The 71143-nt window shown below is 36.2% G+C and overlaps 4 protein-coding genes across 6 annotated transcripts in view; 3 read left to right on the top strand and 1 right to left on the bottom strand.

The window, feature by feature from the left end:
- Positions 1–1114: 1114 nt before the first annotated feature.
- LOC135689283 (uncharacterized) lies at positions 1115–12440 on the top strand. 3 transcript variants are annotated; one of them, XM_089109882.1, is made up of 7 exons: positions 1115–4610; positions 7930–8166; positions 8263–8344; positions 9145–9805; positions 10430–10502; positions 10925–10984; positions 11123–12440. In XM_089109882.1, the coding sequence occupies exons 2-7, from the start codon at positions 7975–7977 to the stop codon at positions 11168–11170; spliced, it is 1116 nt and encodes a 371-aa protein (XP_088966008.1). In that variant the 5' UTR covers positions 1115–4610; positions 7930–7974; the 3' UTR covers positions 11171–12440. The 3 variants fall into 3 exon arrangements, with proteins under 3 accessions (XP_088966008.1, XP_065062533.2, XP_065062532.2); XM_065206461.2 differs by having other exon boundaries at positions 1115–2803; positions 9148–9805; XM_065206460.2 differs by having other exon boundaries at positions 1116–2803.
- Positions 12441–13127: 687 nt separating this feature from the next.
- Positions 13128–14419, bottom strand: LOC135689284 (neuromedin-B receptor). The gene has a single exon (XM_065206462.2). The coding sequence runs from the start codon at positions 14417–14419 to the stop codon at positions 13403–13405; it is 1017 nt and encodes a 338-aa protein (XP_065062534.2). The 3' UTR covers positions 13128–13402.
- Positions 14420–16667: 2248 nt separating this feature from the next.
- LOC135689281 (DNA replication ATP-dependent helicase/nuclease DNA2) lies at positions 16668–43762 on the top strand. The gene is made up of 24 exons (XM_065206456.2): positions 16668–16786; positions 19825–19878; positions 20819–20858; positions 21268–21305; positions 21900–22598; positions 23342–23922; positions 24417–24706; positions 26125–26349; positions 26847–27146; positions 27880–28017; positions 29016–29234; positions 29816–29944; positions 30799–30978; positions 31625–31762; positions 32874–32937; positions 33323–33544; positions 34297–34573; positions 35122–35250; positions 36511–36704; positions 37636–37847; positions 38316–38602; positions 39607–41448; positions 41566–41612; positions 43624–43762. The coding sequence occupies exons 1-22, from the start codon at positions 16778–16780 to the stop codon at positions 39853–39855; spliced, it is 4674 nt and encodes a 1557-aa protein (XP_065062528.2). The 5' UTR covers positions 16668–16777; the 3' UTR covers positions 39856–41448; positions 41566–41612; positions 43624–43762.
- Positions 43763–46545: 2783 nt separating this feature from the next.
- Positions 46546–71143, top strand: part of LOC135689282 (integrin alpha-8) — a 31863-nt gene continuing 7265 nt past the window's right edge. Inside the window, exons 1-25 of the mRNA XM_065206459.2 lie at positions 46546–47005; positions 48518–48630; positions 49476–49552; positions 50387–50504; positions 51120–51227; positions 52211–52309; positions 53219–53272; positions 54967–55010; positions 55497–55568; positions 56497–56549; positions 57244–57331; positions 58130–58232; positions 59085–59182; positions 59684–59774; positions 60341–60386; positions 63785–63898; positions 64352–64407; positions 64521–64672; positions 65425–65568; positions 66320–66399; positions 66561–66705; positions 67637–67726; positions 68040–68119; positions 68986–69072; positions 69584–69686. Of these exons, the coding sequence (XP_065062531.2) occupies positions 46845–47005; positions 48518–48630; positions 49476–49552; positions 50387–50504; positions 51120–51227; positions 52211–52309; positions 53219–53272; positions 54967–55010; positions 55497–55568; positions 56497–56549; positions 57244–57331; positions 58130–58232; positions 59085–59182; positions 59684–59774; positions 60341–60386; positions 63785–63898; positions 64352–64407; positions 64521–64672; positions 65425–65568; positions 66320–66399; positions 66561–66705; positions 67637–67726; positions 68040–68119; positions 68986–69072; positions 69584–69686 (2376 nt within the window). The 5' untranslated portion in view covers positions 46546–46844. The remainder of the gene's footprint in view (positions 47006–48517; positions 48631–49475; positions 49553–50386; positions 50505–51119; positions 51228–52210; positions 52310–53218; positions 53273–54966; positions 55011–55496; positions 55569–56496; positions 56550–57243; positions 57332–58129; positions 58233–59084; positions 59183–59683; positions 59775–60340; positions 60387–63784; positions 63899–64351; positions 64408–64520; positions 64673–65424; positions 65569–66319; positions 66400–66560; positions 66706–67636; positions 67727–68039; positions 68120–68985; positions 69073–69583; positions 69687–71143) is intronic.

Consider the following 71143-nt stretch of genomic DNA (forward strand, 5'->3'; position numbering starts at 1 on the left):
TTGCAATCCCAGTTTACAACTTCATACTGAACTTGCCGCTTATTATTTACAAATTTATATATGACCTTGGAGACCCCTGCGAGACTGTCAATGGGAAAGTTCTCGTATTTCTGATGTCTCTTGTTTTAAGTAGTCTAATATTCGACCCGATTGTGTACTTCATTGCTACAAGGAGAACACGAGTATCTTCTTTAAATTAGTTAAATGCTGATATAAAGTTGAATGTGAAGACTAACGTACTTCTAAGAGACGGGTGTATCACTCTTTCCAAACAGCGTACGAGATCTTTTTGAAACAAAAGGATTTTCAGAGATTTTTCTGGGGTTTTTCTTGAAAACAAACGATTTTGCAAGAGGCCTACGCGATCTTCGTGGAGATATGCCACGAAATGTTGAGCAGAGAGAATAACATGTGTAGATATGACAAATGCTCAACTTCAGAATTACTTGCTATGAGAAGTCATAAACGTAAGCAAAAATGAAGTCCAATCCACGAAGTACTTGGTGGATGAATCGCTGGAAGGTTTTTTCAGCATAAAGCTGCATGTACACTGCAACGAAAAAGAAAAGCGAACCGAAGCGAACAGGGGCGAGCTGAAGCGAGCGAAGCACTCCAACTACAGAACAATGAATTGCAGGGACCTACAAATCCCAAGAAATAACCTTTAATACGTCAAGAAAGGCTTTCACTATTCGGCTGTGAAAGCCTAGAACGATATTCCCATCAATATCAGAGAGCTCTCTACAGTTAGTAAATTCAAGAAGCCATTGAAAAGTTATTATACGAGCTGAACACTACATAAAACACGACTCCCTGAAAGAGCAGCTGCTATATGATAGATTACTGTGCATAATTTAGCTTTAACTGTATATAAATTATATAAATGCAACTAGGGTATTTATTTTCTTATTTGGTATTTATTTGTAAGCTGAAGGGATTTTTGTGTATAAAGAATTTTAAAATGAAAATGAAACAAGATGCAGCGTGCGGAAAATCGCGAATCAAACAGTTTTGCAGAGTGAATATTGATGACGCAGTTGCTGATTTAAAGCAAAGTTTGAAACAAACACGATTTTGGGTTCACGAAATGAAAAGAGGCACGACTCAATTTTGGTGATTTTATAAAATTTAAATAAAAAATTTGCTTGTCGAGGCCATGACGAGGCATGACGAGTCTGTTGCAGATTCAGAACGAGTTCATCTACGTTTGATTCGTTGTTGCAGTCGGAAATAAATTTATATTGGTGGGGGGATGCCCATTGTTTTTCTTTGTCTTTGTTTATAATTGCCACGAATGTTCCTACAACATGATGTATTTTGCGATGTTTAAACATTATATTGACTTCGACTGCGCTTGTGCATATGATGCAAAATTTTAAAATGCCAACCGACCTTTCGGCAAATGCTGGTTCGTCTCCCCAACAAGGACTAACTGCTTTCTGAAGGTCGAATGATGCCGAGTTGTAACCAATGGTCAAATTCAGTCTTGCCAATAGAAAGACGATCAGAGCCAAGACGAGTTGGAGGAGCAAAGACGGTAGCTGTGAACTTTGATGTTGTGATGAAATATACAGATAAATATACTTACAGTGAAGACCAGGGTGGGTAGTCAAGAAATTATCCCGCCTAGGCCGGGTACCGTGCTCATAGCCTATGCGAAAATGTTTATCCCTTTTACTGAGACCTAACTTGACTCAGTGGAGATCCCGGTTGAAATGTCAGCGCTCCTTTTCTAACAAAATTCCTTAATACATTCGAGTTTGTTGGCTTTATCATATTGTTGAATATAGTTTCGTAAATAAGTATAATCAATGGACCAAGGACTGGGTTTGTTCCACACTTAGAAAGTAGTGAAGTTGTGTCTAAGCAATCTTTTGTGGTACATCAAAACTATGGACACACGCTTTTTTGTAAGAAACTGTCTTATAAGAAACTATTAATTGTCGGATATATAAAATATGACAACAAATGTTTATACAGACAAATTTTGATCTGCAGGAGTTTTCTCGTGATGATCTGGGTTTATATTCTTCCAAAAAAATTCAACTTCAAAGCAATAAGGTAACTTTAGGTCCCGAAAATTAGAAACCAATTCAAAAACATTTAATTCTAAAACATCAAAGTTTGGATGACAAATTAAGAAACGTTTAGTGCCTAGTGCTGATCCAAGTCTCTTTTAAAAGCGTTTAGGGTTGTTGCTACATTCAACGCTTATAGAATTACACTCCATTCCCAAAAATATTCGAACGGTTGAGCAAAATCATCCGCCTTAGCCTTACTTGTGTGTGAAAAATTTTTATCGAAATTTGACCAGATAATGAAACTATAGCGCAAGAAAATGAGGAAAATGAAAAACGAGCAAAATGAAAAACTCCGTTCGAATGTTTTTAGGCATGTAGGGTTGGAGCAAATAGAGTAATAGACTTTAGTAGTTCTTACAGTTTAAATAAAGATTCAAATTTCATTCGTTCATACAGGGAATTCTTCGCATATCCTACAGCTTTAAAAACTTTTGTTAGTCTTAAAAAGTTAATTTGTGTGTTTGTTATCTATTTTATTTTAGTTTAAAGTTACGTTTTTCTTTTTTGTAACTTAGTGCATAGTAACTGATGATATTGTAGCATACAAGCGAGGCTAACGCGAGGCAACACTGAGTGTGACTTTAGATCGCAAGATGGAGTACTTGCCTTTCCTCAATAGCGACGAAATTGATGATTTTCAAACAGACAAAAGGCGAACAAGTGATCTAAAAAATGAAAAGGCTTGTCATGACAAATATACACCTCTTCATGTGAAAAGCGAGGTAATGTATAGATACATTTTGCAATTGGAAAACAGCTATGAGCAACATTTAGCTTATTAGGCCTACACAATCGTCCACTAAAATTGAGACACTGCTTTTCCTTCCCACCTCACATGAATGTAAACATCTGTCTGGCTTATTTTACCAAAAAAAGCATATCGAAATGATTTCGTCAACCCTTTCTAGTTTTGAGTTAATCTTCAGACAGGCTAATTTCTTGCTCCACCTGCCCATGCCATTGGCAATGGTCTCAAACCCAGCCAGTTATGGATTGTTGTTACCTATAGCCTGTAAGGAAATTTTTTTGTGACATTACAGGCGCACTCTTGCACACTCAAAAGATGGGCGTGGTTTGGGTTGTGGCTCAATTTAAAGGGCCTCTCCAGTCAAAAAAAAAATTCTTTTATTGACTAAAAAGTTAGCATCTGGTGTGTGTATTATGACAAAGTCGTCTTTTTTGCAAAATTCCAATTAGTTTTGAAGTTATAAGGCTTTAAAGTTGCACCTTTCCGAGAAAGAAACGACCAAAGCCAAATCAGTTTTGTCACATTCTGACGTCACAATGTGCGGCTCTCGTTCGCCATGAATTTCGTATATATCTTCCACCAAATGGTGAAGGAGTCATGGTCACGCATTGATAACAGCATCTAAATCTAGAGCAGGAGCTTTTTAGGATCGAAAAATATTAAATGTTTACAATCATTCTAAGTTTGCGGGTCAGAATGTGTCCATGCTGTGTCACAACTTAGTTTTGATCACCTGTGTAGGCCCATCAAGCTACCGCTTCCTGTTCCAGCTCTTCCCTCGCGTATAATTAATCAAAATTGACACTTCAGTTGTTCTCCAGAAACGATGAACAACTAAAGGCTTCAGAATTGATATCTGAAAAGCTCAAACTAAAAGCGAGTGGAACAGAACTGAGAGTACCATCACTTGCAGTGTTCAATTTTCGAATCGCCGTGTTCGATTCGGTTTGAGGCAAGACTAACAAAATACACTGTGGCATCAAAATTGCGTCACAGTGTCACCTAACCGAAAAATTTTTGTTGGTTAATTCAATTCAATTATCGTAATGCAAGAGCTTATATCTCACAAACTGTAAAAAATATCGAAAAACAAATAACTAATTCTTGATCAGCAGGCTCAACTCCTTTAGATTAGCCAATAAAATGCAAGTGCAAAATTTGACTGGAGAGGCCCTTTAAAAACTTTTTTCAAACATGGCAAAATGACTTTTCTTAATTTGTTCATAACTGAGATTGGAAAGTGTCTCGATTCTAAATTTAGTGATCCTCTTGAGATAAGTACCATCAAGAAGTTTCAGTTGCCCTGGTGCAAAACTGAAAAGTAATGCCTCTTGCAAACAATGTGAGCAGAAATGTTTTGTAACAGGGCTCTTGAGATTAGCCCAAAATACACTTCAGAATATATTTTGCACTCATTTACTTGCAAATATTTAAAATGTTTTTGGCTTTTTAAACATCATTTCTAAAATTTATGTACTTGCAAAACATTCAGGAATTTGAAAAAGCCACTGATGGTTGTGGTAGGTAAGCATAGTTCAACTCATAATCATTGAATTTTCCTGAAATGCAAAAGTTGATGGAAACAGGATAAGTGCCAGAAAAATTTCCACCCACAAAAATCACTGGGAAATTTGCTGCACACTCAAGTGTACAGATTTATCACCAATGTACTCTTGCAATCCTGGATAATAACTTGTGCACTCCTGAGATCTCGTTGAAAACTGCCATGAAATCCAGACTTGGTCTCAACAGTGGTGTAACTGAGCAATGCTAAGAATCAGGTTAGTGACATATGAGGACCTGGTTGGGTCCAATTCAGTTTTGAAATTAAGCCTTCTAGAATGGCTAAAAATGTATCTCCAAGACTAAAATTTAGCAAAATATTATATGGCTCAAAATAGACAATTTGATGTTTACAGACAATTTGATGACAATTTGAAAATTCTCATCTTTTGAAAGTGGCTTCAGCCCCCCTCCCAGTGGCATGGTGCCTGCTTTTGCTTTGCTTTTAGCAGCATTATGTGCAAGAGTCCCCCCTTGTTATTTTGATAGCATTACACCATTGAAGGAGAACCGACACGCAAAAATAACTTTCACTTATTCTATGCAAAATTTGTCGCTGACTTCAAATCTGGAAAAAGTTTTCTTCTTAGATTCACAATTTTTCTGATATTTGCACTTTTATCCATCAATTATGTCATAGCCAGGACTTGGGAATTTCCTGAGGCGGAGACAGGATTATCGCCAGGAGTTATTAAAATTCTCGGTTGACGTCACAAGTGACATGTTAACAATGCCCTTGTAAAGGCTTTTACCGCAACGGTGAAAGCACAAATGAAGTTTCGTGTTTTATTGAGAATATTTGCAATGTAAAGACAAAAAATTGTCAGGCATTTCATTTATGAGTATAAAGAAGCTAGAAAATCTTAGCTACATGTCTGCTAGGACGCTATTATCCACATAAAATTTACTTTTATGACATGATATCTTCGAAGCAGCATGCTTTGAAACATTGAAAGAACCTCTAAGCTTATGAAAAAAGGAGTCGACTTTGTTTGAAAACTGATACTGTTTTTGAAAGTTTTTATTTTTATAATTACAAATAAAATCACAACGCGGGGAAGGGGTTAAAGCAATAGCCAAAAAACAAACGAAATCTAGTGGAGATGCCGGTAAAAGCGATCCTGCAACCTGCTTTGGGTGCAGAAATGTGATTCAAGAAAAAATAATTTCACTGAACTCGATTATTGTATTTTAACAGAGGTTGAGATACTAGGGAATAACCTAGTCTTGCAAAAAGACCATCCTCCACCAAAGTCAAAATTGTTTGGAAAAGAAGATAATGCACCAATTAATATTCCTATGTCAGCTAAACAGCATTTTCTTCGACTAAGAAATAAGTTCTTTGACTAAGAGCTAAGAGCATATTTTGTAAATCCAGATTTTTCAGCAGCCTTAAAGGTAACTTGTCCTTTCCCAAAACCTTTCACGCCAAGTAAAAATGGCACATAAGTATAACTTTTAACCCACTTTTAGTATATAATATAACAATACAGTTAACGCATTTGACACGTCGCAAAAGATCATAGAATGTAACATTGATAATGAATAGCTTGCAGTTCCGTTTAGGACATCATAGGCATTTCAGCGAGTTAAGCCCATAAAAAACAGTCTGGACAAAAACACCTCGCTCTGAAATGAAATTCTAGTTTTACGATTCCTGATCTCATTTAAAATGTGCCAATAGCAATGTTTTTAATAGAAATTCCATATCAGTTTGTACTTTCAGTCTGTTCAAGCAGCAGCGCTGGGTGGTGGCACAAACTCTGACGGCTGAAATTTTCTATTTGTTTTGAAATCAGTGTAATACATCTCCCATTCAGTGTCCCAAACCATTGAAAAAGTCAATTATTTGTCAAAAATGAAAAATTAGCTCCTTTCAAACGCACAAAATAAACATTTGTCTGCAGCATTTTCTTTAAGGTTTCTATAGAGAAACACACTACTTGCTGAGGACATGTTACTTGTGAGGTCAAAGATGATTGTCCATCCGTGATGATTTTCGCCTCGAATCTCAAGTTGTCGGAATAATTGTCGTTTCTCAACTTAAAACACCTGTATTTCAAAATGGTAACTGTGATTTAAAAAAATTTTTCGATCCCGGGATTTGCTTCCCACAAACTACCGTCTTAGCCAAACTTATTTTTGGGTGTCAGTTCTCCTTTAACATGTGTTTTATCTCTCCCAGCTAGTGGTGGCCAGTACCACATACACTGTTAATCCAGTTTTGATGGCTTTCATAATTGTGCAAAGAACAGAGCCAAAACCTTGGAACTGAAATATTTTTAATGTGTTAGTTATAACACCTAGCACTAAAATTTGCAGTGACATCTTCCTTTGTTAACTTGAATGAGCCGCCTGGTTGACGTGGCCCATGCTGTAAAATCAATTTCTTGAAAGATCATTATCAAATTTTTAGAAATGTGACCACAATCAGTTGGATAAGATTTTGAAGGATCAAACTTGCATGATTTTACTTGAGTTATAACCCGACTCGCACTTTTGTTGTTCTTTTCAGTTCATCCTTTGTTGTTCATCCAAAACCCATTTTTCCAAGAAACTTGTTAGAGGCTCCTTCGGGGCCCAAATGTTTTGGGGCCCATAGTTTTGTGTTTAAAGGTGCACACCATGCGTTTTGCCACTGGGTCTCAAATATATTTTGTGAAAGATTTTAGGTTGTCACCAGACTTCAAAGTTTGGGTATGAGCAGAGAATTTCTCCACAAATCCTTTCCATGCATTAGATTAATCTGGACAGTTGCAGCGTGGATTTTTAGTTGTAGCACTAAAATTTAGTTTAATAGTGGCATTGCTATTTTTTTACATTTGCTATCAAGCTTGCAGTTTTCTGGTAATGCTGACTCTTACTTGAAAGTACAGAAGGAACTCTTTGACTAGATCTCAGATGAGGCAGAAGCTCTTCAGCAATGGGTGCTGCTGTTAAATAGGTCAGAAAAATAAAGTACAGTTCGTTTGAATATATTCAAAATGGAATATGAGGCTGCTACACCACCCCCCCCCCCCTAACATTTCTGTGTTCTTCTGTAAATTTTGCTTCGATTTGTTAGAAAGCTTTTTTGGTAGTCAGTAGTATTAAAATGATGCCAGCAAAGTTGCTGTATTTATTTATCTTCCTTTATCTTTAAGTTAGAAACTCACCATCAACCAACAAAGAAGCCTTTTTTACAGGGTCTTTTCTTGCTTATCAAAATTGCACCTGTATTTCACAATTTTATGGGTCAGAAAATTAAGACATAAAAGGGCATAAAATCCCATCATTATCTAAAACCCTGCCCCAATCCTTGCCCCTTCAATCCATTCTTTTTGAGAAACATGAACAAGAAACATATCAATAGCTGTTTTGGTCAAACTATTTTAACTTAATTTACCAACCATGTGCCCTTCTGAAAAATACAAAAAGTCTAGACCAGGTGTGAAAAATTTCTTGATTGATTTGACTTTGAATGAGTTCTGTGGTATTTTCTAGTCAATATGCTAGCAAGATTCAAGTGTTAATCTTGCATGTCTTGTTCTCTTGCAGTGGTTTAAAAATAAACAATTTTCCAACCAAGATGAAGAGTTGACAATGACAAAATTTGGAGCACACATTGCTTTCCTAAATGAAGATTACCAAAAGTCTATGAATTTGTATAGGAGGTGCAAGGAAATTTTACCATCAAATGCAAATTTACTGCTCCGAGAGGTATGTGAATCTGAGCTGCGATGCCTCTTGAAACTGGAAAGGTACAAAGAAGCACATGAGATCATAAACATGTTGGTGAGTTTTGTGACATATATTTTCAAAAAGAATTTTTCAAGACTGTAGTGAATTAAAATTATGCTTATCCTTTGAATGTATATATTGCTGTTGCAGTTGGAAGAAAAAGGAAATCCTCAAGATTCTTCACTATATTCAATGCTGGCTGATGTCTCTATTGCAGTTGGGCAATTTGATGGTAAAAATATTTTTATAGCCTATTGATGACTGAGTATTTGAAAGCTAATAGTCCAGAGGGTCAAGGGGGAGCATTTCCACCTGACAAGGGACTGTACCAGACCAACGTTATCTAGACCAGTTTTTGGTGTATAATTCAAATCTGGATATTGATCGGGCAGGAGAGGGGGCTTTTCTGAGATACAGGGGGTCTTGTCCAAAAATTGGGATGCAGCTATGAATGAGCTGTTAATAACCAACCGAGGAGGAACTTGACCAAACCAACTTTTTCTAGATCAGTTTTGGTGTAGAATCCAAAAATCAATGTTGATCGGGCAGAAAACAACACTTTTCTGAGATACAGGGGTGTTTATCCAAAACCTGGGATAAAGCCACTGAATGTCCTATAAATAGATAAAGTTTATTTCTTATGCATGCTTAGCAAAAAAATCATCTCAAGTGGACATAGACTAGCACTGCTGTCAGCACTGGGGCTCTTGACTTATGGAGAGGGATGAAATTAGGGTCATCTGGTTTGGAAAAAGGAATTATTGAATCAGTTTGGTCTGTGAATCACTTTTTTTCAAAGGGACTATAATGTCCCTTTGAATGTGCCTACTGCCTTAATGCAGAAACTACAACTGAAGTATTTCATATTAGTAATATCAGCTAGGAAAAAATCATATTTTGCTGTGAAAAGCAATGCTGAAAGGATAAAGGTTTCAATTTCAAAGGTGCCAAGTTTGTTCTAAATTGTATAATGCCTTCATATCTCAATGATCTCTATGATATGACAAATGCTTATATAATGTTTGGTTTTAGAAGCCGCTGAAAGTTTACAGAAATGTATAAATCTGCATCCAGATTATGCTGTCTATTGGATAAAGGTTGCCAATCTGTATGAAAAACTATCAAGGTCAAAGAAGGGTTTTCCAAAGCATCATAGAGTTGATGAAGATGGCCAATCAACTGCAAGGAGTGGCCAATCTTTGCAATTTTCTGAGTACTTTTTACATTCTTTCATCACAAAAAAGGATTTTCAAGTTGAACTAGTTAATGGAAAATGCATGGCAGAAGGCTTCTTGCATATAGAAGAGAAAAAGTCACAAGGTGATCTGTTTAGGGACCTTGAAGAAACATGTGACAACTGCAAATTATTAATATCGGAATATCAATATCGCAATGATATTGGAATAGACAATTTTTTGGATGGAATTCAAGACTGTCTCTGTGATAGGACACTGGACTGTCTTTGTTGCAAATTTATACAAAGTTGTTTTGTCATTGGCTTGAATTGTAGCAAAGTGTTCCAGTCTCTAGCAAGAACATTTTTAAAACAGTTTGTTTCTAGCACAGAGTATCAAGATATATTTAATGACTTGACAGAGGCCAGTGGTTTAGAAGAAAAAGCTGAGATAATCCATTTTATATTTTGGAAAGTACTGATGAAAATCACTCAGTATTGTGCTTACGGCAAAGCATTGTGAGTTTAGATTCAGCTTGTTTTTTCAAGATATCTTTTTTTAAAAGCACAGAATGGGACCCATTAGTCGACAAATTTTAGCACCTTTTTTATACTTTATATTTAGAATGATTTCAGTTACTTCAGTGGAATTTCAGTTACTTCAAGAGCTAGATTGGTGTTGCACTAAGGATGACCTCAGTGGAATCCATCCTTGGCTTAAGTAAAAATATCCAAATAAAGAAATGAATAAGTAACAAAGCAGACATGCAATAAAACTCATTTATACAAGGGATCTCAACTAATTTCTGTCCATCAAAGCTTGCGTCTGATAATTTAATATGTAGAAAATTGGAAAAATTATGCACCATTCATGTCCTCATTTTCTGGAGCATCAGATAATAAAGTCCTAAATATGAATGGGATGCTGTTCTGTGCAACCTTGATATTGCTGGAAAGAAAGGGGAAGAGTCTGTTTACTAAGCACATTATATGTATGCCCAAAAATTAAATGGCTTGATACCAGTTTTTTTCTTTAAATGTTGTTTTGGAAATTGCCTCACTGCTTTGGAAAAATTGCCTCTCTTGATTAGTATTTTAATCAAATTTCTTATGCCATATTATCTATGGTTTCTGTTTTGTCAGCATACTGCAACAAAAGTCTGTACAGTATAGTAAAGGTTTTGTAAAGGATGCAGAATATAAAGAATTTATAAAAGTAAGTGTATTTAATATATTTTCATTACTTTTTCCATTGGCTACTCTTGATCTGCAGCTGGAAATAGATGATTTGCTGCCAACCATCCAGTGTCATCTATAAATATATTTCTCTGTGGATAATCAGCAAAATGGTCAAGCTTTTTGTGTCAGGCTTGTTTAGCTGCAAATAATACAAATAACGTTCTTTGTGGTTGATGTATTAGATTCCTGCTTAACAAGAAAAATGTTTCTCTTGAAATTTATTATTGTGGTTTGCCCTTTATCCTGTGCATACCACCTTAAAAATAAGTTGGAATGTGAAATGATAAGGTGATTGCACGAGCATTCACTGTTAATATGTAGCAGTTTTCCAATAGACACTTTGTAGATGCAAAATCAATCTGATTTAACTTATGCAGCTTTTTAATGTTTCCTTCCAAGATTCAGCAAGCATTGTTAGACCTCACTGGTTGCAAGCATCTGGCATCATGGTTGATTCAGGTATCTGCATTCTCTTATTTTAATTTTGAATGCTTTCCAGTTCTCAAATTAATTGTCTTTGATGTATTTATGAATTTCTAAACAAACTTCTTTTTTAAATTGTATTCGTTTTTATTTTCCAATTTGTCTTTGCCATAGATCTTAGAGATCCCTTCTTCATCAGAGAGGCAACCACAAGAATCATAGAATCTTTGTTCAAAAGATTTGTTAAACACCTGAGCAACTCTTTTTATGAACTTGGTGATTTTTAGTTATGTCAGTCATACATCATGTTGTTGACAGGTATGTTTAAAAAAATATGTCTATATGCTTATTGATGCCCCAGAGTGAGTCCGTTGTTGGTTTCCAAAAGGAAGATGTGAATATCCAAGTTATCTCTAGGCTTTTTAATGTTAGTTACTGGCTTTTCAAATAACTAGTAAAATTCCTGCACATGTGCGAGTCAAGCTTAATCTTAAGCAGTTACAAATATATTTAGTATTGCAAATTGTATCTCAAGAAAGTGCATTTTGCATAGCAAGTATCTTTAAATCTTATGAAGATCTTTAAGAGAATTTTTTTGAAGTGTTTTCAAACATACCTGCGAAAAACCAGAGGCTAGGTCTTCTTTGCAATCAATTGATGTCTGCCATGGAATCAAAAATATTTGGAACAGGAAAACCTTCTATGCACCCAGTTTATGTCAGAAAATTCTTGTCATGCCTGACACTGACCAATATAAGTTATGTCTATAGATGTCTACCTATGAATGTTCTTGTTGTCACATCAAAGGATGACACAAGTATATATCACTCTACAGGTGATGCCTTTTTAGCACTTTGGTCAGTATTTACAACCAAAGATATACAGGAACAAAGCAATACGATGACCAGAATCCAATGTCACGAGATAAAATTTTCAAAATAAATTCAATTTAAAGAATATACTATGAATATAATATAATATATTCTTTAAATTTAATTTATTTTGAAAATTTTATCTTGTGACATTGGATTCTCGTCATCGTATTGCTTTGTTCCTTTATGTCTTTCATAACAACACCCATTGCAAGATTCACAGAATCTGGCGGACAGCCTATCCTGCGGTTCTTCCTTCTCATACTTTACAACCAAACCCTGAGAGTTTATGACTTAAAACACCCCAATGGAAGAGAGAATCTGTCTCATAGTTGTAGATAATGTTGTTTAGCTAACTCTTGCTCTAACTTTTTGCAGAAATTACCAGGAATTATTTATTCATGTATGTTGCAATAAGTATGTACTTAAAAATCAACTTCTAATTCATGGAAATTCAAGGCATGTCAGTAAATTGATTGTTAATTATACATTCAATCTTTGATTCTGGATTCTCCTGTATGATGGAAAAAATTTCTTACGAAATTCTTTCTTAGGGTGGATAAGGTGTATTAGGACCCAACACAGATGTTACCATGTGAAATATCAATTATGACAATTCATTTGCTGTCTTTTACTGTTTTATGATCTGCTCAAGATCTTCTTAAAATACTGTGATGTGAAGGCACTAATTATTTGTTGCATATGACCAAAATTGCATAATCGATATTCAGTGTGCTAACACCTTGTTGGGTTGATATTCAGTGTCCCCAATTAGCTTGTAAGCTAAATATTTTTTGACACATTAATAAAGTTTTTGATTGATTGATTGATTGATTGATTGATTGAACACCGATTAAGGTCACTGTTACTTGATGTTATTTGCCTGCCAGACAAAATTGTGGATTCCTTTTACAATCTGAAAGATTACAATCTGATGTCAAAACCACCTCAGTAAATCTTAATGTTGTAGTTGACTTGGCGGACATTTGTATGACCCAAGAGGGTTGTTGAATGTGATGATGATGATGATGATGATGATGATGATGGCGATGACCTCTTATCCCAAACGATTCAGTGTGCTGTTTTTCTTCAAGCTAACAGTAACATGCTTGGTTCTTTTCTTAACTTTAAAATAACAATTAGTTCATTTTGCTTGCAACTGTCAACGATTTCACTAAATAATGTTTAACATAATATGAATTATTCAAAATAAAACAGCTGCATGTTGAAAATGAGCTCAAGAGAAATAGGTTGCTCATTGAGGAAGATGTCAAACCGGTAGAAAAGAATTAGAGATATTGAGAGTGTTAGCATATCAAATATTCTTCCAATCCTCATATAAGCCTAAATCTTACAGTCATAGTAATCAAGCGATCGAAGTACGAGCAACATCTGTAAAACTTACTATCAATTTTTGCTACATTGAGGAAACTTCTTGGTTTCTATTGAATCTAAAGAAAAACAGATGTTATTTTAACGAGCAACGCACTGAATTTGACATCTTTCTCCGGCTCCCTTCTAGCTTTAGCTGCTTTTTACATCCGCATTAGATTTACAGTGCGATTGCTCTTCTTTGGCATTTTTACGATGCGTATGTTATAAGTTTTTTGTTATCAGCATATCCGTCAGAAAAGAAACCGTTGCTTGTACTTCCCGTAAAAGACGATCCAAAAGCTTTTCTTCGTGTGGCTTTTCTCAGAATTTTCAAACAATTGTCTCGGAAATCCGCACTTTGAAATGCATACAGAAAGGGGTTAATGCACGAATTAAGGAATCCAAGAACAACCCCAATTTGATACAGATCGGAATTCCAAGCTACTTTATTGAAATATTGGAAAAGAAAGTACATTGTATTGTTGGGTGTCCAACATATAAAGAATGCCAACGATGCCGTGAAAATAACTTTTACGGTGCGTCTCTTTCTTTGAAGAATCTTTTTAGGTACCTCACCTTCTGAAAAATGACACCGTAAATTGCCTCCCAGCAAAGACATGCACTTGTATATCCTTATGAAATTGACGATAAATATCAGGGCGGGAATGACAAACTGTGCAAAAAATGTGAAGGGGTAGATTATTTTCCTGGTATTCCTGCTCAAGATGTAGATACAGTTCCCAACTTTGGCATCGGTGCTGTCGTATTTTATCCCAATAACGGTTGGCAGTTGGATCACGAAACCAATCAACCAAGCACCAAAGATAAAGAAGCGGGTCCTCTTCGTAAAACCGGATCGTGTATAAGCTGCCAGTGGGTCTTTCACGGCTTCGTATCGCTCGAAACTTATTGCCACTAGAAGATAAATAGAGACCCCGGCTAACCAAAAAGGTACGGTATGGCTCACCTTGCACATTACCGTGCCTGCAATGCCATCCGGATGCGGTATAATCGCTGTCAGAAGAAGATAGAATGGAATGGCAACCAGCGATAGAAGGATGTCAGCTATTGCAAGCGACATGATCAAAATGTTAAATGGCGCCCTTCGGAAGACAGGCCCGTTCTTCAAAACGACGAGACAAACTAACAAGTTGCCTACTAGGCCCAGAATTGCTATTAAACAGTAGCACACCAGCTCCCATATTTTGAAGGCAAGGCCAGACATGATTTCGGTTGAGCGACAAAGTTTTGTTTTTTGCTGCAATTTTCAGTTTATTACGACTTCTTTCATTCTCTCGACAAACAGACTGAAAGCCACCGGAAGTCACGCGGAAATTTCTTTTCACGTCAATTATTTCTCGGAATTTCGGTTTGAAACACAGAACAATGGAATTTGAAACTTAGGTCCCAACATACCCTGGGTACCAGAGCCGCGAAAATTCAAAAATAATATTTAAAAATGATGAGAGCTGCGGAGGTTCCCGTTACTTAGGAATCTCTTTATTTAGGGATCTGCATCAAAAGTTTTGTGATCCTAATCATAAAATTCAAAATATATTTTTATGACATTGAAACTTAAAAACACGCAAAATTATCAATTTTTATGATAGATCCATTGAACTAAAATATTTTTCCTTTCTGCCATCTTATTCTTAATATAATTATCAGCATATAATTTGCCATTTGACACTATTAGTTTTTTAATGCTTCATATGCATCTGTTTCTGTAAGTAAGTATTACGCAACAATGTCTAATGAATTACGCTTGAAATTTGTATATAGTAGTTACTATATGAAATATTTTGGTAAGGATGATAAAGAAATGCAATTCTAGGAGATACCCACTTTTTATGAATGCCTAATTTTTTGCTGAGCCTCAATATTCTTGATTCTTTTTATTTTGCAGTGCCGTCGGAACGAAATTCAATGCAATTTCCGTAAAATTATGCGAAAGTTTGTTCACAAATGCTTAAAAAATGTCATGAATATGATTTTATTTGAAATGTTATCAGAAAAAAGAACTTTCAAGTTCTATATGTCAATTCTTTTATGCCTTCGAGCATTGACATGTGCGAATCGCTCAGAGAGTTCAGTCTTATCAATTGATTTGGCTTCTGAATTTTCTGTATACAGAATTGCCAAGTTATCGAGACTTTCTTGAGGTATCTTTGACCTTAAGTACGTTTTAATCAATATAAGTTTTGAAAATGATCACTCAGCTGTGACAACCGTAACTGGAATTGTTACAAACAGAGTTAGTAATTTGTACACTTCTGGAAAGAATGAACTCACTCTGCTTTTCAGCATCAAATCTACAATTTCCAGAACTGACTCTTTGTCTGCAATATCGTTCTTGGACTCTATTGCAAATAACCGCAATTCGGTTTCCAAATTTTTCGTAAAATCTCTGGATATGCTGCAATTACAGCTTTAATGGGGAAAATCTGATCAGACAACTCATACTTGCCAGTGATTTGGGGTAAAGAAACATGAAAAGGTTTGTTAGGAAACTTTGCCCATTAAATCGCAATCGAAGCTGCATGAGGGCTGTATCGACTGTTTTGTAGAAAACCTTGACCTTAAACTATTTTTCTGGATCACTTAACGCATCATCTCAAAGTAGTTCATCAAAGAAACACTTGACTTTGCGGTTTCTCTTCTGGGAAAATTCAAGAGATGAGCACCAAGAACTGGCAGGTGCAGAAGCTGTCATCCTCACTGACTCCGAAGAGTTCCGAAGTAACTCTATATCTGAAATTGAGCAGTTTAGAAGCCCAGACGCAACTGAAAGATCCAACTTGGGCAACTGAAATTCGTTTGATGTATAATTTATAGCACGCAGTTTTCTTTCCCACATGACTATAAACAGAACAAATTCTAAAATATCCATCTTTTCTTTAAGGCCTTTTGTACCATCTCTTTCCTTTTTTTTCTGACGTGAGAATTAAGCGAGTTAAAACTTTAATTATGTGAGGATATTATGTAGGGAAGCCTTATTGACATGCATATGCATTATCTTACATCATTATTGTGTTTGCTCACAAATCATATCCCGTCCTGCGCCCACTTTAATGTTGCTGTAAATGCTATTAAGAAACATTTTCTTTTATCCAAAAACCCCGCTTTTCGAAATTTTTTTAACAAACATAGCAAATAGCAAAATATTTTTTAGAAAATCTTTGCTTTGCAAAATGTTAGGGAATGGCCCCCCGGCCTCACCTTTATCGGAGGCCCTGGACACAGAATAGAAATAAGGCTCTTATTTCTATTCTGTGCCCTGGATTTCGACTAGACTATAGCGAAATCGAACATATTTTCTCAATTGAAATTACAGCAGATAAAAACGATGCTTTTCTATAAGTCGAGATTTCATGTTGATAAACTTTTCTTTTAGTGAGTTTCTTAAAACGATGAGTGTTTATTGAAATAGGATTTTTGTGACATATGATCAATGATAGTGAATACAGCAGGTTTGGCGCCAAATATGAGCAGCAGCAACAACAATAGTTAGAGAAAGCATGGCGGTTTGAATTTCAGATTGAGATGATGGGAGTTCTTTTGGCTCTTGCTTTATCATAGAATTATGAAGAAGGTAAGTTAATGATAATATTTGATAGATCTCGGCATTCTTCTGTCATTTCAAGTCAGATTTATTCTGGAAGGCTTGCTAATGGCAAAGATTTCTAATTTCTGCATGAAAATTGTGTTCTGATGTTGACGGCTTATATTTTCTTAAAGCTCAAAAGTTTTTTTCAGCAAACACAGATGTACTGATAAAAATACAATTACTAAAAATTTAAAAGATTAGAACATTAAGTAGGGTCAAAACGACTGAGAATGGGGACTAGTCCCCCCCATTTTTTCAGAAAGTTGGTCCTAGAGATTCTTGCAAACATGATGAGAAGACTTCGGGGGGGGGGGGGGCCATATTTAGATCGTCACATTTAAATAACATTTCTTGAGAGACAAAGAGGTGTTTCCTCCAGAAGAAAATGTTTCAAAAAAGGCAAAAGGAGTGGTCCAAAAGGACGTGGTACCAGACACACCTTTGCCCCCCCCCACTTATCTCAGGCTAAAGTCGCCACTGGTAGTATTCTGAAACATGGTCCTGCTGTTAACTTTTTGAGAGGCCGAGCGGAGATACCACAGGGCTACATATTAGTTTGTGCCCGTAATTTGGTACCTTTTTATTTGGTCGTGCCCAACAAAAAAATCATCAATTGGACAACCTGTGTTTTGTTGTGCCAAATAATAGAGAAAAACAATGCACATCATGCTCTCAGAAATGGGCACAACCTTGCTATAATAATCATAATTACCCAGTTACTGAAAACACATTCTGATTTGTTACGCAACACCTGAGGTCCAATGTTTATAATGACAAGGTCATGCCCCTTTCTAAAGACAAGACAAGCTGCACCCTATACCAGTGCCAGAGAGTCTTGTTCAAAACTGCAGTCTGAATCATTCCAGAGTGAACCCAAACTAAGTTTTGATTTGTGTATTTAGAAATGTCTTTAATTTGTGCACAGGAAATTATTTCCAGATGAGATACAGTTTCAAATGTTTTGCGGAACTCTTTAACTTCAAGAAATTTTTACCGAGCAGAAGTTGATGGTGGGGAACCTAGGCCAATGCCTCACTTCAACTGAAGATTGGGGTCAGGATGTTCCAAGGAGAGTGGTATGTCTGTGGCAGTGAAGAGAAAAATAGTCTCTTACTGGCCTTGTCTACTTTTCAGGCCTAGGGTTTCCTAATCTTGGACAGAGACAGGATACTCTAACATGCGGAACATCCTATCTGATGGCAAGAAGCATGAGAAATCAAGGTCTCATTTGGGGGCCTACAAGATGTGGAAAACATACAGTGACAAAGAGAGCGCCAATGTTCTGTTTTTTAAGCCAGAAGGGAAGAAGTCTAGCTTTACACTAAAGAGGTAAGACAGAGCAGGGGCATGTTGAGTGTTATCTCAGAGGCTGTCTTGTAGAGGCTGTCTTGTAGCAAAACATGAGTTGTCATTCAGGAGCCATGATGAATCCACCGGAACCTTAAATAAGGGGAATTATCGTGAGCCTGTAGATTGTTTTGGTAATTTTGATTCCGTTTTTCGGCAGTGCCTGCATGACAGATAAACAGAATTTGAAAGAGGTAATGCTGGAGTTTTTACTGGAGTTTCTGTAGATATCCAGAATGATCTGATCGAGTCTATTGATGCGATTATCCAGGACCAAATCAACCAGAAAGTAGAAGAATGCAAGTTTATAAGTATTCAGGTCGACAAAACAACTTATATTTCTACTAAGGAGCAAGTGAATGCAATTATACGCCTTGACAAAAAAAAATATCGTAAAAAGATGATATTTGAAATTTTACAGTGTCAGTTCTAACAGAACTGCACCTGCTATTACTGCAATCATCAAAGATATATTCAAGAAGTATGAATCTTCAATTCAAAAGAAACTCATTATGCAGACATATGATGGAGTTTCTGTTATGTCTGGGCACATTGCAGGGGTTCAAACTTTAGTTAAGGAAGAATACCCTTATGCATTTTTCTTTCACTGTGCTGCCCATGGGCTCAATCTTGTTTTGTGCCAGTCAGCTTCAGCCATTCCTGCTGTCAAAGGTATTTTTTACAAATGTCAGTGCATTACAAATATCTTTTTCTCCAGCCATTGAGTTTCCACAGCCAGGGAACAAGGATCTTTACCTCTGCAAAGGCACATTTTCTCCTGCACAGCGACTTTTTGATTTCTGTAGGAGGGAAGAGGCTCTATGTTGAGCACTACCAGGTTTCCGAGCCCAGCTTCGCCACTGGTGCTTCCTTAGCAAAACATGCATATGCTTGCAGCGACGCTAAACCTCTTGTGCTCACACCTGGCACCTCTAGTTACCCAAAATATCAAGGAATTCATATATTATACTATAGTAATTTATACATGGGCATCGTTGCTCGCAGCTCAAATGCCTCTGCTCGCAGGTCGCAGCCGATAATGTGCCGTTGGTCACAGTGACATGTTGGCAAAATCATACAATGTTTTTCAACCTGGAGCATTACAATCTGTATTTCCGACATAATTCTATAAAACTCGAATGGGAAGTAAGCCATCTCCCACACAGCTATATAGGCACCAATATACATATGTGAGGCTAGGCATATTTAGTTTTGCCACTCACATTTTGGTATAATACAAAGTACCAGGGTATGAATGTAAATTGAAAGAAAGTCATTTCTTAGTGCTTTTAACTTCAACTTGTAGATTTCATCCAAATCTGCCATCATCGGTAGCTTCTGTTGTTGATGGCATTCTTGAATCTTGCCAAAGGGAGTACTGGTTGTAGGGGGGGCTGGAGGCAGAAATTTCGGCTGAAGGTTCTGCATGATCAGATTAAACTGTTACCAAAAAAGTGTCTTTCTGCTGTTAAATATAAATTGCAAGTATCTATCAACTGTTTTTTGTGCAATATCTACATAAATCTATAAATATATATATAATTCTTATTTTTCTTTTAGTTTCTTTTCTTTAGACACTGATGTTAAGCTTCTTTTAGAAGGCATTCAGTATATTGCTAAAGATAGATCAATAGATAGATAATCAGGTTCTCTAAATTTTTGTGCCATTTTTACAGGCTCAAGAAAAGAAAACATTGAAACAAACAAGTATTGGCAAATTCTTTACAAAGGTATTCAATGTGGATATGATGTCTGTTTTATTTGTTTACAATTTGTGTTTTATCTTTGTATAATACACCTAATAAGCAATAAGTTTATGAGAACTCCAAAGTTCAAGTTAGAGATACCCGTTAGCTTCATAACTTTGTAAAACTTGAATCTATCAAAGATAGGAAGTACTTGGCTGAAGTTTACTGCTCATTAACCAAGAAGATATTGTAACAGAATTTAAACAATTACACAAGGATATTCAACAAAATTACATTGTTGCAAAGACTTATAATACTCAGTGTAGATGCAAAGAATAATTGCTAACTCTACTCAGTGTGGTTGGTTATATGTGCTATCGTAGGCTAAGATGCATAGCAGTTGACTGAGAAGAATTTTATCCCGTTTATTTCTACATACCGGGATAGCTAATTTGAAAAAAACATGAGCTGTCAAGTCCCATGACGTGATGCAGTTGACTGAGAAGAATTTTATCGCGTTTATTTCTACATAACAGGATAGCTAATTTGAAAAAAACATGAGCTGTCAAGTCCCATGCCCAAGGCTCACGCCCAAGACCTATGCAAGCCCAAAGGTCATAGACAATGCTAGGGAAGTGCTTATTCACCAAAAAATAGGCCCATAAAATTAACACATGTAGGAAATAAGTTGTCTTTCATTGACAAATTCTGGACAGGCTCCTTCCAAGCTTTTGCTTATCACTCTGTCACTGAGAAACAAAAACACCAATACATCTAAATAATAAATACAAACACACTGAATTTGTTAAGGAAAGCATTACAATTTCTTTTTCCTGATCTTTTGGATGTACCAGACTTGAAAATTACTTGAACTAGCTCCATAAAAATATCGAATAAAATTGAATCCATTGTAGACACCAACAACAGATCAATGCTTTATCAGTTTGGAGATTTAGCTACATGTTTTACACATTCCTTTTAGGGGAAAGAGCCTGCATCTCTTTGGAACACAGTCAGTAATGGTAAGAAATTGTGTGCCTAATCTATAGGTTTGCTAAATATACAATAAAATGTGTTTGACTTTGATGAATCATGTACGATATCAGTGCTGATGTTTAAAATGATGTTAAGCTTTTTATTTCATCATCTATTGACTAGACTTTCTCAAAGTCAATTTGTTAAATCTCAAACTCCTTCAAATTTAAGATTTGCATTTGCAGTAAGATAATTTTACCTTTGCTGATTGAACATAGATTGCCTTTGGATGTCAAACTATTGGGTGTTTTCTCTGGAAATGTGCTTTTTACTTGGTTTTTTTGGAGCAAAACGTTTTTGAGTTGTTTTCTTAACAAACTCTGTGTATTCTATTCATTGTATCATCTTCACAATTTTATTGCAACTATTTGATTTCCTTGTTTGTTTATCTTTCAGATATTGAAGAGAAAAAGAATTTTTTAAATGGAAATAAAGTAAATATGCCTTTGCTATTAGCATACTAGAAATATTAGCTAGCAATAAAGGATTGGCACATTTTGCAATAGCCATGACCTTTTTAGCCTTTTTGCATTGACTGCCTTTGATTAACAACCTCAGCTTTTCTCTGTATCCATTGGCAGAAAAGACCTCAAGACCAAGTAACCATGTAACGAGTTGGCCTAAGCCTGGCTTTTAAATCCCAGGGGTGTAATCCATACTTAGCCTGGTAAGGGTATCAAAATTAAGGAAATGTAAAAAGAAGGAATATGCGAGAACATCTCGTTTGTTGAGTTTTCTTGAAATGAGAATGTTTCAGTTACATTTGCTAGTGGTATCTGGCATATTTTTAGCCTTATTTTACCATTGTTTGGCATACAGGAGATGATTTTAAAATATTTTTATAGGACAGAGTTAGGTTGCGAAAGGGTTTTCCACACAGCCTTGCCACTTCCCTAATCAAGTGCCCCAGCAGGATTCTATAATATCAGTTATTAAATAAGGACAATGACTGAATATCAATCTCCTATGACTTAAAGTATCCTGCTACAGAATAACTTTGAAAAAGATTCTTTCGTTAATGTTTTAAGGTGCACCATGGCTCTGCTGTTTCAAAAACACCACAAAGACGGAACAATGCTTCTGATTCCTCGATTCTTATTCCTAATAGTCCTGCTATTGTTCAAAGGAAACGAAGCTTATTAACCAAAAAACAAATCGGCGATGATGTACAGAAACGGTCAGAATCTGGAATTATTGATTTGGAATTGAACGAAGATATAATTAGAAAAGAACGCAAGCAAGTATTGTTAGATGAAGTGCCAACTTCACCAGTAAGCTGTTCAAAGACTTCTATTTTCAGTTCCAAGAAAGCTTTTACAAATGTAAAGCAGTTTGATAAGAAAACTAAAAAAGAGTTGATTGATATAGAGAGGAAAAATTATTTTAAAAATGATCGCTGTTGTGGGTTGGATACCCCTGATAGAAAGTCAAAAGTTTCTATTGAAGGTATAGAGAATGGAAACTTTGCTCGTGATAGCTGTGAAAAAAGAAAAAGCGTCAATTCAAGGCTTTCAGGATCCAAAATACACAAAAGTAGGAAGAATGAAACCAGTTTTGTTGATCACACGAACAGTTCCATGAGTAGTGCTTACTTTGCTTCTAAACCCTGTAAAGAAAAGCTTACTTTTGGCAAAGAAAGTAAAAAAAGATCATTTGAGCATGACAGTAGTGGCATCTCTCCTTTAAAGAAGAAGCTAGCATCCAAAATCAGTGCTTTGGAGAGTCAGGTATGTCTTGTTTTGAAAATCAGTGTCTGAAGTCAAATGGCAAACAGAGGCACTTTTGCCTTTACTTGAAAGTGTTTTGTCAAATGTCCCTGTTATGAAAAAATCACATTCTGATTCGTTTCGGTGATTTTTATTTCACACATGTTAAGAATATAACTTGAATTGCAATATGAAGCTAATGATAAGATAAAACTTTGTCCTGTATTCCATTATTTCCATATCCATTATTCATAAAAAAATGTAATAACGTTAAGACTATTTTTTCTTAAAATTCTCCCTGAAAATTTCAAAATTGTATGTTTTCAAACTGGATTGATAATTTAAGTTGTTCAAATGCTTCCAGCCTTTTCCCATCACTACAAACTGAAACTTGTTGTTTATTTTGAAGACGCTGGTTCCAAATACAAGTGTTCGTCTCTATGAAATCCACCATAAATGTGTTTGGCTTCCTAGAGCTTCTTTTATTGATATAATTTATGCCAATATTTGGCAACTGATAGCTTCTTTTCATGAGTTTAAATGCCTCTAGGTTAGTGTTTTAAAAAATCATTATCTTCCGCTATATATTAGATCATGAGTCCTTTAGGCCTTCAAAGTGTTTCATAAGTCAGTCACTGTGAACAAATTTCACCTTTGCTAGATTTTCCAACGCTGTACATGCAGTAAAAGTCTGTTATTAGATTTCTTACCAAAACCTATTACATTATCCAAGAAAATATCCATATACTCTTCAATCTATGCAGGAGATATCACGAAAAATGCACGGAGAGCTATTGTGTGCGGAAATACCGATTGATACAGTGGGGGAATCTAGAGTTACTTCACAGGCCTCAGGGAAGAAAGAAGATGAAGAAGTCGTAAAATTATCTGCCTGTAATGTTGTTAGATCTCGGAAGTCATTAAAACTTTCTAAGGATATCTCTAAAAAGATTCGATTTACAATGACTGAGTCGTCAAACCAAGGAAGAATTGGGAGATCAGAATCAAAATCCAATAATGTGACATGTGATGGGTATCTAGATGAAGAGAACGATCAGGACATTATTGCTTCTTATGGTTGCGGCAAAATGAACATCTCAAAGGAAGTTCCCAGTCATGAAAAAGGAAATGGAGGAGTGTGTCACCAGGAGGGCCTTGTTGATTTCGTTAGAAACCATGGTATTGCCCATGATGGTATTGTTGATAACGATACCGCAAATTGTTCAAATGATAGCTTTGCTGAACTACTTGAAGATTTTGACATGTCTATAGAAAATTGGGAGCTTTCATCGAATCAGCAAGCAGCAACTAAGAAAGGTCTTGCAAATGATTCAAGCCATAATACGTGAGTGATGTCTCCTTTTAATACAATGTTTATTCGTTAAAAAATTACTAGCTTGCATCTCATGATTCTTTACCAGCATAACAAATTGTTGTTTTGTAGTGCTTTTTGTGTTTATCAAGTCATGATCTTCCTCATTATTGTCATCATGAAGATTGTAATCATTCAAGGGTCGACCTCCCATTGGGAAACCGGTAGCTCTTTCTGTTTCTGGGGTCTCCCGCATATGACCTGTTGTCTTCCGAAATGAAAACCTTTGTGACAGGAGTGGATATTTCCAGGAAATTTGGTCGCCTCGCGGATACCCTGGGTAATGGTAGGCGGTCTACCCGCAGATAACCGCAGATAAAGACCTCTCGTTCTAGGTGCGCGGGAGACCGAATTGTCCAACCCTGCCATTGTGATCACGATCTTCTTTATCAATAATCTCTATCTTCATTTTTATATATTCTATTGTAAAGAAGTGTATTGAACATGATTTATGCTATTGGTTTTAGTGAAGCTGCGACTGGAATAAACGATTCAATTTTGAACATGAGCCTTGGCAGTGACTTTGAATGTTCCCCTTCATCACCGCAAATAGATTCCTTGGAAAATGAGTTTACAGTGAACACTGTATTGGTTCTTGAAGTTTTAAGACAAGAGGCTTCGAGTAAAGGCAACTTATACAAACCTGAGAAACTTCTGCGTCTGTTTGACGAAGAAACATCGCAGGAAGCAATATGCATCTTACGAGAGGATTGGGAAGGAATGGAAGTTTGCCCTGGAGATTCGGTACACATTACAGGTAAAAAGAGCTAAATCTTTCGGACTATAAATTTTGTGGAAAGAATTTTAGTACATTTCTTAGTGTTTTCAGATTGAATATTTGCGTCTTTTTACTTCCTCCTTTGAAACATGGACAATTCAACAATGATATGTTTTTGTGACAGAAGAAAATTCAGCTTCCAAAGTAGACCTTTGGGTTAGAGTTGGGTTAGAGCAACTTTTTGTCGTGCCCAAAGTTTCCATTCAACGTATTCTGAAGACAATTTTATGCTTTATGAAACCCTCATGTTTCTCAATTTTGTAGGAAACTAGTTTAATCAGACTTCATGTTGTCAAGTAGGCCTTTAAGTCGTAAGTACTCGTAAGACTTACGACTTACGACGTACGACTTACGATGTACGACTGACGACTTACGACGTACGACTTACGATACTTTCAGCTCAAAGTTTCAATTACATTGCCCTTACTTTAGAGGATTCCTTAGCCCAAGCTAAGATAAAAACTCACCAAGTCAGGTTATACTGGAAACTTGCGAGATGTTTTGTTATTGCTGGGGATTATAACTGTTACTTCGGAATTTCATTTTTTGATTGCGTGGAAAGACAACAGAGGATGTAAGGTTATGCTGAAAGCCACCGCCAATTTTACAAACGGAGTTTGGCTTATTTTCTTTTTGAAAATTGAATTCTTTAGCTCTAGGAGTATTTGAGTGCCAAGAAATTTTACGTGTCTTCTATTTTCCTTATAAAGAAGAAGCGGATTTATTACATAGCAAACAAATATATTTTTGAACCATTAGCAATTATGAATTTTATTAACATAAAGTTCTCAATCTGACTTTTAAAGGTAAAAACAGAAAAATGCACAACATCTTCAAGGGGATGCTCTGTTTTCTACCCCTATGGGTTACAGCTAATAAATCAGTCCCCTTCCGTCATATTTTGTAAACAAAAATTTTTTCACTGCATAAAAAAATGGAAACATAGTACAAATTAAGGCTATTTGTCCATGACATTTTCCTGCATTGTATTAAACATTGGAAAATTTCCAATTGTTAACAGGGATCTATTTCAATATTTGGAATAAAAGTAATGTTGTAACGCCGATACATGTTGCAAGCAGACAGATCTCCTCCCCTTAAATAGTGTTGGAATGGAAGATGAACGTTTCGCTAAACATCTGCTACACTATTTCCGTTTCCACCTTCATTTGTCGATATCCAACATGTTTTATGAAAAGAGGAGGACACCATTGGGTAGGAAAGATAATGAGAATGTTGCAAAACTTTTGGCTGGCATTGTAGAATAGCGTCTTTGAATGGCCCGTTGTACTGATGGCATGTTCAACCACTTGGGTTTTCTCCGTTGTCTCCCTTTCTTTTGATGAATTTCATTGATAAGTATCCTGGTTATGAAGATGACACTTACTTTATTGCAGGCCACTCTATGCAGCCAGGTGAAACGCTGGTTTTGGACAACAGTTCGCCGAATTACCTGGTCCTTTTTCCTGACACTCTTGTGTCAGGTACGACCATCTCAATGGGTATCACGTGCCCAAGGCGTGCTGTTTTATCAGAATTGTTTAAAACAGATGGCCCAAATGAAGTCATGTTCCTTGGAACTTTTCTCCATGAATTGTTTGACTTCTTTATTCAAGGAAAAGGTTAATATGTTTTTCATTCTCATACCTACTGTCTCGTCATATATCACTTTCATACGTTTAAATATAGCTTTAAAAACTACAAACATTTTAAGATATGCTCGAGCTTTTTATCTGACACTCTTCAGAATATAAAACGTCAGAATATTCATGATAAACGTAAATTCTAAAACAGATGGTAACTTTCCCATTTGGGATCCGCTTTTTATGTTGGTTCATTGCAACACTCAGTGAAGAGGGTGTAGATTCGAGAATGTTCTATTAGTCGAAGCTGCATTATATTTCTATGAAGTATTTGTGTTTATTTTGTTTTTTTCTGTGATTGACTTACCAAGTTAGATCTCAAGTGCTATGTTTCAAAATGCGATTGTGGAATTTTATTCTAAAGATCTTAGGGAAAGTTTTTAGATCTAATTCATTGATTAAGGAAAGTTTAGGTTGATTACTCGTCTATTTTAGGTATATTTTCACGTGAATAATTGATTTTCCCGTTTATTTAGATTTCGGCCTTCCTGTGCTCGAGCGACGGTCATCACAACTGTTATCACAATACGATAACTTGAACACAATCTACAGTCTTGGAATCGATTATAGATCATTTATGGAAAAAGTCCGTGAACTTTGTTCAGCAATGTCGCGCTGGGCCCGAAAGTTCTTAAAAGCAGAGCCTTGCCCGTCTGATGATATCATTGATTTCAAGCGCGGTAGCGAGGCCGCGCCCGAATCCGATGCGAGGTTAAGCGTGTCCAATATTGTAGACATTGAAGAGAACATTCTTTGTCCATCGCTTGGTTTGAAAGGTGATCATGATAATAAGCATCGTTTTTTACTATTAGTATGTAGATTGTGCCAGATCGTAAGTCTGAACAACTTGTATCAGAGTTACTGTTGTCAAGACCAGTGCCTGCAGAGTGCTCTAAGAGGAGGTTTCCAGGTCCCATTCGAGTGGGAAAGTCAACTTTAATTGATTCACTAACGTGTTGTAATAGCAAAATTGATTTTTCAGAAAGGGGCGTCAAACCCTACATGCCCCTAATAGCTACAATCTTGCCTCTAAAGATTGGACATACAATGTCTCTCGTGTTGTAAAAGCTGATTTACATAAAAGTAGTGAAGGATTTGTACAAGTAAACTTTGGATTACAAACATCATCCTACAACAGACGTAGTCCTGGTCAAGCAGGTGTCCACAGTAAACTTCTGATTGTTGTGGGGGTGGCTTAGTATTTAAGGCCACGACCACAGTTCGAAGGGTATTTGGTTCGAGTTACTGACATGACCACATTTTCACTAAGAGTGAGGGAAATTTTATCGAGTCACACCATATCAAAATGAAGGTGGGGCCGCATCGAGAGGAAGGACGAGGACACTGCTCGGTGTTCCAAAAGATACCTTCAGAAGCTAGATAGTACCTATAGATCATTGGTATTTCGCTTATAAGTAGCTTTTTTCTGACACATGCAAGGATTTCTTCAATTTGCTCTCTTTCACTTTTGGAATTCTCTGCGTCATTTTCTATTTCTCTTATCAATAGGAAAAATTGATGCATCAGTCACCGTGAAAATTCATCGTGAAAAGAAAGGAAAAGATTCAAGAAACAAATCTTCAAAATGCTTGGAAACTTACTTATTGCCTTTAGAATTGAAGACTGGAAAAATGTTTTCGAAACTGGGTAGGATTTCTTTGATACAGAATATTCATAAATTTTTAGATTGAAGTATTTAATCTCTGTTCCTTTATTAAAATATAACTTTGTTTACTTCCAAATATAAACGGTATCGATAAATTATGTTTTGTTTGGATTTATTCTTCGGGCTAACTGTTATTTAAAATAAAGGTTGAAAAGAGAATGAAATGTTTATTTTCAAAAAGCCTATCAATGAGTTCGATTTTATAGGGTTCAATAAACAAATTCCGATATCTTGTTTAATGAAATTGGCACTTCCTTGATATTTCTTACAATCTTTATGGTATTATAAGGGAACCGAGACAGTATGTTATGTTTTAATTTATTCAGTAGTAATCTTTTCGTATGCATCAACTTCGCTTAGACTAAAACATTCTATAGCACATACCTACAGCTTTGAACTGTATAAGACAGTGAAGACAATAAATTAAAAACTCTTATATACGAACCCTAACTTTAAAGAACCAAAAGGCTAAAATTTTTGAGACTCAGTTGTTTTGAATCAGTGGAAGCATCCTTGACTAGACGTTTGCATTTGATTTTACACCCGTAAAAAGAAAAACCTTTGCGAGCCTTAGTTAAGAATAAAGTGCTAGCAAGTTTTGGCACTTAACAGACTTATTGATGCTTTTTATCCTGATTGCCGTTTCTGTTTGGATGCATGTCGGTCCGTTCGAAAGGGCCAATCTAACCGTGTATTTTGACTATTCATAATCAATGGTGTTGGCCCTCTTGCCAATGGTTAGTACTCTGCTTAAGGATAACCATAGGTAAGGGTGTCGGGTTAGGGGCTCAAGGGGGCTAAGTATTTTTAAAACGTCGAAAACCAGCCTTCATTTTGCTGTTTTTGGCGATTTTTTTCAGTATAGTTCGTATAATTCGATCTTTTCATAGCACTATACCCTTTTAAAGAGGTAAAGCTATTTAGAAAGTACATTCTGCCCCATTGTTATTTGATGAAGTAACTCCCCCGTCTTTGCTAGGGTCAATCGAGCATCGTGCTCAGGTGATCTTGTACACGCTGATGATGTCAGAAAAATACGATAAAGACATTGACGCTGGGCTTCTGTATTACTTAAAGACGGGACATTTGCAAGGCGTCCCTGCCACGGTGAAGGAGAGGCGCTCGCTAATTATCAAAAGGAACGAATTAGCGCGGTATCTGTCGAAAGAAAATCAAAGAAGTGCCCTGTCAGTTCCAGGTATGTGATTGCCTGTATGTGATCTGATATGCATGGTTGAAACTTGCGCCAAGTAAGAAAAGCGTATTGACATTGGTGCTAGCGTAAGAAAAGCTTAAGATTGACTTTGTGTTTGTCTCCCTGTGCTTCTTATGATGACTCGTTCACACGTACAACACATTTCTCATCTAATCATTGTGAACGGCTATACTGATATGTGTAAGTTATAAGGGCATGTCAAAAGAACACGATCAAGCACTTAACACATGAAATCAACGTGTATCTGCAACGAAAAAAGGCAAGATCAGCAGATGAGAAGCTCATATTTATTTATACCTAGCTAAATTTAACGAAGCTTTTGGGTCATTCAAAAATTCTTTAAATGACACTGGAATGGGAAATCTTTAAGAAACGATAGAAGTATTGCCGTTCGTTTTCACGATTATGAATATATGAAATCTAAATGCTTAGATTTCTAAAAGATTGACCAACTAGCATTACGTAAGCGAGGATTTCAGCTTTTATCAATAAGCAATTAAGTAGAATGCTTTTTGATATAGTAGTAATATCAAGTTAGGCAGAACATTTTTTGTTTTTGGCAGGTTTACTGAAGAACGAACGAACTTGTAAGAGATGCCCTGCTGTAAATACTTGTATGGTGTTTCATAAATCGGTAGAACAAGGGACAAAGGAAACTAGTGGCGTTGGAAATCTCTTCGAAGAGGTAACAGGTAGGAGCTTCAGATATTATCTCAAACCTGCGGGATGTGATTTTAAGTCTCAAAAGCTTGCATTCTCGGAATTTTTCTGTTGACAATCTCAAGCTGTAACATTAACGTAGATGAATTTATATCCAGATAGATTTTCATTGAATACTTGGTAGAATAATGGATTATCAACGTAACCTTTCTACGTTATGTATATTTTAAAATGTTTAGTTATATGTTAGACTATTTTATGCTGTACGGTCACAAATTATTAACTAAAAACTCAAAACATAGATTTATGACGTCATCTCTTCATGACCACTTTTCTGCTTTAAATCTTAATTTGCTAAGGCGTCTTTGCTATTGTGCTTCATATTTAACAAAATCTTTAGATTGAAGAAATTTGACCGAGGCAGGGAAATTTTTAGATTCTGAGGGAATCTATGGGAAATTTCATAGTTTTAGTCCTGCTCCGTTTTAACGTGATTTCATTATCAAAACACTGTATATGGACTTCCCGTTGTTGCTATGTTGCCCTTCTTAGCTTTTGAACAACGAGATAAAAATGTATTGTTTGATTTAGGATTACTAGGAGCAAAGCCAATCAGAATGAAACTCAATGATAATTGAAACTCAAGGAGAAAATACTTCGGTATACACAATACCAAATAGAGCCACAATACTATACACAATAATGTGTTTACCAATTCAAGAGGGGCTTTTCCAACCTAAAGAAATGTTAAATTAGATTTATTGCCAAGTTCGACAGAAACTAAGGAATTTCGAAACGCAAAAGGCCTCGCTTAAGACAATCTCACTGACTTATTTTTACAATTCATAAGGTGTATCTTAAAGTATAGAATACTGCTTTTTTGCAGGACACCTTACTGAAAAGGAGCTTGAATATTTTGTGAAATGGTATCGTTTGCTGATGTTGGAAGGACAAGAAGAATTTGTTTCGAATGGGTATAAAGAAATGTGGGCAAAAACCAGCGAGAAAAAAGAAAGGAGCGGAAAATGTTTCAGTAAAATGAAAGTGAAGACAGAATCAAAAGAAGGTTGTTATTGCTTATCGTGTCAATTTGTGTTTATGATACTGCTGCTGCCTCTGTAGCTACTGCAAAAACGAATGTAATTGGAAGGTTTTGTTATGCTAAATTGTTCCCCTATTCGGTTATTGTACAAATTCTCGACTAATATTTCTCACTGAGGCTTTCTACTTCAATACGCTTTGAACTTTTTGGCAACTTTCTATATACCATCTCAGTATTAAAATATTACGGTGATATATTCATCAATATTCGTGGATGTGTTTTATATGTGCTAGTTTTTATAATTTTTATTTTATGATAATGATAAGTTTAAACAATATTAAGCAATTTATCCTTTATTGACAGTGAAATCCTTTGCATAACGTGTCATTTAATTTTGACCAATATTAGCTTATTTTTTACCAGTATCAGCGCTCAATATCAACCAATTGACAAATATCAACGACAAAATTTCATCTTAATATTGACTTACATAGGAAACCAATATCAGCATGAGTTGTAAATATTCTAAAAGTTGTAAATATTTTTATCCTAGAGCTTTGATAGGTCAACGAACTTATATAATTCAACAATTTGTTTTATAGATTAATGAAAGAATTATGCAAAACATCCCAAATTTAACGACTTAATCTTCACTTGTTTCTCCAATTAGATGAAACTCTGTGGACATATTCCTTCTGCAAATGCGAAAACAAAAATTTTGCTGTGCCTTTGAACAGCCTTAGCATCGGAGTTGGAGACCGAGTTGTGATCAGCGAAGAAAACTGCAAAACATTTGGACTATGCACAGGTAATTCCTTATTTTGTATTTCATTCTTCGATGTTTTACTAGGTCAGTATGAATCGCCATTTCTCTTCAGCATCTTTCTTAAGTGACCAATCCAGATTTCAATCGCTACTTCACACGATAAGCTCCTTGTCAAACACCTTGGTCTCTGGACCCTTGTCTTGTCTTTTCGTTTTGTCTTTTCGTTGTGTCTTTTCGTTTTGTCTTTTCATTGTGTCTTTTCGTTTTGTCTTCTCGTTTTGTCTTTTCGTTTTGTCTTTTGTTTTGTCTTTTCGTTGTGTCTTTTCGTTTGTCTTTTCATTGTGTCTTTTCGTTTTGTCTTCTCGTTTTGTCTTTTCGTTTTGTCTTTTCGTTTTGTCTTTTCGTTTTGTCTTTTCGTTTTGTCTTTTCGTTTTGTCTTTTCATTTTGTCTTTTCGTTTTGTCTTTTCATTTTGTCTTTTCGTTTTGTCTTTTCATTTTGTCTTTTCGTTTTGTCTAACACTCTCGCATCCGCCGAAACTAGATTGACAGGTTGAAACTCGTTAAGGCGTCTTCTACTTTGGGTGTCTCTTATTACTGTGACAACCATTGCTCTGAATTAGATGTCTTTCATGACCTTCTTCTATATTGCATATGATGTTTGTCAACACTTTTACCTCAATCCACCTACAGCAAAAAAACTGATGAATATCGTTTTGTAGTCAATTTGATAAGTATGTAAGTAAAAGGCAATATTTTTCAACCTTTTTCGTCTACAGCAAACTTTTTTATAGCGAAAATTGCAATGCACTCCACAAACAGAGGAGTTTTAAAAAATAAAAGTCTGTTGCCTATACCCGTCTGTTACAGTCTGTTACCCCTAAGTCTGTTACAAAATATAGTCGTTCTCATTAAAGTGTCTTGAATAGAAACCAAATAATCACAAGTACTTTATAATAAAATAGAATATTTGTATTCACGCGTTGTGAGATTTGGGCCTGTTTTGATGAAGACAGAGTTGATATCCTGGCAGGAATGGAAGAAAGATAGACCTTTTTCAATTTCTTAGAACAATAAGGTGAAATTTGAGAATTTTACATGGCAGAATAGACAGTACCTCGCGGCATACTAGTGTAATAATGCTTGATCTTTTAGGATACATTCACAGCATAACAAACATGGAAGTTCACATTCAGTGTAGGGAGAGAATCAGGCCTAGGTAAGGAAAAGCATTCCTATCCCATCCTAACGTCACATGCCACACGCAATGCATTTTGGTAGTTGTAGTTACGAGCGCCGTTGTTAACCACTCCATTCAGTGTGCTTATAGTGTGCAGCTGACGCAACTGTGGTTAAATTTAGAATGTTAAGTCATGCGAATCAGCGGTCTTTGATTTTTCAATTTGATTTGCATATCTCTGTCCGATTTGTACTCAAAGGATATACACAGATACTGAAGTTAATCAACGTTTGACCAATCAATAAGCGTGAAATCGCTTAGGCGCTTATTTATTGGCTACTAGTTGATTGACACGTGGTTTAAGCCACTTAAGTATCTCTCCATTGCCTTTGACGGCTAGTCTGATGCCTATTTTTGTTTTTAGGGGCAATATTTATGACAGTATTTTTCGCATTGAAAAAGACGAAAGTTTATCTGGACAAAAAATTCCTCTTGGCAACTTGATGAAATTGCTTCTGTCTTCCACGGAAGCTGATGCGAAATTGCGGAAACTAATAATAGAATTTGTGGCCCCGAAATTCTCTTTGCTGAGAGAAAATGAGTTCCTAGAAATCACTGGGAAAACAAAATGCCCAGGAACAGCCATGTAAGTGATGAATAAATTTATAATCAGTTTAGTTTATATCCAGCAACTTTTGGTTGCAGTTAGACTTGGTTTATCGGGAGAGGGTTTTTACCGAATTTTAGCCATTGTTAAAGAATTATGAGAGTAAAATTTTATTTTTATGGAACTGCATCAATTCCTATCTTGTAAACATCCATCTGGTATTTGCACAAGTTGGCGAATATGGCTGAATTACTTTAAAAACCTCATCAAGCTGCTTTGCGTTTTCAAATTGTTTATTTCCTGTCCCGAGTGTAACTATTTGTGCCCCTCTTTCCCCAAAAAGTATGTCGATAGTTTAGGAAAGTATTATACTTGGTCAGGCATGATTGTGAATCTGTTTGGAAATTACAGCTTCCTGAAACTGTGTCAACAGACCCTCCCACTGCAAAACTTTCGATGATAAAACTTGTGAAATGCCTGCTGTACTTGTGAATTGTGACTTTTACTTTACTGCAAGTTTTTTGCTATGAATTTAGCCTTCTTTTTCCTTGTCATCGAAAATGAGCTACTTTTTTCGACCCAGGATTTTGTATTCATAAAAAGTTTCCTAGGTTTCCGCATATTTATCTAGTTGTTTTGCTATGAACTTATATTTTCTGAAATGATCAATCGACATTTTACATTGCTTTATCTTCTCGTAATGGTGGGAAATATAACAACCAATTTTAGTAGCACAATATTCACAGAATTCACCCTTTGGGTCATGCTGCAGTAATTTTAATTTTCTGCAGGCTCACAAATCAGAACAGTGGACAAAAATACCTTGTTTCGGATACAAGCATAAAAGAGATAGCAAGAATTTACCATGGCCTGAATCCTGACCAAGCCAGAGCTGTGAGACAGTGCCTGTCAGCGGAGGATTATGTCATGATACTTGGAATGCCAGGAACGGGCAAGACAACAACCATAGCTTGTCTAGTTAACATACTAACTTTGCTCGGAAAGAGTGTTTTGATTGCAAGCTACACCCATTCAGCCGTCGACAATATTCTTCTGAAGCTAAAAAAGGTTTATATCTTCTTGAATCTTAACGCTTTGTTTATAACAGGGGATACTGATTTTCCTCTTTCTTACTCTCCGATGTCCCTTCTTTTTCTTTCGATTTCTGCTTTTAGCTCTTCCTTTTTTACTTTCCCTTTTGTCCAGGCTTTCATATATATTGACAAAGGCCGCAAAAAAGGCCACATATTCCTTTTATCCATTGTTCTTATACCTACTGGAAAATAATACCTTTCAAAGCAACTTAGTAAAATGATTTAGTAGAGTTTTTTGTGAATATAGGTCGCATGTAGTTCTGCATTTAATCGGTAAAACTAGCCGTATTTTTACTTGCATTTTCAATATGACGCTCTGTTTCACAATCTTTTAGCCCTGTATTCTTAGCTTTATCGTTGCAACTATTCATCCTATCTTTCGAGGATTAAGGGTATAGTCTGTTACAGTCGCCTTGCACTCTTTTCTCATATACCTTTTTCTTTTAAAAATGGTAAGAGATCCTTGTATTCATGATAGATATCTACCTTGATCTTCTTTAATTGTTAAACTTGTATTGGCAGATGAATTTGGATTTTATACGACTTGGAAACAAAAGAAGTGTTCACGAAGAAATTAGGCCATTTCTCGCTGATGAAGCAGCTAAAAATATAAAGAGCATTGAAGGACTACATCATTTTTATAATCAAAAGGTACTTGACAAGAATAGTTATGTTTTATTTTTCTTTAGTATTCATAACAAGCACCGATGCAATGGGGAGTAAACCGCGAGATAATGTGAGCAATTTATTTTCAGGATTTTCGAAAACTTTGTACAGAACTGTTTTGCCTAAGCGTCTCCTAATCTCATTCCAAATATATTGCATTCTTACCGCAATATTACTATTGAGTGACTAACATTTAGCTTTTCTTTGATGCGTTATCGCATTAATCATGAAAATCGGAGTAGCAGTTTAGCAGCGTCCTGTTCTTTATACAAATATCATGTACAGCTCTGCCTATACAGCATTGTGCACTTTATGACAGACCGGTAACAGTTATTTTCAATAGCTTTTCTTTGATGTTGATAACAAGCATACTAAACCATGTTTTTGAAATATTTTACCATGTTTTAGAGACACCTATTATAGGGGTTTTGCCTCTAATACCAAATTCTTTTCTAATCAAAATGAAGCTCATTGAGAAGGATTTTGTAGATCTAAGAAACTTTTTATGAGCTTTTTATTTTCAAATTACTGCATCTTGTTTTTTCTACAATGCTTTTTGAGAACTCTGTTGTAACTCATATTTTTTATCGGACGCATTAAAGAAACACATTTTCATACAAAATCAGAACAAACATTGAAGTACCAAATTTTTGCAGATTGAAGAGCTATTCCTTTTAAACCACTACAGACTTTTAGCTTTTTAAGTTTTGAAAAAAGCAAACATTTAGTAAACTAAAGCTTTTCGTCAGACACTCTTCAGATTTTAAAACGTCAGAACATCAATCAAAACTCTACGCTAAGAAATATATATACCCAGTTGTGGATCGAAATAGGCCAATCAGAAAACATGAGCACATGACTGTTGAGGTTGACCAATCAGTGCCGCTTGCCTATTGAGAATGTTACCAATGGAGTCCTAAGGTGAAAACGAACTCCTTTTGTCTACACAGTAGCGGTTTTTTCGTGCTTATGTAGATAGATTCCAAAATTTAAACTCTGAAGAGTGTCAGACGAAAAGCTTTAGTTTACTAAAGTTTGGCTTTTTTCAAAGCCATTTTCGAGTTTTGTACCACGAAAAGATTGTTTTTAAGTTTTCTAGTTTTCCTTTCACCTATTCTGATCTGTAATTTCCAATTGCTATCCTAAAAGGTCAATAACAAGCCTTTAGTTCTCAAAAATAGCTCTGGTGTTTTCATTTGCGTAGCTTAATCTTTGAATTTAATCTTTAAATTTTCGTTGTTATAGAACATTGTAGCCACAACATGCCTCGGAATCAATCACCAATTATTCTTGAAAAAGAGGTTTGATTATTGCATTGTCGACGAAGCATCCCAGATAACACAGCCAGTCTGTTTTGGTGCAATAAGACACTCAGATGTATTTGTCCTTGTTGGAGATCACTATCAGCTACCACCTTTAGTACAAAGCGTCGAAGCTAGGTATGCAGCCATTTACTACCAGATATTTCTCAATATATTGTTAGTTAATAAACGTTTTGTGGAAGACGTTTTTGTTATTGAAGGAAATTTTTTGTAGGTTGTCGTAGAGTCCATCTTTTGTCCCAGTCTGCAGTCGCTGGTTCAAACCATTTTGTTGATCCTCTGGTGAAGTAGAACAGCTTTCGCCAATGGGTACAAAAGCATCTATAGGTTCTTCGAGACTTACTGGATGATTTGTCCCAAGATAAGGGACTGTTCCCACCAGAAGGGATTGGTCCCAACCGAACCCGCAGTTACACCGTAGTGTACCTGTGATGCATTAAGTTATAGATAGGCTCGTTTTTTAAAAAAGATGTAGGGTCCAATCCCTTCGTAGCGTGTAATGAATGAGAAGTACCAGTGACTGCTGGAGCCTTTTATTTGTCATGGAAGCTTAAAAAATTAGTCTTTGATGATCAAAGTTACAACTTTTATTTTCAAAAATAATTTTGATTTTTCAAACCTTAAATAAACTTATGCTCGTGTCACATGCCGGATAGAAATGCGTATATAACCTGGCAGTCCTCTTTTATGGACTTGACTAGAGAATGTGGAAAACGGTGAATTGCTATACGCTTAAGTAAAAACTCCTAACCTCAAAAAAGGTGACTGCAAATACAAGTATCTTTCCCATTATTTTACTTTTTTATACCTTTATAAGACTACGCTATGCGTATTCAGCTTTTCTAGGGAGACATTATTGGTAAGCAAGGATGGCTTGGGGGGATAGTTTTTGGCGAGTATTGGACCGGCTTGTGTATGTATTGTAAACAGTTTTACAGATTTGTTGTTTTTCAACCAACGGATCCTGTAATGCGCACTTTAGTAGAGATTAGTTTAGCAATTCTTTCCCCTTTATTCCCGGTTCACGTTTAATTTTTTTTTGTTATAGACATTCAGGTATGGATGTCAGTTTATTCAGGCTGTTGTCTGAAAAGCATCCGTCAGCAATCGCCAGTCTGCGTTTCCAATACAGGATGCATAGAGACATCATGTCACTAGCAAACACTCTTGTGTATGGTCATCGGATGCAGTGTGGGAGCGACAAGATTGCCACTCACATATTGAGACTACAGATTGAGAACAGCATTACCAGTGATTCAGGTAGTGATCTTCCAAAAACACTAGCTGTCAAGTATCTGAAATAAAGGAACTATTTTCCCTAAGCTTGTCATTATTCAGATACTACTTGGTTGGATTATTATGGGTGACGCAAACTTTACTCGAGGAACATCTTTGAAGTAGACGTGGTTAGGAAGACGTAACCATGATTCGCCCTTCCGGCCTATGATAGCAGTGCACTACAAATGTCTAGACAAGTCAATCTCGTCTTCTTCTCTCTGCCCTATAACCGTCATTCTTTGCTTATGATTTTCTTTGATCTTCTATGTTCTTTCTCTACAAAACCGTAAGGAAGTAGAAGGCGTTTATAGCTTTGAAGGCATGACGTTTGGAAGGGCACTTGTTACGGTCACTAGTCACTAAGACGTTCAGGCAAAAAGCTATCTTAAAAGAGTCATTTTTGTTAATACGTCTCTACAAGGCTTTTAAGAGAGTGTCTTTCTTTTGCAGACCAGTTGCTGCGTATAATTGATCCTAGCCGGCCCGTTGTTTTTATCAACACAGACTCGGTTCCATGTTTGGAGAGTATGGCTGGAAAGCATATACAAAACGAGGGAGAGGCTAGCATTTTATCTCAAATCGTGTATGGACTAATGCGATGTGGAGTTGACCCTTCTAATATTGGAGTTATTTCACCATTTAGAAATCAGTTGAAAGTTATTAAGGAAAGCTTGACGACGTCGTTGGGACGAAATGTAATTTTAGATTTAGAAATCAATACTGTTGATAAATACCAGGTTTGTTAATCCCACTTTTTTCCCATTTTATGATAAACATCTTTTCACAATGTCATTTAGGGCCCGTTCACACTACTCCGTTTTCAAATGAAAACGTAGTCAAACTAATCCGTTTTTGCCTTGCGTTCACGATACTCTGCTATGAAAACGGAGTCGTTTGAAAACGCTAATGAAAACGGATACTTTCGAATACGGTGCGTATTGAATACGCTCCGTTTTCAGTGTGAACCCCAAAAACGGAGACATTTGAATACGCTAACATCGGCAACAAATTACGTGCTTTGTAGCACACCAAATCTCAAAAATTTGAAAATTGAGAATTCACAATGGACGCGTAGCTGTTACAACAAAGTTTTTCACGATTCACTTTTATTTGATTTCATTTATAATGACGCCAATTTGTTGAGGATTCGTGAACGCCTCTTTCCAAAAATGAGGCCACCAACAGCTTTTTTGTTGGAATAGTGTGAACACCTATCGTATTCACAGCGTATTCATATGAAAATAGATTAGTGTGAACGGACATCGTTTTCATCAGCGAAAACAGAGCGAAACGAATACGGAGTAGTGTGAACATAGCCTTAAGCTTATAGTCACATAAATAAGAACTACCTTTAAAAAGCCGAACGGATCAGATTTTGTCTGGTGAACGTCCTCTTGTGGATTTTCCAAACATTTTTTTGTCCTCTCGCCCTAAGTGAGTTATACCATTTGGTTTTTCTTTTCGCCTACTCTGAGGCACATTTTACACTTCAACCCATCCCAAATTGACATTCTTTTGGATTCATCTCATACCATATTCATCGTTGCCCATGTAAGCAGAAGGCCAATAAACCATGATATTGTGCAGCCTTGTTTTGAATCTAGTATCGTGCAAATCAAATAAACGAGGTCTATACGATTAGTTCTATACTGTTAGTTAGCTATATTTCGTTAGCTGCGCTCAATTCCGAGACGTGCCAATAAACAGAGTCTCAGTAGTGTAAATTCTTTATTTTTTGCAGGGTCGTGACAAATCCTGTATTATTGTATCATTTGTGAGGTCAAATAGCCGAAAACAAGTTGGCGAACTGCTAAAGGACTGGAGACGAGTCAATGTTGCAGTGACGCGAGCAAAGCAAAAGCTTATTATGGTGGGATCAAGAGAAACCCTTTCCCTTAGTCCAGTTCTTGGAAAAATGATTGAGTATGTAGACACAAGAAGCTGGTTGGAGACAGCAGACAAAAATCTGGTTAACTGCCCCCAATTATAATAATTTAATATTAATTTCTATTTACTACATTGAATATTTCTGATCAAATTGATATCAATGCTGTGTATTGTAAGTTATTGATACTGTAGATCTGGTAGACTTTAGGTAGGTCATGCTTGGCAACAAGTCCGCTCGGAGTGTAAGCAAGAGCTGTAGATGCCACTGGCTTGTGACGTCATGGTCGATAGGGCCTTGATCCGTCCCCGTAGTACATGTCGAAGGTCTGCGCATTACGCCAGCCACATTGATGCGTTAAGCATTGCCTGTAGATGAGGCAATGGGCCTGGGGAAGATGTCTATCATGAAATCGTTGACTGCACCACATCAATTATTTGCTTTGCATTCTTCAGATAAGTGAAGCCCTTGAGAGGACATCTGCCTACGGTGAATCCAAATTTTTGCATTTTACAGTTGGGAAATGAATAAATTTGTAATACTTGTACAAGTGTAGTATTTAAAGTTCGAAGAAAGAAAGATATGTAAAAGAATATAGCGGAATTATGTCTTCACTCAACTCCTTATTGTCAGATATTGGTTTTTATATAATCTTCATCTAGCTCTTGATTTTTTCTCTATGGCATGACAATTCAAAACACAATAATAACTATTATGGAACAACTGAAGAGAACGGTATGTCTAACTCGACTTTGGGATGTAGGAACTCTACCAAAGTTGTGTAAAGCGTCAAATCTCGTCGATTCTCAGTGGATATAGTTTTGAGAAGTAAACAAACTCAAATTCAAATTCATTTGGCTGCCTTGTTTTTTGCGACCCTTTCTCAAAACAAGGGTACGAAAATCGGATGGTGTAATAGACTGCCAAGGTATGCTGCGAAGCATCCGCATTCCGTGCCCAACCTTCCACTTGAATTCAGCAGGGGCACCTTGCTCTATTCAATAGTTTATTCATCAATGCGTACGTGCCCCCTTATCTCAATGAAAAGTGATTCCTGTCCGCCTCTGATTGGATTGATGCATTTTAGTTTATGTTACCGTTTTCAAAACCGTTCCCTGGCGATCAACGAATAATATTGAGATCACATGCTGCCTAGTTGCATACAACAACCCTGTAGCTTATAGGCCCTTATAAATTATCTATATTGTTATGGAATCTTACACTGTTCTCGGTTTTCCAAAAACGTCCGCCCTTCATGGACTCCTAATAGACTTTCGTCAACTTACGATTTACTCAAGGATACATGTCCCAGAAACCCTTAAAGATACGTCCAGTTTCATTTGACATTTTCTTGTCGGCATTGTTTCGAACCGGATTCGTCGGCAGCTGCGGTGAACTGAAATGTCGGTTCCTGAACGATTATCTTTAGTGCAATTCCTGACCATGGCAGGACAGCACAGAAGGTTTTGAAGATCTAATTGTTCAATGGAATGCCAATGGTCTCTAAATACACAAAACAAAGGACATTCGTTCTCCTTCGTTACGAAGACGGCGGGAGGTCTTGCACTAGCGCGTCCAGCAAACAAATACTACAGAATTGTCTCCAGATACGTCTCCCTTGTTGACACGCCGTTTATTGTGCGACGCCTGTAATTTTGAAATTGAAAGTGACTGTGCCGTCTATGCAAGTTTTGGAAAGTAAGTCTATCTGTTGCTATTTTCCATACATTTAAATACCCTATTGATCATTTCTTTTCATTTCTACGTGAAACCAAAAACTTGACAACGTTTCTAAACGTTTGTTCCAATTTTCAGACTGCTTGGATGTCGTCAAGATCGATGGCGTTTTCGAATCAATCGAGGTGAGAAAGTGAGAAACTATTCATATGTTGGCATTGTTATGAAGGTCTCTGACTTCAAATCGCTTAAACTTTAAACTCTTCAGAAGAAACAGGGTTAAACTTTAAACTCTTCAGAATAACTTCAAAAATAAGCATATGGGTTTTTCAATTGATACGAAACGTCGTCGTTCCCATCAGAACGAAGACAGTAGCCTAAATCTTTTACTAAGCAAGAAAACCTGCATATCAGACCTTTCAAAGGTCAGATCATGTCTCCTTCACGGTTTTCAAAAGATTTTAATCAAACATTACTGTTCATCTGCAGTACTTGTGTTACACAAAATTTTGTAGTCTAAAAATCATTTTTTCACTTTTGAAACAGAATCACACTTTTTGAGATTTTGGCAATGCATGAATTACAGACATGGCCATAAGAATTTTGGCAGGCAGGCAGGCAGTAAATTGCTCTCATTATTAGAGTCAGGCCAGCAATTTAACAAAATGTAAAATTTATCAATAAAATTTGTTGGGTTTATTCAGAAAAGACCACATTTAAAAAGAAAATCAGTCTTTGTGACAGAGAAGGAAATTTTCTTTTAAGTACTTCTGCGACTGAACAAAATGAATAATGAGTTCTATTTACTCTATCATCAAATTCATTTTCACTCAAATTTTGTTTTTATTCACTAATCGGTTATGCTCTAAATTCCACAATGGCTCCGTTTTAAAAGAAAGTTTAAAAGAACATAAAATTGGTAGAAGAGGGAGGGGACCATTAATCCCCTTCATGAGTTAACTAGGAAGGGACCGAGACAACCAGGCCTGGAATTTGCAAATCACACTTCAAAACAAAGAACCCTTCATAAAGTAACAAGATTATTGTAAATGTCTTAATAAAGTTGAAAAGTCTATTAAGTCAAGGCATTACCACACCCCTTACATATCATTTATCATTGTTGTTTTATTAAGACAGTAAAACCTGTCTGAATAAAAGTTGGCTGTAAATCAGAATAAATCTTTAAGTGTACCAGTTGTAGTACATTAGTCTCAGCATTTAGCTTGCTGCCATTCCCCTGAAAATATTTGTATTGTGTCTACAACAAGACGTGTTATAACTTTCTAATTTAGATACTTTGAAAGATACTTCCATCAGTAAATATGAAAGAGCTAGTTTCTTAGTCAACTGATTGGAAATACAAAAATAAATGTTAGTATTTTCAGGGAAAATCATTTGAGCCAAAGCGCATGTGACAGGTGCAGATACAGCCCTAGCCAAACTATTACTAAGCATATCCAACTTTATTGTTCAGAGTCCTCCACTGTGTGTCTGTTGATCACTACACTAAAGTTGCACAGTGAGGCTTATTACATGTTTAAAGGCAGTGAGTCATGGTAAATAGGCCTGCTCTATAGGGAGTCATTTGGTTTCGGGGTCATTTGTATTTGCATCTGTTGTTGACAACTTGCGATTGATGAAAATTGCTTTGTCAATCAGTACGAGGTGAGTTCGTGTGACCAGTTCCAGGTCAACCAATAGCATCGCAGTCATGAAAATCATGACTCAGCGGATTTTGGCACTTTGGGTATACCCAATCCATTTTATCATGACTCAATGCCTTTAATATTACTTCATTGAAGCCAAAATGTTTTGAGGAAAATGCTGAAGTTTGTCATTATTCAAAGAGATGACATTATTGCTCAGTTAAACTTTATAATCAGTTTGTTTGGCTTAAAATTGTTGGGATGAAGAGAAATATTCACAATAAGGTGATAAAAAACCAGACCACTGATGCATTAAAAATATATTATAGACGAGGTGATCAAAAGAGACAAGTTCAATGTTTCTGAGATTGGAATTTTTTCACATACAAAACTGTGAGTGAATACAAAGCACTGTATTTTTCTTAGGAAAAGCAATGGCTATGCAGTTGTGTATTTCTGACTTTTTTATCCATGTAGATAGTTGTAATTCTAAATGCATTTTGACCCATTTCTTTCTCATGCTTAACATTTTGCTTCAACTTTTTAATAGGCTTTATATGAGATGGAGTGATCAACATGATATGGTGTTATGCAAAAAGATGTTGACAAATCAGCTGCTCATGACCAGAAACGGTACAAAAGAAAGGGGCCAGCATTGGGAGAAACTTGCATCCCATTTAAATATGCTAGTGAAACCCCAATTTTTTGTTAACAAACGCAGTGTAAGGGATCGTTTTTTAAAGCTGAGAAAAAACTTTGAGAAAAGATTAGCCAAAAACTTTCCTGGTGGGTTATCAGAACAGGACTTAGCATTAAGAGAGATTGTAATAACGGGCACTTCTTTCGAAGAGGATGTACGTATAATTGAAAATTCAAGGAAAAGGTCTGCTGATAGCATTTCAGATACAAGTGGCACAGAGCAGGCAGAGAATGAAAATACAGAAACAGGAATGGAGAAGAGTACAAAGAAAATGTCTTTTATTGGTTCAGAATGTGCTTTAGAGATTTCAGAATGTGAAAAGCAGTTAAAAATGGAGGAGTTGGAGCTGAGGAAAAAGGAAATCAAGCTTAAAGAAAAGAAATTGGAGTTGATGGAGAAAGAGTTGGGTTACAAGGAGAATGGACAAGAAACATTGATCAGGGAACAGGAGGAGAGGACTAAGAAATTAAATGATATCATTATCATCTTGAAGCAACAAATTGAACAGCAGCAGACTGTGCTCGTTGAAGTCCAACAGCAAAACCAGCTTCTATTGTCTTTGTACCAGAAATCACTAGAGAAAGAATGAATTTAAAGACTTCTAAACTTCAAAATTCACAAACCCGTAATAACATATTTTTATGATGTTTTTATGATTTACCGACCTTTAATAACATATTTAATTTGTTTTTATGTATGTCTTTTTAAGAGATATTTATTTAAGGGTACTTCTCAACAATGACTGAAGCAGCTAGTGGAGACTTTGTTAGGTATCTGCTACCTTCCCATGCTTTTGCTATGATATGCAAAACTTGCAAAACTTCCGGGTCACTGTTGACCCCCCCCCCCCCAACCCCAACCCCAAAAACAATTCAGAAGCTTCATTTCTGCTTGGATAGTGGGCATTCTTTATCTTCATTTTTTTTCTTTTCGTTGCCTCGTGATATTTTAATGTTCTTGTAAATTATTTTCAATGTATGATTCCAATTGTATAAACCTTCTGTATATCTGATCACAATGATATTGTGAAGGGCATTTTTCTACCATTTGTAGAATTAGAGAGTTGACTAATATAAAAATGTGTATTGGAAATTTTTAGCTTTTGTAAACCGTGTTTTTAATGGTTTTAAAAAACGGGCTGGTAGACTAATATAACACTTATATTTTTGACAGTTCGAAATAGTCACCAGCACCTAAATGGTTATTTATTTGTCCTGTTTTTCTGCATTGTTAAGAGGTTAATGATGAATATGTCTGATCCTTCTTTATGTAACAAATAAATTTTCCTCACCTCCATATCTCATTGGTAACAAATTTCTATTGTACTACAGTCTTATTTTATAAGGAAAATTTTATAAGACACTATCCTCACAATTGTTCAAAGGTTGAGAACAAATTAAGAACAAGCTCGGGCTGAGCTACTATAAAATGTAGTTTTGAACAATGTTTCATTTCAAAACAAGGAGATGTTTGTAATCTAGGGGTGCTTTTCCGGTGAACTTTCAAAGAAGCCTTGTTACTTTGCTGGCTAACAAGGCCTGAGCACTTCCCTAGAGCGCAAAAGCCAGCAACTACACCGTTTACATCCAATGCCGTCGCTAAACCATTTTACTAAGGGGGGTGCCAGTCATCAATTTGCCGAAAAATAGGGCGTGGCCTAAAATATTTCAATTTGAGTTGTGGCATTTGGGGGGGGGGGGGTAGAGGAGTGTTCTTCAAAATTTTTATCACCTTCCCACGTCTGGCTCCATTCTTGCAATCGTTATCAACGTTTTACTTTTCTTAAACATGCTTTTTGATACGTTTCATCTTTCCATTATTAATTACTTACTTCATGATGCCCCCTAGACATCAAAGCCCTGGAGTGCTTTACCCCTTTACCCTGCCCCACTTTCAGTACCAGGATCAGCGTTCAGACTTGTTCAATAAAATTTGACCATTCCCCAAATTTTAGGTGGAAATTTGGTGGCCCTGGATATGCCGACAGCTGTCTGCTAGGTTCTAGACCCAGGCTACCGGCATGGAGTCATTTGAAATTTTTAAGGAGACATTAACATCTCCTTGTAGTCGTTGACACCCATAGCACTATCTATCCCTATTTTGAATTGCTGAGGGCTTTGGGTGATACTTTTTCGGTGTCTACTGTTTTCGGTTCCTCAGCTCATCTCTACTGTTTACTAAAGCTATTGCTTTGGAAATTTTGAAAGCAAAACCCGACAAAATTCGAAAACTTTTCGAAAATTTGCCGAAAATCGAAACTGGGCCATTTGATAGCCATTTGGTAAGGCCCCTCAAATCGACTGGAACCCCCTTCCAGGCCTTTTAGCCAAGAGGGAGGGGTAGGTACTTGTTACCGTGCTCCCTTGAGAAAAACAGCCAATGTTCCCATGTTCCTGTTGAAAAGTAAAAAAAATTCCTTGTTCCCTTAACCTAGTAGTGGTGTTCCCATATTCCAAGTGGAAAATTTAAGTTGTTTCCGTGTTCCTGTACCATTTGTTGTCATATTCCCTTGTCCCGGAAACCCCTAGAAGACCCTCAAAATTACTCCGGGTACCAGAGGGTACCCCCAAGATACGTGCCCTGTCTAACAGGCGCTTTTGCTGCTTTCGGATCGCATGCACAAGTCCCTCACTAATATTTTCTATTGACGTGAAAAAGCCGTTTGGATATGGTTTATCTAAAGCTGATAGACAAACTGACACGTTCACCGTATTCAGACATAAACAATATCCGAGACTGTTGCCAAGGAACAAATTGTAGATGTGTGTGAACAATACACAACCTCGCTTTGAGAAATATCAACAAAAACCCTTGCGAAATGTCAACTCGCTGTCACAGTTGATGACTTCTGCAGTTGTCATTTGTGTGGGAAAACTATCAAGGTTATTCCAAAGGATTCCCACAACATGACTTGCTGACAAGGAAATACACTAGCTTGTCTGCTATTAAAATAGACTTGGGATTACTAGATGTTTACGTAGCAGCAAAAACCTTATCTCATAGCCACTCGCAACCCATGTTGCATAGATTTAGATTTTTTACTTAGTAATATTTAAATAGATAGCTGGAAAATGCACGCATATATTGGATTTGTGTTGCTGGTTACTAGTGTGCTCGCGACCATCTGTGCCTTTAACCTGGATGCTAGAACGGCCAAAGACTTCAAAAGTACAGAAATAGGAGATTATTTTGGCTATTCAGTCGCGCTGCATCAAGCTGGCAATGACTTTTGGTAAGAGTTTTTAACCATTTTTCTAGTCTTATATCTACCGGTCTATATACTTGATAATATCACATATCCATCGCATTAGCACTACGATCTGGGAAATTATGTACAAGGGTGTTTAAAAATGGTTTTGTAAAACTTCCAGCTGCAATGCTGCTTCTCGTAGCTTGGTATGTTAAGTTAGCAATTAGGATAGTCTTCATGGTTCAATCTCTACGCTCTACGCTAGAAAACGCGTACTTTCTCAACGCGCTATTATTACTTCCGTGTTTCTACAACTATGCCAGCTCTGTTTAATGTCTTCTATTCGTATAAACAAGTTTCCTTAAAGACCTGTAATAGTGGTGTACGCTTTCCTTCATAATAGTGTTCGATATTTTTGTTTTTCTTGAATAAGGCTTTCATTTTATCAGCTAAGGTCCCAATATTTTCTTCCAAGGCGTGTAAAGTTTGGAACGTTTTACCTCCTTCTTTCTTCGCAGAATCTTAAAATTTGTCTTCTTTCAAAATTATTCAAAAACGTCTTTCAAAACTTCTTTCAAATCAACAAACTTGATCACACCATCTTCATCGTAGCATCCCCCTTTCCCTTGTTAGGGTTTTACTTTAGGTCCCGGGACTGCCCCTAGCACTACCAACTATAAATATGTATATATATACCCTACCACACACATTCTCACACCAACCCCCACAAGAAGAACGGGTTTATATCAATAATTTCTGAATTTGAGTCTAGTGGGACCTTTTTTGTTGGAAAATTCCGCAAAATGCATTTCATTAATAATTAAAACTTCATAGAATGGCTTTTCCTGGACACTGCCAAACCTGCCAAGAGAGTTTTGCTGTTTTGGGGCCTAGTATCAAAGCAGCAGAGGTTGACAGAAACCATACCACCACAATATTTGCTGCATCTGCCAAAATTGTTTGCAAGCTCACAATGACTCATCTGGCTCTGGAATGTACTGAAATTAAAAAAGCTATGTAGCTGTTCCAAAGCCTCGCTCCTCATAATAAAAAATGCCTGTTTTTAAAATGGGTTAAAGGGGGTACATATTTCAGGACAGGATGTTGTTTCAGATATCGCCTCTTCTGGAACTGCTAAAGCAATGTGCTACATAGCTTAAGCCTCTAATAGCTACCAACTTTTCAATTTGAGCATTCTTTTATCATTTTTGCCCTTACTGTTCGGGAAATGACAATGTTCAAGGAATGAGTAATAGCAATGAGAGAACAAACTCTGTCATTTCATTATTTTATAACCAGGTAGCAGATACAAATGGCGGCACTGGTATGACGCAATGACGAATTTTCAACATCCACTGAAACATTTCGCTTTGAACGCTTAGGCTGAAAACGTTTATCCCACCACTCTTCTCCGATTTGTAAGATTTTCTCTGGCCCCTGCTCTTAGCGTGTTCCCCTCGATCTTTCAATTAAGCCCCTTTGGCACCCTTTACCCAGATGTCTTTCTCTTGCAGGCTGGTAAAAGGATTCTTGTTAACGTAACTTGTTTTTAAGGGCCGTGGTTGGAGCTCCGAAGGGGAATGATGGGAAAGCAGACCAAGGTGCTGTATACCGATGCAATGTGAATAGCGGTTCCGTCTGTTCGAAGCTGCAGGTCGACGATAGCGGTTAGTAGCTACATGAAGTTTTATGCATAATTGTTCCCGTTTGGCTTGTACTTCTGTTTTTTTTTCGACCTTTTGAAAAGATCTTCAACCAACATGAAAAAACGCAACACCACTTTACGAGATGTTGGTGTGTCGAAAGGCAGTTTGTCTCCTATTGTGGGTAGTGGATTAAATAATCTTTGTTGAAAGTGTGATAATAGAAATTTGGGGGTTATCTTATTCCCGTCCTCTCGTCCGTTAATGTTTAGAGAACTGGGAGTCGGGGAGGGGAATCGAGGATGTCAGATTACGTCAGTTTGATCTATGGGTAGTCGGATAGACCAGGGAAAGTCGGGAGAGTGTTTAAGTCGGAAGGGGGAGAGTCCAGGGGAATCAGTAGTGTAATGGCGGGTTCGGGAAGTAAAAGGGCTTATCTTCTTAAATCAAATTGTTGAGACTTTTTTCTTTTGTTTTTGAAGTCTTAGCAGGATCTACTGCTTTCAAAAGTATATTTCATTTCATTTCATTTTCAAATTCTCAAGAAGGGTTGCTCTTCGGAAATTCTATTGAAATAGATAAAATATTGACAAAGTATTAATAAAAAGTATAATGTGATAATTACATTTCAATAGCTTACAGTTATACTTTTATATTACAGTAGTCAGTAATTGAGACAGTTTCAAATAATATCCAATGGAATTGTACAGCTTAAAATTTTCTAGATGCAGTTACCGTACAAGGCAGCTACTTTTAAAGACTGTTTCTGTTTTAACCTTTCATTTACTTTTTCTTTGTATTATGTCAATATGGTAATCTGCAGCATCTTTCATGTCTATCTTTAACACCCAGGACGTTGTTTCCTTTAGATAGCAGCAGCAAGAACAAATCGCAGCAATGGATGGGAGGATCAGTGCTTTCCTTTGGACCCGATAAGGAAATTGTAGTACGTCCAGTTTTTCTATTGCGTCACTCGCTTATTTGAGATGTCAATACATTTAGAGCAATTTGTAATTGTAAATGCTATTTGAATATAGTACGTAATAAGGTGTAACAATTTAGATTATTGGTGAAAGAGGGTTTGCTGTGCTTATGAACTTGAGTAGAAAAGCAACGGTTAGCTCATTTTTAGGGTTTGTTTCCCGCGCAGAGAGAACATTGGAAAACACGATAACATGATTAACTTTTCAAGTAACAGTCTTATGATTATAAATGTAGTAATAGATGTAGTAATAGTAATAGACAATGTTTTTGTTTTTGTTTTTCTTTCAGAATTAACCAATCTAACTATTGTAAAATCGAAATCGTTATACGCAACCTTCAGTCTTGAGTTTTTAGAGAATAAACTCGGTCGGGCACGAGCAAAAAGAATTAATGAATAAGTGAATGAGCGAATGGATAAATGAAGGAAAGAATGTTTGAATAAATGAATTACTGAATAAATCAAGAGACCGGTGAATCATTGAATCAATTGAGGAAAGGGAATAGGCTGTGAGAGTTTTAATAAGAAGACGGCAAAACAAAAAGAACAAGGTAAAACAAGGAGAGGAAAGATAAGGTGCTGAAGTCCAGAAAAAGTTAAAGCAAAGAAAAATTTAATGAATTGTTTAACAAATAGGCAGTATGCAAATGGGGTGGAAATAAGAAGATTGAAAAAACCCGGATATCGTGTTATAACCCGGATTGAAAGATCCTGGACATTTGCCTTTTATGTCTCAGTAAAGCCTAGGTGCCAAAGTATAAAAAATTCTCATTTCTAATTTTCAATTTGTGTCCTTAGGCCTGTGCTCCAAGATTCAAGGACATAGTCAGTGGATTGTGGTTACATGGGCGTTGTGCAGTGTTCAATGGAAAGGATTTCTCGCGCATCAGATTTTGGAATCCTTTTCAATACTCTTGTAAGGCTATATATTTCACTGTTGTTACAATGATATATTCACGATTGCGCTTTAAAGGAAAATAATTGGACTTAACACACAATAAAATATTCAAGCTATCTCTGCGTCATTGGTCTGGATTTTGTGATGATTTTAAAAGGGCAGGGAGAGGGGGTTATTCATTTGAGGATTCGTGAGTTCAATGCAGAAAGTTTGCCTTTTGAGAATGAGACTACAATGATCCAGACTGTAGGATTGTTCTTCTTAGAGAGAGGTGCTTGGTCTCACAGATTATAAAATGCAGTAAAGAAGTGTTGTTTGAAACATTCTCCAGTTTCTTCTTTGCTTTGAGGAAGAGGTTAAGCTAAACAATAGATAGTAGTGTCAATCAGTTATTCAATAGGCAAGAAAGACAGGGGTACAATTGATTAAATTTTTTCAAATATCTATGTTACTATAACGGTATTAAGAGCTTAGAGTTTCCAGCTTGCCAAGCTATATTTCTGTACTTCAAGCCTGATTTATGTACAAAGGTTTTTGTCTGTACTGGATCACAAACGATAGAAAAATTTGTTGGTTCTAAAATATGTTCCTAGTGTGGTACGTGTGATTCATAATCTGCTTCAATTTTCGTAGATTCGTACCAAAAGTTTGGCTACGCTCTGCAAGGTTTCAGTATCGCGAAAAGTATTTCGACGAGAATGCATCTCATCACTGGGATGCCAGGAGCCTTGAACAGCGCTGGCAAGTTTAATCTGCTATCTTTTTCTTTTTTGGTCTTTTATCTTTTTCTTTGTTGATTATTGCATTGTGCAGCAGGGGTAACCGCCCATAATCTTTAGTCGTATGCAAAAGTTTAAGACAACGTGACACATTTTCCTGCTATTCTAGGTGAACATCAAGATATCATTTCTTGTTTAAAAAACCATTCTAATGCATTTTACTGGAATTTGAAAAACAATTTTTATTGATATCTTTAAAGTATATATATAATGATCATATATAATGTAGTATGAATATGTCAATATATATAGTGTTTTTGGAAACAATGGCGTTTCCATAAACTCTTTTCCTGGTCTTAAACTTTTGCAGATGACTGTACACGTAGTGGATTTTAGCAATCGATAGCGAGAATGGCATACAACTCTAATAGAGAGCTTGCTTTATTAAGAAATCAAGAAACTTGTTTCTTCTTGCAGGGATGCTGTTAGTTTTCAACCCTATATGCGTAACCATAAAGATTTCTGTACTACTAATTAAAATCTTCATATTTCTACCTTAATGGCATTGAGCACTCTGCAGCTGACAGATTTTTATTAACGCCATTAAAACATAATCATAATATATTTTAAATTGAATGAACATTTTGAAAACGGCTTTGAAAAAGCAAAAATTTTACAAAATACTGCCAGAGTTTCAGACAAAAAGCTTTTAGTAAGTTGTAAAAATTTTGCATCTTTCAAAGTCGCTTACAAATTTTGTACCGTCAAAAAGCTGTTCGATTGAAAAATTCACAAGCCTGCAAAAATCCTAACTACAAGGACAGTTATAAAACCATTTTTAAAAGTTGATACAAAGATGAATTTGCCACAGCAAACAAAATAACAGACGTTACAAACATTATAACTGGACGATTCACAAAACGATTTGAATTTTCCTTACAAACAAACATTATATTCAACGTAGGTACCACTACCACATATTAGAAATTTCAACTTTTTCCACAGGTGCTGTTGGATCTGAGAAGCTTGACAGTGTTACTGGGAAGTATCCATCTCGTTTTGGGCGATCTGGTGACAACAGACTTACACGAGACGAGTACATGGGTACGTTCTGAAGTGTCTGTAAGGTTTCGTTGTTAAGGGAGCATGTAGCGCTAAGTCTAAGTGCTTTTATCTCAAGTGCTGGGCAGACGGTACTCTTTGCAACTTCTATTTTAAAGACAGTGTCATTATCTTTGTCACTGAGCGAGTATAGTGGCGGTTATGGTAGCCAGAAGGGGGCCCCGAATGAAAGAAAAAAGTATAAAGTTTAAAGTAAAACGTCACCGCAATCCCTAAAGCCGCCGTTAAGCGAATTTAGCCTGTGTCCCAGACCCATTAAGTTAGGGGTCTAGAGCACAGGCTAAGCAAAACACGTCCCGTATTTTAACTGCCTTTAGGGATGACTCTTTGGTGTTACTAATCTTCGTAAATAGATGTACCATTTGGAAGCTATTTTATAATACATTTGAAGCCCATTGTATGTCTGCATTCTTTTGCAGCTAAATTAACCTTTTATAAAACACCAACTGGTTGCTTTATCTTTCTTTATCACATATCTTTGTTCTCATCCTTTACGTCAATGTTATTGTTATTCTTGTAGCTAAAAATTGGGTATTTATATCTTGAACCGGAAAGTTCATCCCTCTTAGCACTTGTATTAAATCGTTGTTTTAAGTAAAGTGTGACATCCTTTCTTTGTGTTTGATTTTTTCGTTGATTCAAAACGTCTAATTCAATTTTGTTTTGTTTGGAAGTGTAACTGCTCTTCCAGTGATTTCCTAGTGGTTTCTCGTTAAATTTCTCAGCCCTCCTTTTCCTTTTTGCATTTTGAAAACTTTCTCAAAACTTTCCAGATTTGAGCAGAAATTTTTCTGTGATTTGATAAACTCGCGCAGTCAGTGTATTCCTTTGTGTTTCGTCGCCCCCGTGTCTGTTTCATCATGTTAAACATCTAACTTTATTATTGCACAGGTTACAGTGTTGCATGGGGACAGTTCTCTGATATCAGCCATCGTATATACGGAGGTAATGTGAGCTTTTTCTTCAGTTTTTATTGAACCGTGACTCTGATTTATGAACAATTGCAGTATTCCCTCAACTGCACACGGCATGTAGTGAAGATAAATGCAGAGCAAAAAGTAGTGTGCAATAATCTAACCGCTCCTGTCAAATAGAGAGAGGGGTTGGTATAACGCTCCTCAAAGGTCACTTGTGTCTTTTATGCTCATTTTACGAACAGATGTTTTCATTAGTATAAGTAGCTTAATTCTATGATGCAAGGTTTAATCGAAGGAGAGTAATGAAAAGAGGAATATTTGCTCCTGGATTTGACACCGGAGTTTTCTATCTTGAACCATGTTGAAAGGCGTTTTCTTCAATCGACATCTCTGCAAAAAAGTTTCAGAGAACCTGAACCTGCTATATAATACATTTTGTATCAAAGAAACTTAGTACTCACAAAGTTAACAGTGCTCCTTTGTTCTTTTTCTTGAGGTCTTTTTAGTAGATTGATAATTAACAAATGTTTGTGCCTTCTGCAGCATTCACGGTTCTATAACTACTAACTATTAAGTTTTTAAAGTGGCTTTTACAAATGCAAACATTTTGAAACATTCTGAAACTTTTGAAAAATACTATATTGACGATATGTTTTGGATTAATGGTAGAGCCCGTTCGTCGTTCTATCAAGCAGTTTTCTAATCTATCTACACATCAGTGAAAAAACTGTTATTATAATGACAGATGAAGTTCTTTTTTACCTTGGACCTCCATTGTTTCACCAACTCCATTGGTAATATTTTCAATAGGCAAACACCTGATTGGGCAACCTCAACAGTCATGTGTTCGCAGGCCCGTCGTAACCGGGGATGCTGTAGCCCCACAATAATTGTCAAACTGTAGTATGTTTCCTTTATAACAGTGTACTGAATGAGAAGGAAAACCCAAGCTAGTTTATTTATGGAATCTTCGATACCCATGCTAGTATATTTATGGAATCTTCCTAGTTTAGAGTTTCCTATCGATGTTCTGACGTTTTGTACTCTGAAGAGTGTCACACGAAAAGCTTCAATATGTTTCAGAATTTGGCACATTTTGAAGCCAAGCTTTTTTTAATATTTAATAGAGATTCTATGAATATTAAGTATGAAGTAACTATAAGTATTTATCAATTTGGAACATATAAAACATGCTTTTGCTATTTTTTCACCTTAATCTATGTGCAGCAATCTTTCTTAGATTTTGACGATCAGCTACTGAATCGATTTTTGTCATTTGGAAGTGATTAGACTTTGCACGATGTTTGATTTCATTGTCTCTTTTTATGGGCAGTGTTGACGAATCATTTTACTATTTAAACTTTGGGCCTTTTACCTAGTCCTGTGCTGTATCATCGTTTCCTGCAATATAGTGGAGTCAATTCACGTGCACATTTACATTAACTGGAAAAATTATTTTCGAAGAAATTTTCCTAACATGTATATTACAAGTAAATAGCAACGAACGAACAGACTGAGAAAGTGTACCTAAACACATTTTCTAAGAAGATGGATACAAATAACGTCAAAAGAAAATCGATAACATCATTTACCAAATTAAATGAGAATATGGGCATTATGTTTTAATGTTTCATTTCTAAACCATTACAGATTATGTTTTAATGTTTCATTTCCAAACAATTACAGATTTTGTTTTAATTTTTCATTTCCAAACCATTACAGATATTGTTGGTGGTGCTCCAAAAGGAACATACGGGAAGGGAAAGGTAAAACTTGTCTTTTGTTTACATCAAGAGGTCATTTAATCAAACATAGATCATTTAGAAATGAGTATATTAAGTCGTTATTGCGGTGGGTGGCATGGCGAAATTCAAGCTGATTTTGTTTTATTTTTTAAAGCAAAATGCGTATTTTATACTTCTTTGGATAGCAAATTCCATCAAACCTTGAACGCATCTTCAAATCTGCTGGATTGTAATAAGAAGTTACTCTATCATTCTATTTTTACGGCCTTTTGTGACTAAGCGCCCAAAGAAAGGAAACAAATAGGAAGGAAAACAACTTAATTATTCAATGGTTTCATACAAAATAGCTCAATATAGAACGTTTATTTTCTGATGACTTTCTTTTCGAACTTCTTCTAGCTTGAAATACTGGCAATTCGAATCTAACATATAAGGGGAAAATTTCTTTTGAAAGTATCTATCTACATAGCCTAATGTGATCTAAACCTCTTTATCTATCTTAAAAAGGTCTTTATTTATGAAATGGGTGGATCAATGAATATACACTCAGTGATAGAAAACCCAGACCCAAACGCTCACGTAAGTACAAGCGTTCATCGTCATTCAAGGTTATTGTCGAAAATTTGTAATTCCTAGAAGATGAATATTCTATTTTCAATTTGCATTTATATTGCTATTACCGAGCTTCCGAAGGAAGGTTTTAGCAGACTGAGAAGCGAACTATCGGGCAGTGTCCTGGTCCTCCCTCTCTGTGTGCCAACATCTTGTGACTCAAACGCCTGGAATATTAGAGAGCTGGCATATTCCTTCACTTTAAGTGGTATTTTTGTCACAGCAGGGACTCGAACCATAGTCTTTTGGATCCGTAGTTTTTGACCCTTACTACTGAGTGTTCTTTGTACTAAGAAGCATCAATCAAGCAATCAATCGAAGCAGCTCTAAGAAGATCCTTTTTGCAGATTTTTGTGTGCAGAATATGTGTATCAGAATAATGTCGCTAATATATAACTTGACATGCTTTAGATCATGAAAACTCATACTCTTTGTTTTCACCAAATGATTGCTATGCATTCAGAGTAATTTATTTCTTAATTGTCTGTACGAAATGATTCGAGTCCTTTGCACACAATTGAATAAAAAGTGAATAATAAATTATAACCTGTCTTTACTGATGTTTGCTTTCTTTGCACAAATCCAACACGGCTCTCCTTTAGCTTCTTTTTTGATAACTTCAAAGGAGGGTTGAACGTATTTCAAAATTGTGCAACGAGTGCCAGGGGCGAAAGATCTTGATATTCTTTTAAAGCAACCAAATATCCTCAGATCGTGCAAAAGCTAATTCACATATATTATTCCAAACAACAGGGTCGGTTATTTTCCCGCACTCTCTATTAAATATATTTTTCCCCTTGTTGCAGTTAAGCCTATCTTTCCTTTTTTAAAAATTCAAATGGGTCGATAAAAGTTTCATAATTGATAAATTTGGACCTTTACTGTTCTCCTATAGAGTGGATCATACTTTGGCGCTGCTGTATGCACAGTAGACTTAAATAAAGATGGGTAAGAATCGTCACCTTTTATCTTGTACATTAAACAGCCATATTTTGAATGTTTGTTTTTTTGCAAGTTTTATTTTCTTTTAAAGATGTAGCGCAAAAGAAATAAATGATTTAGATTAAAAGCCCAAGACATTGGCGTTTTTGACATAGCAAGAGAGTGAAGTTATGTTGCAGTAATATGCAATCATCAGCCCAATGTGCTGTAAGCTGTCTCTTCTTTGATACCACGAAAGTTGCCAGAACATAGAAATGAAAATCAGCAATTACAAAGATTTGAAATTCAATATTCCTACCTGAAACCAAAGAGCAATTCTGAAGTCTTTGCTATTAAGGTTTCTTATCATTTAATTTGTTTATTGTTTACTTTCATGACGTATGTAGGTAGAGGTATATATAACATCGTTTTAAAGTACATAATCACGTAAATTTTTAGATACAGGGTGTTTTAACCATAGAATTCAAACGGCCAAATCGTACGAATCGTGTGTGGTCAATAAATTACCTAATTCTTGTAAATGATTAATTAAAAGTCTGAGTTGTTAAGCTCCTATCATTTTGAGAATTTGAAAGCTATCCTTTTGTGTAATTTATCATCATATCATAGAGGTAACATCGAAATTCTAGCAATAAATCAGCTTTGCGTTATCTTATTTGCTGTTAGCTAAAAATTCACGAGTGATTTTTTTGTGTGCCAGAAAACCAGACCTGTTGATCGGTGCGCCATTTTTCACGGTCGTGGATGAGGATGAAGGCAAAGTGTATATCTATCTGAGTGACGCAAAAGTAAGCCGTTTTGTTAACCAATCTTACACTCTTTATGCTATCATACATGATTGAAACAGGTAAATAATTTGATTCTTGCATCAATGGTTTTTGATACCCATGTACAATCAGGCAATCCGGAAGTTAAAATTTTGGCTGAAAAGGTTACGTCCCAGTTTCCTGTCTAAGCTTTAAAATCGACTTATGCCTCCCCCTCTAGGTCATTCCTTGACTCTAACATTACGGACATAGCATATATCCTTTGCCAACCTTTGGAACATAAGTTTTTCAAAACTCTCGTTAAGCTTGGTTGCAGCTGCAAGTGAATTAATAATACACTGCATACACTTTTATCTTTTAAGTGGATACTTTTTATCGGCATAATCGTTTAAAGTTATTTCAATTTTGAATGAGTTAAAGGTTTGATTTCAGGAAACATTTTCTTACTGTGTTTCAAACAACCTGTTCGACTTTTTCCTCCAATTTGGCCACGTGACATTTCTCCTCCTACCAATCACTTTCTTGCCCAAAGTCACGAGTCTGGGATTTTGATCTTAATAGCTGACATTTTCAAATGAAACTCGAAAAATTCAATTGTCTGTAATATAGCATACATTTTTCGGCCTCAGTGACCACATTTTATTGTAGGGAATATTTAAAAAAATGCTTACAGGATTATTTTTCACAATTTGTACTTGTTTTAGTTTGATGCGCAAAGAAGTTATCACGAGTTAATTAAAAATAAGATTTACATCACAAAAAATTCAATTTCGATATATTTTTTATATTTTTACTTGATAAAATTTTTGAAATTTCCAGGGTACTGTAAACAAAGTTGGCGACATATCTGGCGAGTCACGTGGTGGAAGATTTGGAACTACCATCTCATCAGTGGGCGATGTTAACCAAGATGGTTATCCAGGTATGACTGGCAATTCTTTTTAATCTCGTTTTCTATTGGACTTCTTTCTTGGAACAACGTGTAATAGCTTGTTTGCTATCAACTTAAAGACTCATTGCTAACAAGGAGCCATTGCGCTACATAAGCATCCCATAATGCATTTCAGACTGTCTAAAATCAATTTTGGTTAATCCGTAGAAAATCACTGCCATTGTTTGGACCGGCGTCACGCTCGCAAAGCCCCATTGTTAGCAATGAGTCTCATTAGGAATTTTTAATTTTTTTTCTCCTTTTTTGCTCTCTCCGGGGTCGGGGTGTGGGACTTGTGGCAAGTTAACTTTTCTTAGAAGCATTTAATTATTTAATTGAATTTATTGAAGGATAGGGGGGGCTCTCTCCTCAATTAGTTTACCTATTGAGAGCTCCTCCTTAAAGTAATTCGCTTCATGCAATTTATCCTGGTCTTATGTATTGTATATTGTATCAATTTTCCGTATCAATGTATAAATTTTCTGTAATATTTCTTATTGTAGTTTAGTTACTTGTTAGGATTGTAAATTATATACAAATTGTATGTAGTGAATTTAAAATATAAGAAACTGAAAATAAACCTGAATCTCCTGTTCTTACGGGGGGAAGAAAGGTTTTCGTCAACTGTGTGTTGTCTTTAGCGCGATGATTGGGAGTCACGTATTCAGTCAGCCTTATTCAGATACCTTATTCATATCTTATATAGTGAGTCTGGTACCCAGGGTATCAGGTACCCTTTCCCATTCAATTTACGCTTGCTTCGAAGATTCTCAGAATCATTCTCAATTACTCTGAAGAAGATTGCATACTCTAGAGTAACAAGTTTTATCTTTAATCTTTCAGACGTGGCAATTGGAGCTCCCTATGGTGGAACAGACGGTAAAGGTGCAGTTTACATTTACCATGGATCAAAAAATGGACTGGAAACCACAGTTGTTCAGGTAAATAAAAACATATTTTATAACATCGATTGGTCGACAGCAACCCTTGTGAAAAGATCTTAAGGCTAGGTTCTGAAATTTATTGAATTAAGCTCGTCTGATCTCTTTTTCTTACCTATAGTTTTTTAGGCTATAATCTTGAACGGTTTTTAGGATAGTTTCCATTATTTTTCTGCTAATTTTACCAATTCAGTGTAATATTCCATCTTCTCACTTAAAAGCGAGTATGAAATTTTCAACAATATAAACTTCATGTCCTTTCATACCCTGGGTACTACAGCCTCGTGAATCCTGGAATAAAATATTGTAGACAGTATTGTAGACACTTCGGTAGTCGATTCCCCTGATTCAGTACCAACCAGAATTTTTGCAAATTTGATATAACATAGTCCCCGATTAGATACATGTGAATAGGTATCTAGTCTTATCTCTACTTATATGATAAAGTCAAAACTATTATTGAGTTAACTTCTGAAATCTTAAACTCGGTTTCTATCATAGAAAATATACGCAGCAGATATGCCAGGGAATCCGGCAGGTTTTGGCCAATCGATATCTGGTGAACTTGATATTGACAAGAATACCTACCCAGGTATGTCAACATTCTTCATTATTCAGCTTTCATAGTCTCATTCATAATCATTTTTAAAGAGTAAAGGGACAGTAAATTTTGTCTTGAAGTTTTAGTGAATTTTAGTGATTGAAGCAGTCCTGTTTTTCTGTTATGTAAGTAATTTTTTGAGTTTTTAACTGAGCCTGAAATCATATAATGGCCAAATGGTGAAGGGAAACGCTATATCCACGTCCAAATGGAGATTGAATGAGGAGTGAAAATGTGATTTTGATCGGTGTACAATGTAAATCAGCATTCGAGTCTAGTTTTTTGCTGTTTAACACTTTAAATACCTCTATCAACATTATTTCAATAACTCTTATTGGATTTTGGTGTTAAGGGACTCGTCCCAAGTTCTTGTCTTTAAAAAAATTAATTATATTTTGCTATTTAACTGTTCAGAATTTTGAAAGTTCAAGAGAAAAACGAATAGGAGTCGCTCTTCTTCCTGCAATTTGAACTTCAAGCAAAGTTTAGTTTGTTTTCAATTTAAGCATTATACTAATTTATCGTTTGCTCATGTAAAGCACTGATTTTTTTCGTAGACATCGTCGTTGGAAGTTACGCTTCTGGTCAAATTCATGTGTTAAAGTAAGTTCAGAACGCTGTAGAATAGACTATATTTGATCAATATAAGCACTACATTCCAGGGCATTTTTTAAGGAAATTTGACTAGTGGGCCAAATCCTCAAGAGGGCCCACTTTTTCGCGACCAGAGCCCTTGACCCCTTGACTCAAAAAAATGAAAATGAGTATAAAAAGAATAAAGCTACGAAAATGAGTATAACAAGAATAACAATTCAATAAAACTTAAATAATATGTTTAACATTTAAAAGTTTCTAAAAAGTTTCTAATGTCCAGAAAATGTCCCGTCACAGACAACCAGAGTCACTCGAAAAGAACTTTTTAATGAATTCCCTCTCTCTATAGATCTCTGAATTTGGCTCTCTGTTACGTCTGTCTTTGCTCTTGAGAAATTCGAAAACTGCAGGTCTTGGGTCAAAATATGCAGTCCCTGTGCCATTGAGAGAGACATGCATGTAGCTGTTAATTGATTCTGGCTTTAGTGATGCTCTGCTTGATATTTTGATATTATTATAATGGGAGACAGCTCCCTCTGTTGCCATGCTATGTGGTGTCAAGGTGAGGAAGGAAGCAAGGAATTTTCTGAGCAAACCAATGCTGGCTTCTGTCATTTTTCTCAGCTTCAATGCATAGAGTGTGCCAGAATCTTCTATCTGGCTATAGACTTGAACTTTGCTTAGGTTTGTCAATGACATGCAGACATCAGAGACAAACTCTTCAACCTTGTCCTCTCCAAATATCTGGCTCACAAGATCTCTGCTGGCATTTATCATCTGCGCTGGTGAACTTGCATCCAATATCTTTTTTAAATTGTTGATTGTTTCATCTTGCTCAATGTTCATGCGCTGGTCTAGAAAGTTTATTGCTGATTGAACAATTTCCACTCTGATTGGACCATCTTCTCTGCGTAGTGATGTGACAAACCTATGAGCCTGGCTGGTTTTTCTGATATTACTTTCTCCACTGCTTCTTTACTTGAGTTTAAGTTCTTCAAGTATTTCTCTTCCTGCCCACCAGGCACTGGCATCTCCCTCATGACGTTCAGGTTGACAATAGCTGCATCCCTGGCTGTGAATACATCCAGTAGGATGAGGTCAGATTTTTGAAAAATTTTCTGTAAGTTCTTGAAAATTTTGCACAGATCATGCATAACAGTGGTCAACCACACTTGCTGTGTGCCATTGCCCCATTTCATAAGAAATCCTTTTGCAGATGAGCTTTCTTTTCTGTCCGAATTTATGGTTCCATCTGTCATTTTTGTCCAAAGCCTTCTTGCTGCTTCCAGGTTATTCAAAATTGCTTTCAGCAAATTCAAAGTGTGCTCTGCAAACCTGACCTCAAAATGCTTTGGAAAGTCAAGAGCCTGATCATTTTCTTTGTGCAGCAACTTTGTGCGACGTGGGGATGAGTGGAAGAATGTCGAAAGAGCAAGAACATCAGCCATCCAGAGATGGAGTTCAGGGACCTCAGATTGAACAGATTCAAGGGCCAAATCTGAACGATGACAAACACACCACGCTGCCAAGATATCCCTGCCAATATGTTGTTTGAGCAATGTCCATAATCCTGCGTTTTTGCCTGTGTTTGCTTTTTCTCCATCAGTGGTGACTCCAACAAGCTTCTCTGTCTCCACACCAACACTTTTCAAGCACGAAATAAATGAATCAAGAAGTCCTTCAGCTCCTCCTAAATCACTGCTGGCGATGCCAAGAAAAACGGTCTTCACACTCACTTCATTCGTTGGGACTAACCTTGCTGTTATAAATTTAGAATCAACCTGCTGCTTGTCAGCACTTCCATCAATTTGAACAGAAAAGCACAGACAATCTTTTAATACATCAGCAGTTTTTTTCATCTCTTGCTTAGCAACTATGTCTCTCATTGCTGCATAGGTTACTGGATCCCTATAATGGTATACAGAGCTTGGTTGACTAAAAGGAACAAAATCTGTGTGCCATCCTTCTGTCTCAAAATTATGGAGTAAAGCATTGCTATGTTCAGTTGCCAAAGACCTTGATGGCCAACTTCTTGCACTGAGTGTTTCCGTTCTACAATCATTGTAAACATCAACAGTCATTCGTAAAAGAAACTCTAATGTTTGTATTTTGCATTGTTTCATAACTTTGACCCAAGGATGACTGTCTGACGAGAGACTCCACGCTTCTTCAAGTTTCTTCAATCTTAATGCTTCATTGTGAGCAGAGGAAAGCAAATGATCAACAAGTAAACACAGTCTGTCTTTCCCATCAACCCGGACTCCACTGGCAACTGGTATTCGTCCATTAGTGGCATACCTTTTCACTTCAGGTTCATACTTGCTGCAAAGTAAGCAAGTGACAACGGGACGTCGTCGTTTTTTTTGTCCTTTCTGTTCTTCCCTACTTAATTCCAGGCAAGATTCAGCTAAAAGCAGCCAATTCAAGTCTAATTTTTTGCCTTTGTACCAACGATCATCTGTGGAATCGATTTTTGACGAGGCACTGTCTGGTTTCGAAGTTTCGGCGTCAGCAAGGCCAAGGCCATGGCCTATGTCTGCATGAGTATCATCACTATCGACATCGTCAATGACATAATTTTCCTGAGTATTAAGAAAATATTCGTTGACGTTTTTATCATCTTTCATTGAATCGATGAAACAGTCAGAAGCTGTACTCACCTCAGCAACGGGTACTGCAGTTGATGAGTTTTGATCGCTTGTTGATTCGCCATCAATAGGACTGGCAGTCTTAGGCCGACTGCTGGTGTTTGATTTGGTAAATCCAAACGAGGAGAGTAGCGATGTTTGGCCACTTGCAGTGGCAGCCTCTTTCAATTCATTCTTCTTTTTTTCCAAACGTTTCTCGTGACCACTCTTTGTTGCTTTTCTTTTCATTTCTAACATGGATTTCTAGCTGACAAACTTTTGATCTTTCTATTTCGATTTTAGAACACAGTCTAAAATGACCATGACAACACCAAACATAAACTAGCAACCATAGCAACATAGAGCCTCGACAGAAAACCCAGAAAGAGGATAGATATGCAAAGGGCCTTTCCTTCTGTGCTCAACAAGTGGCACAATGTGAAAGACTAATTTTTTACTTTTTACATTTTGAAAAAAACATTTGTGAAAAGGGCCCAAACTAGTGGGCCGAAAGCCCTAAATTTTGCTTTTTTACTGGGCCGGAAGAGGGGCCCACTGGGCCAGTGGCCCAGTAGTTACAATGTTAAAAAATGCCCTGCTACATTCTATTGAGCTGACTTTGCGATTTGTACCACCTTTGATAACTACAGCTGCAATCACTGTTTTTCCAACGTGAATTCACGTTCTATATTCTATTCTAACTGACAGATTCCATACATAAGCATTGTTTATGAGATCACCTTGATCTTTTATGATAATAGTTGCGTTTGCCCAATCCAGGAGTAGACCCATATTGACGTTCTCAACAACAAACAAACTTAACACAACAAAGGTGTCCATATCAAAAAGGGACATAACTCCGTGCAGAGAAATCAATCGTGAAAAGTACCAGTGGTATGTTCTTTATATTTAATATCTAACTAAAAAAATTCAGGAATGGTATATCGTCGCTAAAAGATTCTGAATTTATGCGTGACAATGTGTTTCAGATATTGATTATACTGGTAAATTTGCGTCTTGAATTGGCCTCACTCTAAGGAATGACCTTACTGCATAATCGAAGCTTGGATATTGATTTTGCGGAAAATCTCCATGTGTAGTTTTATCTTTTTGTTTCCAAAGAACTTATAACTATGTCGTAATGTTGTTTGGTCTTTTCTCTTTATGTTACGAACTGGTATTTGACTGATATCTATTCCAAATAATTGCAAAACAGTATATATCTTTGAAACAGCCGGCCAATTCATCGTATTTGGAAAACTTTCGTTTTGTGATGTAGATGATTTTGCAAATGGCTGTTTCTTTTCATTTTGTCAAACGTCTGAATGTAGCGATTTTTCATTTCAGCGTCAAGTTAGATTTTTGCTTATTTTACACTGGCTCAAGTGTACCAGCAACATTAGGTGAGCGTTATGTCTTGTCCAGTTTCACTCATCGATTTTCCAACTTCCTTATCGCCGGAAAAAGGACTGGCTGCAAATAAAAAGGTTTATGCGTGCCTCCAAATTTTTTGTAGACGTGCGGACCGAAATTGAAACAGACAAGGGAAAGAAGGGTCAAAGGCGGGCAGTGATGTTGGAGGGTAATGTCGAAAAAAGGATGATTTCCTTCCAGAAACAATACACCAAAGGAATAAGACAATGTGAAGACCGGATCATATACGTCACAGTAAGTTAAGAAATTCACTTTATCACTTAAATTACTATAGTTAATTTTTAGAAAAGTACTCATTGAATGCAATGGAACTATGGAAACTTAGCATCCTGTCTTTCACAGTGATTCGAGCCTTGCTAGCATCAGCTCCGCTTTTTACTTTTTAAATCTATTTACAAATAATGAAGAAAAATAGTGCGTGCAAAAAATAATGAAGAAATGACACTCATCTTGCGCCGTGTATCCGTACGTCCTCTAGCCCCGTGCTTCATGCATAAGCTTCTGGAGTGTTTGTTCTTTACAGAATGGAAATTCAGGACACGATTTTTTGTTTTTAAATTCTGACTATTAACGTTGTACTTAAAAGCTCGTCCTCTTTTTCTCTCTGTGATAACCTGTATATATTCTCATTTATAATCGGTGACCATGTCTTTTGTTGCAATCTGTTCGTTGAAGCTAAAGTCTCTACAATAAAGAAGCGAAATTCTTGGTACACGACATTAAATTTTCAAAAAATTTCAGTCACGTCTCTTTCCACAATCCGATAAATGTTGTTTTATGAAATGAAGTGGATTTTGTGTGGCCAAATAGCTTTCTGTCAAAGAGTTATGACACTAATTTCCATGTTTCGGTGGAGAGAAGGATGCAGTGTCGGTCTTTTCGATCGTAATAATTCTTTAAAGTAAAAGGGCAGTGAAGCAACAAGGATACAAACTTCACATCCAATGTATTAAGCATAACTAATGAGCTGCTTTCTCTATTGGCAGCAAAATCCAAAGTCACTGAGCAGTGGCATCACAGTGAATATAAACTACAAGTATATGGAGCCAACAAGTGGATGCGGAGGCACAGTGTGTCCTATTGGAGACTATGCACGCGATGGAGCTCTGAGTAGAGATCTACAACAGGAGGTATGTGCAAACTGTTTGACGCCTTAGCAAAGTAAACAGTAAAATGCTTCCGAATTTCCTTAAGACTATCCTTTATCAACAACACTGTTTTTTCCTGGTACAATTTACTTACATTGATTGTTATTATAGCATTATATTGTACCTCGCGCAATCTAGTATATTTATGGACTGTTTTGAAAAGCCAGTGATCTTGTGCAAAAAATTACTGATATCTACACCCCTTTCTTTCTTACTATCTTTCATAAAAAACATTTGTTGATGATTTTTTTTCGTAAGCATCCAGTATGGCTAAATTGGTCAAAAACTGGCTCTAGTTGGTTTGAAAATCAGATTTATAGGTCTTTTTTAAAATATGCAAGTTGTGCACATAAATCCTAGGTGATAGGCAATATAACAACATAAGAACTTTTGAAAGTAAAATTTGTTTGTGCATGGGCTTCATGAAAAATTTCTTATTAGTATTAACCGTCAGAACTGTTCTTTATTGTCTTTTGACATGAATATGTAAAAGAATTTAAGAAAAGACAGATCTAAAAAAAAATGTCTTGAAAGAAAATTTTCAAAACTAAGGTAGTCAAAGTTTACGCCACTTGAACAATTTTTAAATCTAGCATAACATCGAAAGTTGTTCATTTTATTGCAATCCTATGCTACAGAACCTTAGAAAATTTGGCATTTCCTTAGCGTATCTTTATTTTATTTTCTTGAATACTTCCTTGATTGATTCTAAAATAAAGATTACTTTTAACAGATAACATATCTTCGAGGATGTAAAAGTGAAACAAAATGTATCGCTGATTTGGTTGTTCTAAGCAAAGCTGAAATACCTGGGTATTCTTTATTTGAGTTTTATGAAACTTTGCTTTTGAGTTCTAAACATTCTATTCAATCTTTCCTCGTAAATAGAAAAACACATGCACAAATCTATTGCGCATGAACATAATGAGGCAATCCAAACGACATATCTGAAATATCGACTTTTTTCATTTTAGTGGCTTAAAAGAGATTGAGTTTGGGGTGGTTGAACAATTTTCGCTGAAAATCAACCTGGAAAACAAGGGTGAAAATGCCTTCCTATCAAAAATGAATATCCTGTATGAAGATGATTTTGAGCTGATTGGAGTCACCTTCATCAAAGTAAGTAGCTAGCCACAGAACATATATAATCTGTTGTTTTTATCGACAATATCTTACCTACTTAATGATATTTCTGTGTATAGGTGAATCCCGTTAGTCGTACCCCGGGTAAATAGGACTTTAATTAAATCCGACTGATTCTCAATCCTCCTCGGATTTTCCTTCATTAGTCAAGTCCGATGTCGTACCATAGATAAGTCGGACATTCGCTGAGTCGGTCCATTCCCTTACTCCGCTTGACAGTCCGACAAAACGTGATTTAATTGTATTCCAATTGTGTTTGACTAACATCGATACTACAATTTGCTGTAATGTATCTGGCTATCTTATTCAAGACGATTATAACCAGGGGTATAATGGTTTTTTTTAAACTAAATGCAAGAAAGGAAACATTTTCATGCAGTAGAGATTCATGTAGAACGATGTAAATTGTATATCAGAATTACTTAATTGCTTTTTGTACATCGTTATTTCCGTAGTGGCTTGATGAAAGGAAATAGATCCACCGTAGTAGCTAGACCGAAAGAAATAGATCCATTAGTGGATATATTTGTATCATTTTAGTAACGATGCTGGTGTTGATAAGTGCAGATATAATCATATTGACATTTCAGAATGTCAGTTTACTTGTTCGAGCAGCCATCAATAGATGCTAATTGGCATGAACTATCTGTCAATCGATTACTAGCCAATCAATAAGCAGACGAGAAGCATCACGCTTATTGGTTGGCGAGATAGCAGGAGTATGAGTTGTAAACAGAGAGATGGCTCAAGCCACTTTATTATCGGTCGATCGCCTTTAATAATGTTCATCGATTGAACACATATAATTGAAATGAAACATCAAGTTCCGTGTTTTCCTCGGTCACATCTTATAGGCCATGGACCAAATTGTTTGCTGTCTGGTACTAATGCTTTTATCCCTCAACAGGAGCAGTCGCCACTTCGGGAAATCAAGAGGGAGAATGACAAGAACAAACTCACCTTTTCATTGCCAAGCCCTTTTGCACCAAACAGGAAGGTAGGGATGCTGGCAATTTCTTACTGCTATGCTTAAAACATAGATGTAGGAAACATTTCAAAGACAGGTGGCATATAGGCAAAAATGGAGCACCTCCGTGAGCTGCAAATAGGAACTTTACTACTTATAGGTGATGTGCTTTTGCCAGAGCTGGAATTTATTGTAGAGAAGCATGCAGAAAATCTTTGATTTCCCTCTCCAAGAGGCATACTAGAGCTTGAAGAAAGGCACCAAAGCTTTGCAAAACCACCTTAGCTATTGGTGAACGAATGGTTATTAATTTCAATTTAACAGCATATGTTTCTTTTCATAGCTTGATATAGAGGTGAGGTTCAGTGTTAGTAAGCTGCGTCCAAGCAAGCAGAAGCTTTCTTTCGTAATCGAAGCAACCAGGTTAGTTACTACAGGTATGATTGTTTAGCCAGGTCTTTGACTTCCTTAAAACTGGTCGAAAGAGCGACGAAAAATTCAGATTAATAGCCTGTTGTACCTTTCTCCAGTGTAAGAAATCTCTTAGTTCGGTTTGTTCCAAAGTTCGAAAATCAAACGAAATCACAAGTCATATGAAAGTTCAAAAATCACATGAAATCACAAGACATATGAAAGCTCGATTATCACATGAAATCACAAGACATATGAAAGCTCGATAATCATATGAAATCACAAATCATATGAAAGTTTGACAACCACATGAAATCACAAATCATGTGAAAGTTTGACAACCACATTAAATCACAAATCATATAAAAGTTTAACAATCACATGAAATCATAAATCATATGAAAGTTTGACAATCACATGAAATCACAAATCATATGAAAGTTCAAAAATCACATGAAATCACAAGTCATATGAAAGTTTGACAATCACATGAAACCACCGATCATATCAAAGTTTGACAACCACATGAAATCATAAATCATATGAAAGTTCAACAAACACATGAAATCACAAATCATATGAAAGTTTGACAATCACATGAAATCACAAATCATATGAAGTTCAAAAATCACATGAAGTCACAAATCATATGAAAGTTTGACAACACATGAAAGCAAAGACACAACGCCGTCTTTGTCCTTTTGCAGTTTTTAATGTCACCTTACTTGTAAAAGATAAACATTGTCTAGTTGGCACAGGTGTACACCATCGACCCATGTGCCTGTCTTATGTGGTTAGTCTTTTTTATACTTTCGGGCCAAGTCTTTTAACTAAAACTACAAGACTTCATCGAAGAAACAATTTTCTTCATATTTTAGTGATGGAAGTGATGAAAAAAACGTCAAAGATAACAAAAACGAGATTATTCTAGCGGCTACAGTGCGAGCGGATCTCACTGTTACTGGGTTCGTATAACATACAAAGTTCTTCATACTGCTTATTTTGGGTGCCGAAGCCTAAGGGTAAAGGGAGAGGGAAAGAGAGAAGGGCAGAGACATTCTCTCCTCTGTTTTTCTCTCCCCTGCTCCTAGGCTCTGATGTCCATGGTTCATACTGCTAAAGAGCTAAAATTATCCGAAAAAAGTTTCTCTTGGATTTTTATCTCCATAAGTCAATGATATGCTAAGGCTACTTTCGCTGTAATATCAACATCATTTACACATAATTTAGAAGAAGATTTGTTAATGCTTAATGTTTGATTAGATTTTCGCTAAAAATTTATTTAGATGTCTTGAAATACAATATTTTCAAAGTTAAAAAAATTAGTAAAATAAGATATGCATCTCCCTACACTTATATGTGGATGATCAAGAAAAGTTGACGAAATGCTTGCTTTCAATAAAACATTTGCCGTTTGCATTCGACTATGGAGATTTTTCACAACTTATTCTAGTCTATCTATCAATTTCCTCATAGTTCAGCAACGCCGTATAAGATAACTTATGATCAGAAGCCGATAACAAGTGGCAAGCTCACTAATGAGAGTCAGGTTGGAGCGATTGTCAATTATAAGTTTCTGGTAAGTCATTGAATTGTTTTAGATTGAATTATCTGATGATGAATAAAACAAAATCAAGCAGCTCTCATTATCATTCTTAGAAGTTTTAAACCAATTCATTTCTCTACTTTTAATTTAATTCTATCTTGTGACGTTTCTTTCTTAAAATTCCATTTCTTCCTAAATCCGTTTAGCGATTCTGTTTTTTCTTTTCTGAATCCGTTTGTTTCTTGTGAATCCGCTTGTTTTTGCGAATCTAATTATTTTTTTTTGCGGTACAGAATTTGAATATTTTTCATCGTGTTATTTCGGACCCTTATTCTGACCTTTTACGCTCTGAGGAGTGTCAGACGAAAAAGCTTTTAGTATGTCGTAAAATGTTTGCTTTTTTCAAAGCCATAATCTAATTATTCTTGGTCAACCAAATATTTTGATGTGATCCAGAAGGTACCAAGACGTCCAAGCTCCAAGACTCTGTCATTCTTCTCCATTTTTCTTTGACTTTAAAGCATCTATTGAACCTTTGTATACAATGCGACATTGTCCTTTTTGGGACAATGTCCCTGTGTTAACCGTAGAAAGTTTTAAAGACAATATCCATATATTTTAGTGACAATCACAAAACGTCCATGCATTTTATGATTTAATCAGGGACAAAATCTTAATTTATGGCTGCTTAATCTATTGAAATTTTAGGAAAAATTTACGGACAATTTAGTGATAATTTGTGGAAAATTTAGGGATGATTTGTGGACAATTTAGGGATAATTTATGGACATTTTAGGGATAATTTATAGATAATTTAGGTTTAATTTTTGGGCATTTTAGGGATAATTAATAGATAATTTAGGTTTAATTTTTGGACATTTAAGGGTTAATTGTCCAAACTTTAGGGATGCAAAAGTGTCCGAACTCAAGGGATAAAAACTGCTGTTTTCCATAATATTTATGGACAATTATTTTACTGTGTAAGCTTTATCAAAGCATTCTGGGATTTCATTTTTCAGCGCTACAGTACCATATGAACTGTTGTTTAGGTATATTATTATGCAGATTTGCTGTTAGTAATTCGAGGACGTGCATTAATACTTGATCGCAAGACTTGTTACTTATGCTTTATTATTTTTTGAATCATAACTTGACGGTCTCATGCTATTTTCAATTGCTTGCCATACAATACCATTTACTGCGAGTTGCTTCTTGACGAAGGTTTCTAGAAAAGTATGGCAATAGTTCGTCTACATACGTAACAATGTAATGTTTTACGTCTCAAAACATTGGATACTAGTTTGTAAGGCTATTGGTTAAGGCTGCTCGGTTAGGCTCATCAGTCTTTTATTGCGAACCTTTGAAAGTGGGTTAGCTGTGGGATTCTGCAGTCCACAAAATGTTTCAAATACGGATCTCTCTTCTTGCGAGCCTGAGTTGAAATAAAAATCTTGTTCAACCGGACCTAAGTTAGAATAGAGTAACATTGC

This window comes from Rhopilema esculentum, chromosome 9 (genome assembly GCF_057945365.1).
Source record: "Rhopilema esculentum isolate cy_ngs chromosome 9, ASM5794536v1, whole genome shotgun sequence".
NCBI lineage: Eukaryota > Metazoa > Cnidaria > Scyphozoa > Rhizostomeae > Rhizostomatidae > Rhopilema > Rhopilema esculentum.

Excerpts from the sequence above, each read along its gene's own strand:
- LOC135689284 (XM_065206462.2), bottom strand. The coding sequence starts at position 14,419 with ATGTCTGGCCTTGCCTTCAAAATATGGGAGCTGGTGTGCTACTGTTTA.
- LOC135689283 (XM_065206460.2), top strand. The coding sequence starts at position 2,675 with ATGGAGTACTTGCCTTTCCTCAATAGCGACGAAATTGATGATTTTCAA. Across the intron at positions 8,167-8,262 it reads ATGAGATCATAAACATGTTG|TTGGAAGAAAAAGGAAATCC; the intron begins GTGAGTTTTGTG and ends TTGCTGTTGCAG. Across the intron at positions 9,806-10,429 it reads TGTGCTTACGGCAAAGCATT|CATACTGCAACAAAAGTCTG; the intron begins GTGAGTTTAGAT and ends CTGTTTTGTCAG.
- LOC135689281 (XM_065206456.2), top strand. Across the intron at positions 36,705-37,635 it reads GTACAAAGCGTCGAAGCTAG|ACATTCAGGTATGGATGTCA; the intron begins GTATGCAGCCAT and ends TTTTTGTTATAG. Across the intron at positions 38,603-39,606 it reads ATACTGTTGATAAATACCAG|GGTCGTGACAAATCCTGTAT; the intron begins GTTTGTTAATCC and ends TATTTTTTGCAG.